The 55,883-nt window shown below is 38.6% G+C and overlaps 4 protein-coding genes across 7 annotated transcripts; 2 read left to right on the top strand and 2 right to left on the bottom strand.

Annotated features, from left to right (window-relative positions):
• Positions 1–3,123: 3,123 nt before the first annotated feature.
• On the top strand, positions 3,124–6,764 carry LOC148068753 (ankyrin repeat and SOCS box protein 9-like). 2 transcript variants are annotated; one of them, XM_087803432.1, is made up of 7 exons: positions 3,124–3,293; positions 3,353–3,432; positions 3,575–3,682; positions 4,217–4,367; positions 4,456–4,590; positions 5,970–6,161; positions 6,224–6,764. In XM_087803432.1, exons 1-7 carry the CDS (start codon positions 3,221–3,223, stop codon positions 6,349–6,351), a joined length of 867 nt encoding a protein of 288 aa, XP_087659558.1. In that variant the 5' UTR covers positions 3,124–3,220; the 3' UTR covers positions 6,352–6,764. The 2 variants fall into 2 exon arrangements, with proteins under 2 accessions (XP_087659558.1, XP_087659557.1); XM_087803431.1 differs by having other exon boundaries at positions 4,196–4,367.
• A 2,596-nt stretch (positions 6,765–9,360) lies between these two features.
• On the bottom strand, positions 9,361–26,175 carry mospd2 (motile sperm domain containing 2). The gene is made up of 15 exons (XM_087803430.1): positions 26,039–26,175; positions 25,910–25,967; positions 25,506–25,661; positions 24,531–24,617; positions 24,011–24,165; positions 22,797–22,857; positions 22,679–22,717; positions 22,473–22,597; positions 20,854–21,027; positions 15,334–15,449; positions 12,731–12,824; positions 11,630–11,726; positions 11,420–11,537; positions 11,249–11,351; positions 9,361–9,848 (listed from the first exon to the last, which is right to left on the bottom strand). Exons 1-15 carry the CDS (start codon positions 26,069–26,071, stop codon positions 9,702–9,704), a joined length of 1,563 nt encoding a protein of 520 aa, XP_087659556.1. The 5' UTR covers positions 26,072–26,175; the 3' UTR covers positions 9,361–9,701.
• Positions 26,176–26,532: 357 nt separating this feature from the next.
• fancb (FA complementation group B) lies at positions 26,533–34,080 on the top strand. Of its 2 annotated transcripts, none has more exons than XM_087803428.1 (8): positions 26,533–27,364; positions 27,439–27,594; positions 27,665–27,748; positions 29,027–29,155; positions 30,760–30,932; positions 31,968–32,377; positions 32,541–32,778; positions 33,621–34,080. In XM_087803428.1, exons 1-8 carry the CDS (start codon positions 26,534–26,536, stop codon positions 34,021–34,023), a joined length of 2,424 nt encoding a protein of 807 aa, XP_087659554.1. In that variant the 5' UTR covers position 26,533; the 3' UTR covers positions 34,024–34,080. The 2 variants fall into 2 exon arrangements, with proteins under 2 accessions (XP_087659554.1, XP_087659555.1); XM_087803429.1 differs by having other exon boundaries at positions 27,297–27,364; positions 27,443–27,594.
• A 5,824-nt stretch (positions 34,081–39,904) lies between these two features.
• glra2 (glycine receptor, alpha 2) lies at positions 39,905–54,235 on the bottom strand. 2 transcript variants are annotated; one of them, XM_087804210.1, is made up of 9 exons: positions 53,904–54,235; positions 51,634–51,749; positions 48,220–48,287; positions 47,063–47,286; positions 46,439–46,521; positions 45,060–45,197; positions 44,779–44,993; positions 43,524–43,673; positions 39,905–41,895 (listed from the first exon to the last, which is right to left on the bottom strand). In XM_087804210.1, the coding sequence occupies exons 1-9, from the start codon at positions 54,071–54,073 to the stop codon at positions 41,620–41,622; spliced, it is 1,440 nt and encodes a 479-aa protein (XP_087660336.1). In that variant the 5' UTR covers positions 54,074–54,235; the 3' UTR covers positions 39,905–41,619. The 2 variants fall into 2 exon arrangements, with proteins under 2 accessions (XP_087660336.1, XP_087660337.1); XM_087804211.1 differs by lacking the exon at positions 43,524–43,673.
• Between the last annotated feature and the right edge of the window lie 1,648 nt (positions 54,236–55,883).

Raw genomic sequence — 55,883 nt, 5'->3', positions numbered from 1 at the left:
TCGTATCGAAACGTATTGTGAGTGGAATATATCGTATCGAAACGTATTGTGAGCGGAATATATCGTATCGAAGCGTATTGTGAGTCGATTATATCGTATCGCAACGTATTGTGAGTCGATTATATCGTATCAAAACGTATTGTGAGTGGAATATATCGTATCGAAACGTATTGTGAGTCGATTATATCGTATAGAAATGTATTGTGAGTGGAATATATCGTATCGAAACGTATTGTGAGTCGATTATATCGTATCGAAACGTATTGTGAGTCGATTATATCGTATCAAAACGTATTGTGAGTGGAATATATCGTATCGAAACGTATTGTGAGTCGATTATATCGTATCGAAATGTATTGTGAGTGGAATATATCGTATCGAAACTGTCAGGGTGCGGAAGGAAACCCAGGCGCAGAAAGTGTCTGATTGTCAAACTTGACAGATTTATTAGAAGCAGGCAGAAAAACGAGAAAACGTACCAGGGTCAAAACCGGGAAGGCAAAACAATCTCGAATTGGAATTCTGCAACGTGAAACATGAACTAGACGAACACGGGACAACAAGTGTGACGAACCGACAAAGACTGAGGGAGATTGAGCAGAATATGAAGGCAGAACACAAGACAGGTGGAGACAATAACAATCAGCAGGGGGAGGGACCGGAAAGGAAACTCACAGACACAGAAGGGAACAGGTTTCAAAATAAAAACAGGAAACACCAAAAAAGACACACGAGACATAACAGAAACGTATTTTGAGTCGATTATATCGTATCGAAACGTATTGTGAGTGGAATATATCGTATCGAAATGTATTGTGAGTCGATTATATCGCATCGAAACGTATTGAGTGGAATATATCATATCGTGAGTGGAATATTGTATCAAATTGTATTGTGAGTGGAATATATCGTATCGTAACGTATTGTGAGTCGATTATATCGTATCGTGAGTGGAATATTGTATCAAATTGTATTGTGAGTGGAATAAATCGTATCGAAACGTATTGTGAGTGGAATATATCATATTGTGAGTGGAATATATCGTATCGTGAGTGGAATATTGTATCAAATTGTATTGTGAGTGGAATATATCGTATCGTAACGTATTGTGAGTTGATTATATCGTATCGTGAGTGGAATATTGTATCAAATTGTATTGTGATTGGAATAAATCGTATCGAAACGTATTGTGAGTGGAATATATCGTATTGTGAGTGGAATATATCGTATTGTGAGCAAAATATATCGCATAGAATGGTATTGTGAGATAAGTGTATCCCTACAGCCTTACCTATGTACTTCCATAGAAATCTTAGTTTAATGTAAGGTAGTATTGATAAAGACGAAAAATATATAATTACCTATATTAATGATTTCGGTAGTAGCACAAATAATGATATACTACAACCAACTATTAATGTTTTCTCTTTTTTTTCCAATTATTTGTTGGCTTTCATGACAACACTGCTCTTCATGATTGTCTTTCTTAGACACAAGGCTGATCGTGAAACTCTCACCAACAAACTCAAAACAGGAAGAACCGAGAGTTTGAAAAAGGCCTTCTGTGACGCAAGTGAAGACGCCGTGACCCACGATGACCTGGCGTGAGGCCTCGGCTGGACCTTTGATTGAATAAAAGCTTTAACCAGGGTACTAGAGAAGTCGTGGGATTTAATCAATTAAACACTTATAAAGCATCACTGACTGCAGAATCAGAAATTTGATTTGTTCCATGTGCTTCATGTATTTTAGTCAGCGAAGAATCAATTACTGCCCCTAAATTGATATTGACAGACTATTTTGACAGTAAGAATCAGGTCAGAACCCACATCCGGTCCCCTGAGATGGATGCTGTTCTACAGGGCTCACTGTTGTTAATTTCTTGATCAATAGACTTCAACCATTCTGCTTTCTCAATCCACATCCAGGTCCTGGCAGCGGCTGGTTCTGATCTGGAAGCAGATCTGAGAGATTTTGGGCTTCAAATGAGATTTTCCTGTTAAAACAAAGCATCGAGGTTCGACTCCTCCAAGACACAAGCCGGCATTCATGAAGTTTATACAATGGAATGTTAATCCATGTGCCGCTTCCTAGTCATGGCGCTGAGTTCACGCCATTATGGATGTGCTGCCCTCTGCCGGCCGATGAAAGCACACGCCTCTAGGCAATTAATCTGTGACGCTATTTATTGAACCAGGTAAAATCCCACTCCTTTATTCGATCAGCCACACCAGCTTAAACCTTTTTTAAAAATCAGTTAAAATCGATCTGCTTTATCCGCATTTTTCTAAATCTCCTGCAGACATCAGCTCTGATATTTTAAAATCATGACTTATAAGATCTTTTTTTCCTGTGCTCTGTCCTCACTCTGGGAACATCAACAGAGGAACTTCTCAAATGTACAAATATTTACAGATTCAAATGTCATGGAGATATGGCAGCCATTGACAAGGATACCTAAATAAATGCCATAAAGAAACACATGGAGAGATGGGGACTTTGTCCACGGCTAAAACAGAGCACAGTAGACCAGATCCAGTCAACTTGTACCATCCCAGCAGTCTTTTTCACCCACATTTTTTCTTTGTTAAATAAATTCGGAGGGTTTTTGGGGTCAGGTTAATGTATTTTACGAGCTTTTAACTTAGTTTAACTTTTTCCTGTCGGAAAGAAAGTTGTGTTAAAAAACAATATATTATTTATATGTAGATATCACAACACAGTTAACAGCCAAAAAAAGATAAACAAAATGATGGTCTGTAATAGTTCTGTATAAATATTCATATTTTTACCAGAATACAAATAAATATCCCTCGAATAGTCTAAAAAACCTTAGATATGCTGAGGTAGCACTTTCCCCAGAATAAACTCACTTGTTTCAACTTGTTTAAAATTTGTAGGAATATAAAAAAATCAAAAAGAAGAGACAGAGGTTCCTTAGGTCTTTAGATTCTTTGTTTGCCACCGACATATACATAATTGAATAAAAGACACTACTATACCGGCACATGGCGGGTGACGATTGTTAACCGACCCCGCCCTTTTGAGTGCTGGTGCTGCAGATCCCAGTGTCACATTACACACACACACTGCTGACCTGCTCAACAGGCTTCACCAGCTCCTTCCTGCAGGGCAAATACTTTGCCTGACAGGAAATGATGTCACGGCTGCACAAAAAGTTGCTGAGATGTGTTTTTAAAGAGCTGCTGGAACACTAGAGATGTCTGCCGGTGAGGGAGCGAGGCGGCGGGGGAACCAGGCTCCTTGTTTCTTCTCCAACCCTTTGATGAGCGGTGAGTAGCAGCCGACACACTCTTGCTTTCAGAGCTTCACAAGAGTGTGTGCTACACAGATGTGGAGTCTGACTGGTCACCCATTCATGATGCTGCCTTCAACGGACGATTGCTGGCTCTGCAGAAACTCCTCGCTCAGGTACAGCTACATTTTCATCTACCAGAGTCCTGCTAACCAAGAAGTCCAGAATGCATTCCAAACCGGACATGCCACACGGGCGAATCATTACACATCACTGCTCACATGAATCATCGATCAAACCTAAGACCTCTCTTAACAGGGCACCTGCGTGAATCTGAGCACCGTGGACCAGGTGACCCCTCTACATGCCGCCTGTGTACAGGGACACACAGCCTGTGCTAAACTGCTGCTGGAAAACGGTGCAAATGTCAGTAAGAAAAAGCTTTTATGGGTGGTTGAGTAAAAGTTAATTATGAAACTCTAGATGTGTAAGATATTAACCAAAATCATCCTCATATACTCATTGTCAAACACAACCTCCTGAAAATATCAAGTGTTATCATAGAAAAACTTCTAAAAGCAAATTCCTTGCAATTTACTGTAGACTGGAAGGTATTTACGTCTGGATCTGATACACAACTTAGAAAATAACATTTTTAGGTGATCAAAGGACCGGAACATGTGACTGACAGGTGTGTTTTTTTGCCCAGGTACTTCCTTTTACAATAATTATTCAGACAATACATATCACTTAATGTCTGTAGGGCTGAGTTTGAGGTTAGGGTTTTGACTGTGGAGAAACCAGAGAGCTGTCTCTGGGTGAAAAAGAAGCAATTGTGAAGCTGAGAGAAGATGGAAAGTCAACCCGAGCCATTGGATATATAACACAGGTGGTCATAATGTTGTCACATCAACAACCTCCATATCAATGATTCAACAGGCTCTGCTGGTGTCTCTCCAGGTGAACCTGGCCACGGTGGACGGACACACAGCTCTGTCCCAGGCATGCGGCGGAGGACGTATGAGTTGTGCGACGCTGCTGCTGCAGCACGACGCCTCACCCAGCGGGTCCAGTCCGTCCAACTCCCCCATCCACTTGGCTGCTGCCAAAGGTCAGAGGTCACACGGACGCATCACGCTTCTCCAACAAGTCACAGTGATAAATAAAATCCCTGATCCGGCTCTGATGAACTCTCTCAGGTCACGCCGACTGTATGGAGTCTCTTGTTCAGCACGGCGCTGACGTAGACCAGTGTGTCAATCCATCAGGGACACCTCTGTATGTGGCCTGTTCCAACCAGCATCTGACTGCTGCCGAGAAACTGCTTCAACTGGGTGACTGTCCCCGTCTGACCCCCTTACCACATTCACATTTCACACGTGCAAAGTCACATCATTTGGAAATAATTGAGGGATTGAAAAAGGAAAATAATTGTAGGGATAGTTATTCTTGTTTCTACAATTCATTAGTATTTTCGTTAATGTTTCCAAGTTAATTTATTTGTTTTATTCATTAACATGTTTCTTCTGATTACTGTATGGCACTTCTATTATTCCATAAAAAATATTTAAAATGTTTTTAATGGAAAAATGGTAAACTATTATCTGTCACCTTTGGTATAAATCCTTTTAGCATCAATTACGTTCACAACATTCAGCGATTATTGAGAGGAATTAAAAACAATACGAGTCAAGACATTACAACGTGATTGTGACACACATGACTTTTTACCACCCCATTTAATCTATTGGAGAGATAAACCTATTTCAGAACATTCAATGGTTTCCTTTGTAACAAAATGTTTTGAATTTATTTAAATTGATTTGATTTAAATTTACATTACAGTATAAAAAAAAGACTACTGTCTTATTACCAGAAACACATTGAGACCTTAGCAGATATTACACTGAAAGAAACAGAGTCTTTGTCAGGGAGTGGTAGAAAAACTACTGTAATACCGTAAATTACGACGTATTTACACTAAATCGAACTTGTATTTTGAAAAACAAAGACAGACAGAAAAACGGATGGATGGATGGATGGATGGGCTGGCTCTGAGGTCTGTTGATCAGAATCTACTGATGGTTCCTCGCACACGGCTCAGGACCAGAGGAGAGAAATCCTTCCAGGCTGTTGCTCCTAAGCTTTGGAACGATCTTCCTCTCTCTTTGCGCTTGATGGAGTCTACTGACTCCTTCAAGAAACATCTTAAGACGTTTTTATTTGTTCAGGCTTTTCCTTGATTTTCTGGAACTCCTGTGTTTATCTCTGTGTTATCTTGACCTTTTTAGTATATCTTTAAAGTATATACTTTATTGAATATTGTTTTGATTGTTTAAGCGCTTTGTGACCCTGGTCTGGAAAAGCGCTATACAAATAAAAATGACTTATTTACTTACTATGGATGGATGGATGGATGTATGGATGGATAGATGGATGGATAGATGGATAGATAGATGACAGTTTTCACTGTCATCATCATACAGTTTAGTATAAGGAGAATCATTATTCAAATAAATCAAATTTGGTTTACAAAACAATATTTTGCTTGAATACAGAAAATATATGTACAAAATGATTTTGTGATCTGTTTCACAACACTTCAATTAACAGTTTTTTTTCTTGAATAGAGCTTGAATACACATGGATTTGATGTGCTTTGCTGTCATTTGTCATCACAAACTTCTATCATTAGCTGTGACCTCTTCTTCAGGTGCTAGTGTGAACACACAGACATCAGGTGACTCACCTCTGCACATCGCTGCTCGTCTGTCCTACCCAAAGATGGTGTCCCTCCTGCTCAGCCACGGGGCGGACGCCTACCTCAGGAACCCGACTGGGAAACTCCCCCTGGACCTGGCCCCCCCGGGCAGCCTGGCGGACCAGCTGCTCAGACAAACTAGAGGTATTTCATCCACAGTGAAGCAGTAACTTGAGCTAACCTCTTCTTGTCCGGCCTCCACCCAGGAGTGCCGGCTCTGATGCAGCTGTGCAGGCTGTTCATCAGGAGAAGTGTAGGGAAGATGAGGCTGAGCAGGATTCATGAGCTCCATCTCCCCACAGAGCTAAAACTCTATCTTCTCTTCCAGAGCTGAAGAGGTAGATCAGTCAGCAGAGGGTGCACTTGCTTTGTCCCAGTTTCATCGAGCGAGAGGCGGGGGACACCCTGAACAGGAAGCCAGACTGTGGCAGGACACACAAAGACATAGAACAATTCACACACACTCTTACAATTTCCCCAAGTTACCGATCAACCTCTGGAAGTTTTCCAACTGTGGGAGGAAACTGAAGTGCCCGGAGTAAACCCACGCAACACGGTTAGAACATACAAACTCCAATTCAAAAATCCTTTTTTACATTTAGAAATAAAAAATTGAAGTTTGACGAAACCACATTTTTTTTAAAAGCTTCATATCTCACAAATACTGATGTGATTCTAAAGAAAATTATGTATTTTGTAGCTGAGAAATATTTATGTGTTTGTGTAGAATAAAGAATATAAAAATTGGCATTGTATATATTTATATTTTTAATCACAAAATGACTCAAATTAAAGTGCTTCCGCTATCTTTTATTTGCATTCCTCATTCATCGTTTACAGGTGTATTGTGTCCATCCCATTATCAGCCATGACTAAGACATTACACAATTTCATGAAACTGTCTAATAACAATAAATAATATTAAGCTTACCACGCAAATAGATGGATGAATCCTCGTGTAGCAAACACATCATTTGCATGTGTAGCATATGCTACTTTACACACAGGAGCATAAAATGAACAACATAGTTTCGCTACGAAAAATAGTGACTCACATTTAGTAACTCTTAACTTACATGATAGTACAACTATTAATTTTGCTGCTCTTTCCCTATTATGGACGCAAATACTAAACTATACAATCAACGCAGGAGTTAGCGTTAGCATAAATGCTAATGCTGTTCTGAATTCAGCTCACCAATCAAAATGGATGAATCCTAATGTAGCTTGTTAGCTCATATCAGATTTAACACACATTAGCTGAAGCTGAACAATTTAATTACACAACAAAAAATAGATAGATATGTAAAAAGATTTTTAGTAATGTACATGATAGGACAACTATTGCTTTTGTTTATTCCCTATTATGATTGTAAATACTGACCTTTAGCTTAAAAGCGGAAGTTATAATTAGCATAAATGCTAATGCTGTTCTGAACTCAGCTCACCAATAAAAGATGGATAAATCATTATGTAGGAAGTGTATCATTAGCACAAATACTATTTAACACACATTAACTAAAATTGAACAACTTTTGAATTTAGATATTAAGTAACTCAGATAACAGTACAACAAATTTTTTTGCATGTACCCTATAATGGTTGTAAATACAGAACTTTAGCTCTCAAGTGGAAGTTATCATTAGCATCAATGCTAATATTATAGGACTTAAAACAAGCTTAAAACTCACCAAACGAATTGATACAAAAATAAGTGTTTAAACAAACTAAAAACTTAATATTTACACTACATTAAAATGTGATCCTCAAACAACAGCGCAGCTTTTGTTTCATGTTTGCAATAAAACACGTAAACATTGAATATTAAATACAAAAAACCCACAGTGGAAGTTAGAAAAGCTGCCAACGTTAGCACAAAGTATAACATTCAAGCTTTGAACTGGTTTGATGATAAGACATGAATTGATTCAATTCTAATAGTTTCAAAACATATAAAGTGTATTGTATCTGAATTTGCTCCCAGGTTCCTCAGCACTGAGATGAAGGAGGAGACATTGTAAGTTCTCTACAGTTAATGATGATGTTTTAATGACTTCATCAACAGGATGTCCAGCAGGTCAATAGCAACACTTGTTGGACTCGTTCACAGCGTCTTGTCGAAGGCGTCGCTCATTTATTCCTCATCGACTCTCTGTTCAAGTCCGCTCTAAATCATCACCAGCGCCCCCCGGCTGCTCAGCCCGTCTTCGATTCGACCGCCGTTTGAATGTTGGATCAATGAGGTGGAGGGTCTTCCTCCATCTCCTGTCATTAGTGGCCACCGGAGGATCAGGCTTGGAAAAGATCCATCACTGTGATTATGACTCACAAAAACAGAAGAATCCTTCAGAGCCGCTGAAGGAGAACCAACCATTCACAGCTTAAAACGCCAGTGTTGATAATTAAGCCACCATTAGTTCACTCATTATTTCCTGCCGTGCTCAATGACTGAACCAGGATCAGTCCATGTGTGGTGGTTCATCTCCTGATTACCGGGACTGGATCTTGTTATAGATATCAGAGCACCACGCTGGGCTACGAGCGCCGCGTCCAAGTCCTCGCCGAGTAATTGCTTTGGTATTTTTAGTTTGTCCATTAAAGTAAATAGAAGAGATAGTGAGGAGAGATCTCAGCGGTGCGGCGTGAAGGTTGAGAAGGTCAGGCGCCGTCTTGACTTTAATTAAACGTTTCTCCGCTAATGATGGTTATTAAAGTCTGTTCATACTCGTGCTGGGTTTGGACAATCATTGTTGTGTTTTTAATAATCTACCGTCGGTCTGCCTCACACTCTTCTTTGAGATAGTTATCATCTAAAGAGCCACGAAACACTCAGAGTTTAATTGTAACAGCCGTCTTGTGTAGCAGCGTTTTCTCAGCTGCTTATCCATGGTGAGGTTTTGATTCTTATTTCCAAAGACACGACCTTGTCAAGGTCATTTTAAATCACAGAGAATACACAAATGTAAATATGTTAATATGCCGTTAATGTACTGGATCGGACTCAAGTCTTGCTCCCAGAGTGAAATTTAAAATACATTTTCAAACACCAGTAAATTCAATTTCTAAACTGCTCTGGTAAAAATGTTTCGTTCTCCCAGCTCGATGTTCTTTGTCTTTAAAGATGTATTCACACGATCGATGGACTGATGAAGCTTCATGACGCAGATTCAAGTTGTTTAGAGGTCAGTAGGTGGCGACGTTAGTTTAAAAATCATGTGACATTACATTAGAACAGAACAAAGGAGTGCAGATATTGCCATCTAGTGGACTCTGAAAGTATTGACACTGCATCTGAATCTGTGACACAATGAAGAATGATTTTAAATCCAGTCACTGCCAAACATTTGTACTTTGGAAAAAGAAGTTTATTTACAGGCTTTGGAATTATATAAAATGTTTTATCATGATCACAAAAGTATCAAATATTACCTACATGTCGTCACCTTTACAATAAATAACCCATTTATTCTCCTCCATTACAGTCTATAAAAATACAGGATTCATTTTTCTCAACGTTAAAAAGAGTCTCTTCATCCTTAAGTGCTGGAAACCGAGTCCCACCCCAAGTGTGGTCAGGCGGTCAGGGTGAGAGGAGGACGGGGTTAGCTTTGCCCCCCTGAACCGCCCCCTAAGGTGGACACCGTGTCCAGGCTTGTGGAGAGCCGAAGCAGGCGGTCGAGTTGGTCAGCGCCGGTCCAGAGCCATCACGTAGACGCACCATATATTGAAGGCCGTGAGGATCAGAACCAGCCCAATGATCACCTTCTGAAACCACAGCACTGTGCCCAGCTTGTGCTCTAACCTGGCCGTGTAGGCGTTCAACCGCAGGAGCTGAGGAGGGACACGAGCGACATGAGTTAAACGACAATTACAGAAGGTCGAAAAACAGCATCCATCATGCACTGCAACAGTTAAGATTGGACATGTCTTATTGTTTCGCTGATGGTCAGCTTCAATAAACGTTTGCTTGTATTTTTGTTTTTCTCCCACTGTGACCGAGTCTGACTCTGAAACATCCCAAGAGATTTTTGGAATTAATTCTGACATCTCCCTGTAGGAGAAGCCACAGCAGATGAACCTCTGTTGTGTCCATTCATTCTCTACTGGCACTGTTAGGACGGACTTTTCTCACCAGGAGCACAACAGGAAAGATAGTCAATAACTGCAGGCATTCAAAGGAATGTTCAAGCACAAGGTGTTTTTAAAAGTCAAACATTGTCGGCTCGTGTAATTGTTCTTTTGCTCCGCAAACACAACACATTTTTCAAAAATATCATCTCTCAGAACATTTTGACCAAAATATTTCAAGATAATCGCCTAAAATCGGAACATTTATTCAATCCGTTTGTTTAATTCAATTATACTTCACACTCTTACACAATATATACACACTTACACGCAAGATACAGACAAAACCACTCACTGACACATAAATACACACACACACATTCAACACAGACACACAAACATAAAACACACGCTGTCACACAAGATTCAGTCACAAAAAAAAAGATGAAACAAATGTCACTAGAACACAAGACGCATGCTTCACACAAACACACACAGAGACAGACAAAGACACTCATGGTCCGCACACACTACCTAAACACATTGTCCACACACGCACAAAATACAAAGACAAACACAATGTCTATAAACACACACAATAGACAAACAAACATGTTACCATATACAATCAAACACACTGTCCTCACACACAAAATACACATACACTGTCCATAAACACACACAATACACAAACAAACATGTTACCATATCCAATCAAACACACTGTCCTCACACACAAAATACACATACACCATCCATAAACACACACAATACACAAACAAACATGTTACAATATAGAATCAAAACACACTGTCCTCACACACAAAATACACATACACCATCCATAAACACACAATACACAAAAGCACACAGTACAACACAAAATGCACACAATACAATATACAAACTCACCCAATACACAAAGACACATAACACAATACACACAAACGGACCCACAAGGCTGACTCTCACACACGTCAAGCATGAGGTGAATTGCAGCAGCAGGTACATGGACATCTTGTCACTAATGGGTCTGGAGTCTGAGCAGCACTGACTTCCATTTTGTTTCAACGGTGTAAAATTCAGGTCAGACCCCACCGGCCCGTTTCAACATCCCAGCACTTCCTGGCTGCTAGATAAACCACAGGAACTCCTTCACTCACCGCTGTGCTCAATTCCTGCTGCCTGCCGACTCCCGTCTCGTCAGGGTCGCTCCCGAGAGAACCAGCTGATGGTTTGACGCTCTCCAGAACATGACAGCGCAGTCTGTGGAAGACACAATCTAATGAGCCGCGAGCGAAAACATCTTCCTGGAAGAAGTGTTTCCACACAACCTGTGTTCCATGATCTTGTTCTTGGGCACTTCTCTCCAGAACTGAGCCAACTCTTGTCCCGTGTTGTCCATCTCGGCCGCCATGATCAGGAACCGGTCCTGAGGTGACGCCTGAGAGCCTGTAAACACCACCGACCAGCGTCACTTTGACGGCTCCGGCTCGTGGACTCACTCACGTCACTTATTAATCCTGAACCAGCAGTTGCTTTACCTCCATGTAGAGACACCACGATGTCCACTGAGGCTCCTGCTTCACAGAAGCTGCTGCTCGGCTTCACTCGGTACTTCTCAGGAGCCGTGGTTCTCACCTGGACAGCACATATATATTACATTTTTTTAGTTTTCTTCTTCCTAAAAACACTGTTAAAAATAATAATAAACTTTTTTTTTAAATATTCATTATGTCCATGAAAACATAGCGTTCACTTAAATTAACATAATAATACAACTTTAATTCTGGGTTACTACAGCTTATGGTTAATTCAAAACTGTTTTAATACTTTTTTTTTTTTAACTTTTGGAAATGAAATTCAAAACCCACTTGACGATCAACTTTAATTGGAAACAAAAACCCACTTCAATTAAAATAGTGTTTAATTAATTGGAAATAATTATTAAAAATAAATAAGCAAGATTCTATGTTACTTTTAAATATCTAAATATCTGTTAATGTTTATTTTATCATGTGTTTTTTTAAATCGTTAAATATTATTTAATTCATTTAATCCCAATTAGCAGACTTCCTAAATGAAATATCTGTATCCCGAAAAGCTGATGCTGTATCATGAGTCCATCACGACTGTTCATCAGTTACATTTTTTTCTCCACTTTCTCCAAATATTCATAAATGTTCCAGTCCAGTTGTTTTACCATTATAACAAAAGTTAAAAGTAAAACTCAAACCAAAAACTTGCCTTTATAAAACTGGAGAAAATTAACCACATTTCAATTAAAGGTGAGTTAGGTAACTCTCAAAACGTTGTGAGCAAGCTATGGATGATGGGCAGTCAAGTTTGATTGCCATATAACCATCCAATCATTTCAAACTAGTTATTTTAAACTAGTTTCACAGACTTTATAATTTACAGGTGACTCAAATGTTTGAGTTAAAGCAACAAGTGAAATATATTCACAGGGTACGTTTATCTAAATATATGCGATATATGGTTGGAAAAACAATGTATGAACACAACATGCAAGAAAACTAAACACAAGAATGTGCATTTTGACAGATAGAATTGAGCAAGGCCATTATTCGTTGAAAACACAACCGAGCTTGCAACACACATCATTATAAAGTCTCCACACTGACCTTGAATGCCAGTTGACTTTTAGTTACATTGCTCAGGATAATGAGGCTTTTCCTCTCCGTGTCTCCGGAGCCGAAGCTGAGCTCCTCTGCAGGGCTGCAGGGAGGCAGGAGGAAAAAAACACAATGTAAATGGTGTGACAGCTACAACTGGATTAAGAAGGCGGCTGGCATTCGACACACTTATTTATTCCACAGCACGGCTGGCTGGGCGGTCCTGGACAGAATAAACTAAAAGATCCTTGTCGCGCCTCCAGGAAGTGTAGATCTGATAAATGTTTCTTGTTTTGTTTAACTGTTGACTTGACGAAACAGAAAAAAACACAGATATACGAGCGGCTGATCTGAGGTAGGGTCGTGGGGGCAGCAGTCGAAGGAAGAAGCCCAGGCATTTTGCGAACTCTGACCCAAACCAGCAGGGGTACTGGCAAGATATTATACCTATCACGATGCAGGAGCAAGAATACGACACATTGCTGAAGTAACAAGGATTTATCTGTATTAGGGTTGTCCTAGTACTTGACTCGGTGTTGCAGAATTTACAGACCGGTTGACTCTTGACGAAGACATAACTGCTTTTTGTTTTAAAACCAAAATATGCATCTGCATTTAAAGCTAGTAAAGTCAACTGTATGCCCTTGTCCTCAGTCATCATCGAGATCTCATGGGATTACATTTTTTCTTTCAGCAGGACAACTAGTGGCCAGAAGTGGAATTGCAACACAAAAAGGAACAAACGTCTAAGGCTAAGGGCGTCATAGCTCAGATGGTAGAGTGGTTGCCTGCAGTCCAAAAGGTTGCAGGTTCAATCCCAGCTCCAGACAAGCTTGTGTCGTTGTGTCCCTGAGCAAGTGAATATTTGCAGTTGTAAATAAAAAGATTTACATAATTTACATAAATATTAACCTTAAATGAACCACAATAAAAAAAATGTAAACCAAAAATAAAAAAGAATTTATTAAAAAAAAAATGTTATATATTGATACAGTGCTGATATTGATAACATATGGGGGAAAATATATCATGATATATCAGTGAATTAATATTTTCTCACAGCCATGTAATCCAGGAGACATGACAAGTCACTGTGAGAGTTTCTACTCCTAGATGTTGTTCAACAACTAACATTTCAGAGCCGTGACAGTTGAAGATGTTCAGCAGCTTGTTAAACAGATGCTGCGATTCTCAAGACCAGTGGGACCATTTTTTTTTTCATCCTTAAATATCCTGCTTGTTTTGTCATGCTGCATAAAAAGCCGACGCATCTGCGCTCAGGAAACCTTCAGCTAACAGATGATCAAAGAGACCCCCCCCCCCCCAACTCTCCTTGGACGGCCCCCAGCCTCGAGTCAGGACAGACCCAGCTTATGAACGTAATTGCATTTAAGACTCATTCAAATCTGTTTTTCCACCATAATTCATAGCCGAGGGCTGTCAAAAATCCCACATCAAAGCCGGAGCCTTGTTTAAAAACAGACACTGTTCACGGAGCCACCAAGGAAAACCGTTCAGCTGCTGCTGCAACACCATGCCAGGAGTTGATCTTATTTTAAGGTCACCATCATTTGCAATTGAAGATTTTCTCCCCTGACGCACCGATTCCCTCTGTTAAATACCAACTATAGATGTCCTCGTTTGTAGACTGTCGGGAAGATTGGAGGTCACACCTGACGCCACACTTAAGTGGATTATTGATCAGCGGCTGCCACCGATTACTGTATCAGTTACAGATTAACGCCTCCACTCAATGATCAATAGACCTTATTAATCAATGTCCTCAGCAGGGCAATAGACGCAGCATTTTGCCGATGAGTCCACCGAAAATAGGAAAACTGGAGTTTTTTAAAAAAGCAGAAGACAAAAGTCCAAAACTAAAACTCTACAGTCATACTTGGAGACTGTTCATGAATAATAGAAATATATAAAAACTATGGTTGTTAGTTTCTACATGATCTACGACCCTTTTGAGGGCCACATAAGGGTTACTAGGGGTCAATGACAACAATAAAATGTATATTCATTTTTATTGTTTACCTTCAACATTGTCCCTTAGATGTGTGTGAAAAATCTGGTTCAATTTCAGGGATGCTGTAGATGACCATCTGAATTAAGAAATCTTTTGAAGGATTCCCTCGAGAGACAATAGCTCTAGTCACTTGCTAATGTATGTTCAAGCAAGTTCCAGAACACGACTGTCGTCTGCCGTCACTATTGGGATCATCACGATCAATATTTCAAAGGGGAAAAGAAAATGTAATGCTTGTACATTTAGATTTTTTGTCGTTCTCTATTTGCATGATTTCATTAGTCAAAAGAAAAATTAAATACTTAAGTATATAAACACTTAATTATCTAAATATTTGTGTTTCAACAGACTTAATTCTGTGTATGGAATATTGTATTTAATAAATTTAATAATTTAATAATAATAATAATACACACTTTATAATAATATAATGATTGTTTTTTGTATATCCAGGTTGTCATGTTTTTTTTAGCATCAATCTAGTTGTCTTTTCAATTCTTAAACGAATAGATCCCATTAGTGCGACTTTAATATTGAATTTTTTGTGTTCAGTTCATCAAATTGTTTCTTGAACATTTACCTGATGTCCAGCAATGCACCTTTGAACGTTGTGAGCGGCTTCCTGGCTCCTCTGACCCTTGAGCTCTCCGATTTTTCGCTCTCATCCGTCTTCGAACCGTCGTCCAGGAAATTCACCTGAAGCGACAAAAGACCACTTCATCAACGATCATGCAGAGGAGCGGCCATCTTGTTTTATCATAGACTATTGAGTCGGTCATCAAGATTGTATGTGGCACCTCAATGACCTGGTTAGTTGATTACGAACTCACTTGTGACTGCGGAAGACCTCACTATCGGACACAAACTTTGGCCTACATCCGTCCGAAGACACAAAACAGCTGACAGGAAGGAAAAAGTGGAACAAACCGATTATCGCTGTGCAAATTAGGGAATTGATGCTTAAGGTCTCGGCCCTGCAGGCGGAACAACAATTTCGGTCAACATTGAGCACACGAGGGAGATGAAGGTGAGAAAGAGGAGGCGCTTATCGTTTAAGTGAGACGGCGTAATTCCCATGCAATGAAGACATCAAGAAAGGACTGCAGTCAAAGCATTTATTTATCTTGGAGTGCACAACCAACACAAAAACATTAAAACATGGAGAAATGTAATTTAGAAATATGAAATAAAGGTTACAGCATGAATGTAGTCTGAGGCACTTCCTCTATGGACCTATGGACCAGTGACTGTGACACACATGTCAAATACACATTCATTAAAGATTATGATACATTAATAAAGTTAAAGACATTATTGCATTTGGCAAATCATGTGAGGCAACTTATAACAAGGTTTACGAAGTATAGTAGTGGGCTTTTTAAACAATATTTAATTACAGTTATAAAGGTTATAATGTGTATGTGTTCTGTAACCAGCGACCTTCTGTCAAACAGACTCGTCAAGTTCAAACTACAATCACATGTAACATTAAATTTAAACCTGGAGTGTGACCTGGGGCCATTTGCATTAATAATAAAAAAAAAGCTCATACATTTTGTGTGTGTGTGTGTTGAACTGGTTGATGATATAAAAGCTTATAAAAACTCTATGGTTGATGTCCTGCTCATTTTCACTTCAGTCAATATGGTCTTCTTAGACAAAAAAAACAACAAAGAATAATCCTTCAATTTTACACATTTCCAAAAAATACATTAGTTATCAATGTAAACATCAGTTGTTTTAAACCAACGATATGTAAGACTAGTTACTAGGTACAAAGATTATAATTTTTTTACTGAAATTTTAAAAAGGGCAAATAACAAATTCAGATTCAAAAATATTTTCTTTGGTAAAAACCGACGTGAAAAAACACTTCCTTATCATTTGTTTATGCTCTTGGGAGTGATTACATCGGTTTAGTTGTTACGCTTTCAGTTTTGTGGCTGTTGTTTTCCCCGCAGGCCCATCATAATAAACCTTTTAAATACATTATGAATGTGCTCATAATGTCACTTGTGTGTGCTCATAATGAAATGAAAGTGTTACCAAAAACAATACGTAAAAACAAAGTTTACACGTTTATGTAGAACACAAAGATGAAATGCTAACATTGAAGAATGTTATATTTAAAATGGTTGGAGTGTTGATTTGGCACATGTAAAAACAATCGTCAGGCACTCTTAAGTTATTCCTCAATGAGGAATTGAAATGTTTCATTAATACAGCATTCGATTTTTAGCGTCAGGTGAAAGTAGACCTGAGCGAAGGTTTGAAATGATCAGGTCTCCTCTGAGGAGGTCAAGTAACAAACAAAAAGGTGGAGCATCAACTCGACTCCACCTGATCATATCAGTGAGGGATTGATTTCGGGGTGGGGGGGGGGGGGTCAATTTAAAAGGTGGCGTCCAGGACGGGTGGAGGGGCCGTGACTGAGAGGGAGGTGAACTCACGACCGTTGCACTCACGAATGCACCTGCCTCTGCAGCCTGAACTCTCCTGGACACTGAGCTCCATGTGTGATCCCACACTGCCTTACCACCACCAGCCCTTGTTTCAAAACAGAGAGAGAGGCAATTAGCTTCTCAGAGCCATCAAGTTATCGGCACAGAGCTGCTGGAGTCCAGAAGAAGTCATGCGGGGACTTGTTGGGGGTGGAGAGACGGGCTCGAAGGGGCAGACAGACTGGTTTGAGCACAAAGGGGAAGGCACAGGGAGGAGACACGACTTAGAATGCCAGTTTTCTATGAGGTGAAAGATTTGAAAAACATTCAATAATCACAAGCATTCAATCCATTAAAGCCTGTTTTTAAACGGTTCGACTCAACTTTCGGGATTGCAGGCTACACTAATCCTGCTCAGTCGTCCACTCATTAATTGTACTAACACATTCCTCTGTGGCCCAACTGTAATGAGAATTTTAATCTCCATCCACCTCTACAATTACCTCCACAACATTGCAGTTCATCTTAAAGGTAGAGTAGAATCATTTTATATATTGCTAAATTTCACACTTTGATTATAGCTAATTGAATTATATGCTCAAACATTTTAGTCAGCCTTTGGACAAACACTACTTTAAAAATAACGTTCAATTATGTATAGCTGTAAGCTATAATTATTATTAAAGATATATCAATCAAACTTTTCCGATGAGCCATGAGAAAGTTTAAAATACTGCAAGTTCCTGTAAGGCTAAAATAGTTAATCTACTGTATATCATTTCATATTATAGACATCAAATCATAAAAAACTATGGACAGATTTTGTAAAAAAGACATATTAAAAATGTGTGTTCCAAGTTCTTTCACTTTTTCAATTGAACATTTATGCTGGGAAACTTGATGTGTGGTTTCATGCAACACTCTAAATAGAGGGGGTTAGACTTTTCAAATAAAAATACAGCTTGATAACAACGATCTAAAGAACATCCACTCCAACGTATTAAACATCTAAACTGATAGAATGTAAAGTAGGCAGAGAATTATGATATTTCTTGTATGACAATTTTAGCAAAAAGCATTTTAATTTCGCCTTATAACACAAGACACTCCCTGTTTTTCAAAGCACATTAAGGTAGATGTCCGTAGAATTCCCTTCCAAAATTGGGTTCAAGAAAAAAAAGGTTGACAGCTCAGCAGAATTCGAAGGCGACCTTTCTTATCTTAAGATTTAAACGTCTCATTTTTTATTTAATTGATCAAGATTTTCAATTAATTTTTTTTTATTCTTTAAACTGGCCTGAACATAGTTATTTCCAACAATAACAATACCATCGGGTATTTGATCGATTTATGTTTTGATACACTTAAAAATCAGTATTAAAAGAACCATAAACCCATAAGCATTTTAATTTCTTGTAGGCTGCTTAAAATTGAGCTGAACAAAACTAGCCCCTGTGAACACACCTAAAACCTGGAAGTCAGGTGGGTTATTGTGTGTGGAGGCTACAATAACCTGCATTTTCCCACACTATTCTGAAACCAGATGCTCTGTGCCGACCCAAATGTTTGGATATCTTATCACCCTGAAGGGATTTGGCTTCACAGTTTTGCATGTCCTTAATAGAATAACTGAACATTCGAGCCTCAACCGCTCTGAAGTGAATTACAGAAAACTCCCTCATTTTAATATAGCAATATCATTAATTTAACAGACTGTTTTTTTTCCCCAGAAGATACACTCAAATGCCTCCCAAACGAAGTAATTGGACTCATTTCTGTTTATCGTTCAATCACATTAACATGGAGAATAACTAGCCGAGCAGCATGCGTCAGATCTGCGTTACTGCTCTGCAAGTTGAAATCTGCCGGGCATGACTAATGTAAATCCACAGTCAGAGCTGTGTTGCGCACATGAATAGGGACATAAAGTCAATTACAGTAAATATCGCTTCAACTGCTTATTTACTGATACAGAAAAATGTTGAGATGAATACAAATCAGACGTCAGAGTGATGGCAAGAGTGTGCGGCAGGAGTTTTAAACACTCCCGAGGAGGAATAATACGCCCTCCATGTTGGGTGGCGGGTTGAAATGACTCTAAATAGATTAAAGGGAAGGTGAGAGACGTGCAGCTCTGAATGTTGACTTAGCAGATGATGACCACAGAGAAGCTGAGGGAAGCATTGGACCAGTCACCTTCACATAAGATCCTCTAACACGTGTAGATTACTCCGCACTAGAAACACCAGTCAGGCTTGATTCTTTAACTTCTGATTCTCCTCATTAAGCTTCCCTAGCTTCTTAAGGTTATAATATTGTTTATTTGATAGAACATGCAGTGGCCAGAAAAGTGCTTCAATAAAAGCAAAATTAAACACAAAGATGACTTGTTAAAGAAAATCAAAAAAAAAAACTTGCATGTGACTCATGCCTCCTTGATAATTTGCAATTTCATGCTACTAAAATGACCTAATATTCTCTTGCCTTGGTTTCCAGTCCTTAAAAAACTTCTTTGTACATACTTTCTTAACCAAGATCCTAATAAGTCCTAAAGCTAATATCACCCTTTTTCTTTTGAGAAGACAGTGCTCAGCATCTGGAGCAGGGAACTGCTTCTTTCCCACCTCTGACTAATGTACCCATTAAATACATGTATTGTATGTTGTATTGTCGGTAAACTTTCACTCCATTGCTTTGGGTAATGACAGTTAAAGAAAAGAAGCAGTTTTTTCAATTCTCTGACACTGATTACATACATATATATTCTAATCTAGATTTATTTGGATTGTGCTGCTGAAAAACTGTTGAGATGGTGTTTGACTGACTTGCATTAAAAGACATTTTAAACATTATAACCGAGTAAGAAGTGTAAACAGACATGAATAATGAAAGTGAGATAATAAATTCAACCCATTTGACATATTTACAAAAACAACAGTTTATCCCTCGAGGAGTTTTTAGCTTTAGTGGTAGGACTTGAAATATTGTTGAACTGAAACTTAATGCATAACTTAAACACGGAAAAATCTCCTCCAGGGATCAACAAAGCATCCATCTATCCATCCATCTATAAGCCTCTCTTCTAACTCAAATAAAAAAACATACACACTGACCTTCTAACTCAATCAACACACTCTTTATCCCATTCCCTCCCAGTGAAATCATCAAGAAAATACAAGGAAAAAAATATTATGGATGTCAACAAACCGTGACGTCAAATACCAGTAAAGCTGAGGTCGAAGGAAAAGAATTTGATAGCAGTGTTTGTTGAAGGAGAAAAAACATAGAGATAGTGAAGATAGATCGGGCGTCCAAGAATGACCGTATCAGCATCAGACTCATACTGTTAAGTTATATATTCTTTCGGCTGAGTTCCTTGAAAGCTGAAAGATTTCGGACACTTTCGTGATTGATTTTGACCCCCCTGACCTAGATGGAATAAAGCTTTGAGGAATCCTGGTCATTAGAAACAAGTCTTGTCGACGGCAACAGGTTTGAGAGTAAAGAAGACTTGATTATTTTTATCATCCCCCTGGATTGAAGTCCAACTCTGCGTGTTGTTAACAGAAGAAACTGGCAAAACGATTGTTGGATCACAGACAGGGAGGTGAAAGGGAGGGGGGGAGGCGTGTTAATGAGTCGGGGAAGATTGAAAATACCTTTTTGGGCCTCACTGCAGTCTCGGAGTTGTAGCTGGACTCCAGGGCGTCTTTGCTCTCAGTTTCCCCCTCTTTACTCTCCGTGTCATCTTCGCTAACAATCGGCCCGTTTTCACAGATTGGAGTCTGGAAGTCGTCGTCGGTGAGCGGAGGGTAGCTGTACTTGAAGGGGTCCTGGAATTGAGAAGGAAAAGTTAATAACAGCATGAGTTAAAATGTGAAATGTATAATGTTACTTTCAATAAATAGTTGAATTATCTTATTGGGAGGGTCATAGCTCAGAGGGTAGAGTGGTTGACTTGTGGTCTGAGAGGTTGCAGGTTCAATCCTAGTTCCGGATGAGATTGTGGCATCGTGTCCCTGAGCAAGACACCTTACCCCGATTGCTCCTAATGGTTGAGTTGGTGCGCTGCGTCACAGCCTACTCCCATCAATGTGTGAATGGGTGAATGAGTAACTTAGTGTAAAGCACTTTGAGTACTGAGTAAGCATAGAAAGCGCTATAAAAGTAAGAGCCATTTGCCATTTACAGTTTGACAGTTTCTTCTCAAAGCAAATAAACACAAATAACTGTAGTCACATGACCAGAGCAGCAGCATTCCACCTTTACCGGCACCCTCAGCCAGCATGCTGTCACAGACTTGGTTATTTTGACAAGTTAGTTAAACATAGCCAACTTTCCTTCAACATCAGAGTTCATTTGGATTTTATGGTTAGTGGCAGTTAATAACTGTATGCATACTTCTTCTCTAGCTGTGACTTCAAGTTATCACTCAAAAACCTGAGTGATAACTCGAGGAGTTTTTAGCTTTAGTGGTAGGACTTGAAATATTGTTGAACTGAAACTTAATGCATTACATTCATCCATCTATAAGCCTCTCTTCTAACTCAAATAAAAAAACATACACACTGACCTTCTACCTCAATCAACACACTCTTTATCCCATTCCCTCCCAGTAAACTCATCAAGAAAATACAAGGAAAAAATATTATGGATGTCAACAAACAGAGACGTCAAATAAGAGTAAAGCTGAGGTCGAAGGAAAAGAATTTGATAGCAGTGTTTGTTGAAGGATAAAAAACATAGAGATAGTGAAGATAGATCGGGCGTGATACAATATTTATCTTATTTACCTTACTTTGGCAAAGGAAAGTGACACAAAAACTTGCACGACATAGAATTATATTTAGTCAATACCATAACATAAAAATATCATGAATATCAAACTTTCAGGATTTTATCTCACCATGTCTCAAACATAATTTCCTCTTCCGGATTCACACACACGTCTTTCAATCCTGTGCTTTTCACACTTCATCATGCAAAAGCCGCTTTTGTGTGTGTGTGTGTGTCACTTCGCACAGCGGGAGGGACCATGAGAGTGCAGCTGCGGTCACAAAACTGCTTCAAAAACACCCACTCTTTGTCTAAAACTGCCTCAAACATGAGGCGCTTTAGTTAACCATCTCTGATGATTACAGACTGTTCTGGATTGAAAATTCTGACCTTGATTTGCCAACAAGTCAGACTTTGACAATCCAAAAAATGTTTATCTTGTTACATATAAGCCGATAAACATTTCAGCAACAGTTCACATCATAAACAGGAAGCAACCCACCGTCCCGCCCATGTGCGGTGGCAGGTATTCAAGTCCGATGAAGTTCTGGATCTCACTTCTGGACGCGAACTTGAGCTTGCTGATCGCCTCCGGGCCCAACCATGACTTGACGATCTTCCACGCCGCTAAAGAAGGACACAAATGTGGGTTATATTCGAAAGGTCAAAGAGATATTTTCACAGAATAAAACAGAAGCCTTGTCTGACCGTTCATGATCCAGGGCATGTCAACGATGATCATTTTGGCTGTAAAGTATTAAATAAAATTAAGTCTGCTGAAGCGTGTTAACCTGAAACATGTTCATGAAAAAAACAGGATACTTACATAGAAACTTTGGATAATAGACTTTGAAGCAATTGATAATGTATTTCACAAAGTCCATGTCCTGAAATATGAAAAATATAAAGAAAAGGGGGTTTTACTTAAGACAAGAGAAATTAATTAAAGACAGCAGTTCATTTTAGAGTAACATGAATGCACAAATGTATTTAAGACATGATTACAATCACATCTGAAAAAAAGCCTCAATAGAAATTGATTTCCCCACTGGAGACCATGATGCATCTGAACTTAACAGCATTCATCTTTGACTCCAGCTTCTGCCTAATTGCTTTGAAGCCTTATTGTCATGCAGGAGACTCACTTCCAGGCTGTAATGAGATCTTACCGACTCCAAGCTACGGTCAATAAGACTGCTTCCAACTTAACCCTTTACTGACGCTCCTGTGTCGGCCAACAGGATTCCACATGCCTATATAAATAACCGTCAATCTGGGAAGGTTATCCCTATTTAGCAAATACTAAAACTGTTTGAAAGCAAAAAAACTAGAGCTCAGTATAATAAATACTAAATGACCATTTAGAAAAATCTATGGTTTCTTAAGAAAAGAAAATAAATTGAAAAATGAATTTACTTGAAATAGGTGAATTTTCATGCTGCAGTGATGAGTTCACCAAGGGGTTTGAGTCATTTATGTTGAGTGAGTTGTAGTATGTTTCTTAAATTATATTAAATTAATCGAAATTGAATGTGATTTTACTTGAGTCTCATGCAAATGCATCAGAAAGATTAATTTATAATTTTTCAATGTTAAATAATAGTGAACTAAACGTTTTTTTCAGTCAAGACTATTCTTGTTATAAAGATGAAAAATCCAATTCAATGAATCATCATTCAATCTCACTCACAGCACTTTTTAACTGCCCTACGGCCATAAAATCAAAATAAATCTAGGTCACCTGTATGCAAGTAGCAATAAAAGGGTCAGCTATCAAGTGATTTTACAATTTGTTACGCCTTTTTCATGAATTGTTTGGTTTTAATTTAGTTGTTCTGCCAAGTGACACAGGCCACAGAAAGCCTCTTCAAGCATATTGAGTGTACAGATTAGACGGCCTACTTAAATTGACCAATGGGACTCGAAAGCTACTATAATCTCTTGAGAGAAAGAATGAGTCCCAGCAGGACAAGCACAGAACTACCTGAGGCAGTCTGATGGTGGATATATACAGAGAGACTAAGCAGATAAATGACTTACAATATTTCCAATGCCAGACTCTGCCATGTCAAACACGACCGTCAAGGGCATCCCGGGCTCTTTCTTGGCGTAGCGTTCCAGCCAGAAGGCAACATACTTCTTCTTGTCTATGATCGTCTTGGGATCCTTTACATGTTGCTTCACTTTAAACCAGACTAAGCACAAAAACATGATTGAGTGAGTAACGATAGGTTTACATTGAATCTCTAATAAAATTAACATTCATATTGTAAACAAAAAGACACAGATAATCATTCCTAAATGAGTTTATGACACATAATACAGTGCATTGGCAACCCAGGTTTAAAAACGCTGAATAAAAGAAGGCACTTGTTATTAAATTTGACTAAATCTGTCGCTTAAATGGTTACCGTACAGGATGTGCTTTTCATCAGAACAATTAGAAATGCTGTAAGCGAAACTGACCTCACACTAGCCACAGAGGACTAAACACAATAGTTCAACTAGTCTCTCAAATGTGTGAAAGGTTTCAGGGAGTGTAATTCAATCGTGTACATACAAAGCTTGTTCCCTTCTTTGTCGTAGCCATGGAGGTAAACAGCCCCGCTCTCAAACATCCATTTAGGAATGGTGCTCTCAGAAAGATCTAGGAACAGAATAAAAAAAAAATGTTATCAAACAGGCTGTTTATTACTATTATAAGTACTGTCAAATGTCTGTACACAACAATGATGCGTTTTATTCGTTTCAGTCTTTAATGGAAGTCCTTTTGTACCTAGTTAATTCAGTAATTGCTTCATAATTTATGTCAGTGCTGTTATGCTCACCAAAACTTTATTAAGACTTCGAGCCACATATTTTGACTTCCATGTTAAAAACGAGTAGAACAAGTCTACTGTTCTACTGCTGCATATACAGATAACACCACAACTAATTTACAAATAATACAGCGACAGAATGTGATAATGTTTTGGTTGGTTCGGCATCAAGCAACCACCTAAGCAACCCGGGTTTTGAATCACAGTACTGTTAGATATAATTGGTGAAATATCTATGTTTAAAACAAACCGTTTTCTGAAAGTATCAATTCAATTTATCACTAGAGGCAACAAGCTCTGGACCAGTTTTAGTCAGAGCCTGTTTGAATTGTGTCAGGTGGCCCAGGGCTACAAATCATTTGAACAAGATTAAGTTTCTCCCCCAGCAACTGTCAAGACAAACTGAAATGGTGTTGAGGTTGTAAATGCAGCCAACGGACAGTGAAACAGTGAGGGCTGTCGTGGGTTCCCCCCATTCATGTAATGTTTACACAACAGAACACAACCTTGTTTAAACACTCGGCAGCATAAAGAGACCAATGATCAGCAAAAGCTTGGGTTTTATGACGGTTGCATTTTTAACTAAAACCAAACCTTGTAGTTAACCTTTTAGAGTCAGAGGGTCAATCCGGTATTTGTACACAGGTGAAACCTCTGTCCTACTTTCAAGAAGTGAAATTAAACTTTCTTTTCACCTCATCAGCAGGAACTCTTACCGTTAACGCCAAACTCCTTCCTCCACTGAAAACTATCATCAATCATTTTCAAAGCGTCGTCAACAACATAAATCCTCCATGTCAGGTAACCCTCCACCAGTACGTCATCCTTCTCGAGTCTTTCCACATCCCTGGGGTCATACTTTTCCGCTGAATCTGCAGGGGAAACAAAGACAGTTTATTTCTATTGCTCATGAGGACGTTTTTTACTTTCAGCAAACAACTTCCAATAAAGTTATCATCTACAGAGCCACGAAACACATCGAGTTCAATTGTAACATCATTGTTGTGTAGCAACCTTATCAGGTGCTTATCCATGATGCGGTTTTCATTACTATTACCGAATGAACATCTTGTTATTTAACACCAAATACCTAAATGTTAATATCCACATATGCTGTTACCTTGAAGAAACTCAGCCTTGAATCTTGTCCTTGTCTCCTCAGTTTTCTTCACTAAATCCTGTCATGAAAGTAGCACATATTACAAAGGCACCATAAGAGCCGATGAGATCGAGTTAAAAGTGACATTACCGGCTCTCCGTTCTGCTGATCGTGTTCAGCCATGCTCGACCGTCGCCGGGTTTCCTTCTTCTAACAGTTCCTTGTTGAGCTAGCTACACTTAGCTCGCCTCGGCTAAGATGAATCACGGTAGTGTGTGGAGTTGACGTCCTGCCATTTTGGCTCTAAACCAGACCACGCCTCTCGGTTTGTTTGTCATAACAACTGATACTATCATGAGATCAATTCTTAAAGGACCAGGAAAAAGTCTCCTTTTTACTGGAAACGCAGCACAGACGAGATATTTGTTAGCAATTCACTTTGGCGTTAAATCAGTTGTTGACATATCCAGCTCCCACAATGCACTTCGATGGCTACGTCACGCAGGCGCGACTTATTTAGTCGAGCAAAACTTTTAAATTCAAACACATTTAACCGTTCTTTAAAAGTCGTATTGCGGATTTCGCTGCTTCAAGAACGACATTTGTTCAGCAAAATGAAGACAGGAAGCGGGTAGGAATATCAGCATGTCTCACTATGTGACTATAAACGGGAAAATAACCCGAATTATCTGCCAACGTGCCGCAAGAAAGCATCAGATTTCTTGTCGCACTTTCTTATTTAAACCGGACTTGAAGGAGTTCGTGGAGGATGCAGCCGCAGAAGGAGTCCAGGAAACGACCAAGGTTGAAATCCTCATATGTCAAAGTGCCTTCGATGAAAAAAGGAGATGCAACACAGTCTGTGTCTTGTTGGGGACGAGGCAGAAGAAGGGAGAAAACTTCCACTACTTTCTTTTGAAAAAGAACACGTCTAACCATTTACAAGCAAGCCTCGAGTTCACACTGTCTTATCAGATCACCGGGAAGGTGTCCATATTCCAGGGGCCAACTGTCACCTGGACTCATGATGGAAGTGTGTTTCATGTACAGGAGGGAAAGGTGAGCCAGACACCTGTGCACTTGTCCAACATGGTCTTCGGACAGCTGCCCATCCGGAGAGGACAGATCTTCATAGTCGGACAACAAACCAGTGGGAACACGGTTGGTTTCTTACTGGAGGATGGAAAGACATTCGATGCAACTCAGATTTTCCCTCAGCAGTACTTGTGTGTCCTAAGGTGTGTTCAAGTTCTCTCTGCGTGTCATGTCCATGGTAGGCTGCGCTCTACTGCGGTCGCTGCGACTTCTAGTCGGCAGCTGGTTTATTTTGAAAATTCTGCCGTCAAAGACACGCTCAGGCTTCCGTTCGAGGGACCTGAAGATATCAGAGTGGTTGACACGGGACGAAATGGACTCTTAGTTCTTGTGACTTTTGATCACGGGAATGTTTGTGCTGTTTGGAAGGAAACATTTCAGGTACGTACATTAAACCATCATCTATGACCATCATAGTCAATTCTTTAACGTCTACTGTCTCCACTTATTTTCAGATAGCTGCCCAGTGGTCGAGTGTCACCTCAGTTCATGTCGACGACTTCCTCCGATGCGGAACGGATCAGTTGGTTCTGATTTTTAAAGAGGACGGTTCAATGGGAAGTTCACTGGACAATTTCCTCATTACTGACCTCTGTGGTATTTCATTTTCTGTAAGGGAACGTACACTTGACTTCTGCAAACTATTGTTGTTCACTAAATACACCTGTGATTTCTCTTCAGCGGGGTCAGGAGAAAGAAGCAACAAAGCCCTCACTTCCAGAGAACTATTTGCTCACTCTTAGAGCTCTGGAGTCCAGACTTCAGGTCAGTTGTGTTAAATGGTTAATACAGTTTCAAATAAGCCTGCTGGTCATCACAAATTTCATTATTAGTGAATTGAGAAGAAATACATTGAGAATAAATAAAGATTCAATGACATTTATTATACTATCATCATTATTATTATTATTATTATTATTATATTCTGCAATAATGCAATGAGGAAGCATAAGATATTGGTTTCCCATGCAACCCAATACCATATAAACAGTTATGATTATATTATGCTTTAATTTAATACATTTCTTTTAAAAAGGTTTATCCGGCATATTGAAATTCATACTATAGTTTTTACAATATTAATTCATTGTTGATACCTCCATATTTCTAAATAATTTAAGATATAACATCAAATGAAGTCCGTATTGTGAGCATATGTTTAATGAAAAAGAAATATCTTGTTTAAAAATTTAATTGGGAGTTGAATGCAGTATAGCTATTCAATAACTGTCCACATATATACCATATAATTAATTCATTATACGCAAGGCACATAAAGGAATTGGCTGTCAATTATTAGCTATTTTTTGTTGATCATTGGATTGCTTAATGAACAAACATCCACTTGAAAAAGACTATATTATATATAAAAAGGATGATCTCCTAGTTGCAATGTAGAGACAGAGGATGACTGTTCACAGGAGAGGTACACATAGTTGACAATACTTGTAAATGCTGATTTTGTCTCTCAACAGTGCAAAATGGTTTAATATTAACGTAATGGTACGGGGCCGCCCTAATGAAAGGTTAATAATCATAATGATATTGAAAATGACTCACTAATATGTGTATTCTACATCAAATCCCGCCTATCAAAGTGTGTCTTTGCAGTTGTTAAGGATGTTTTTTATTATACAGCATGTCCAAAAAAGGAATTTTCTATTAAAAAATCCTTACAAAAGGAATATAATATAATATTAATGTGCTTAAATCAATACGGCAAAATACATTAATGAAGTAAAAACAATTATTCGTATAATTAATATCTATAACTGCCGCTTAGAGCGAGAGGCGGGGAAACACTGAACAAGTTGCCACAGAAGATGCAAAGAAAAATATCAATTCACACACTCGCACCTTCAACAAGTTCTCAATCTCCTATGTATGATTTTGGACTGTGAGAAGAAACCGGAGTGCCCGGAGTAAACATACCTTAGCAGAACAACAAACAAACAAACTTCACAGAGAAAGAATGGATGAAGTGAATCTGCAATCAGAAGTATTTCGTGACCAAGGTAAATTGTGAGGTTCTGTTTGGATTAGAGCGGACTGACGGTGCTGGAGGAGCTTCAGAGGGACGTGAGAGTGAAGGAGCGAGTCCTACGGCAGTCAGTGCGAGCGCTGGCTGATGCTGTCACACAGAGAGACACAAGTCTCACCCCGCATGAACAGGTGCGTGCAAGAAGACGTCTTCATGAAACAAACCCTCACCCTTGATCAGTTCTCGGCTTCTCCATGGATTTGTTGATTAAAAACAAATCCTACCCCTTCACCTCAAGTTGCTTAGGTTTCCTCCATCAATTGTCACTCAAGTTGATAAGTTGTCACATCTGAAATGGCAGCTCTGAAGCTGTGGCAGTCGGCGTTTGAAAAGCTGCTACTGGCATCCAGAAAACCAGATGAGAAACGGGAAGAAAAATCACAAACATTTTTGATCCATTTTAGAACTTTTGCATCTATTCAGACTCTTTTGAGTATAATTATCTCAGATGTAGATTTCATTTGGAGCTCGCTGACACGCTTTTGTGGATTCCTCAAATATTTACGAGGATCTTGTCACCCTGGATAAATGAAGGACGTAATGTTCAATGACGTGTGGACATGTAAACGGGATGTCTTAGCCAATTAATGAGAGGAATAAGGTTGAATTCTAGTGGCTCTGGAAATCTAATTATAGAAGAGATTGATGAGTTGATGAGTGCTTCGACGTAACGGCTGTTGTGAATTGAGGCAATATAAATAAGACGCGACATGATGGAAGAGAGCGATGATGGAGAACAGAGTAGCTGCACTGCTACTAAACATGACTGGAGAGTAAAAGTTCATTTGAGTGAACTGCCAGCCTTACATTCACAGCCTTAAGTTGTAGAATGGCTGCCACTCAATCAGTGGTTATAAATGATTGAAAAGCCATTTATTAAATTAATTAATTTATTATATATTTTTTGGATACGTGTCATGAGAGAAGTCAGTCACACTTCTGGAATTTTTTATACATTTTGAAAATTCTTAACTTAAAATAACAAAAACAGGAAGAAACTGTGTACAATAAAAATGGTAATAATGATTTAAGAAGTAGCAGTTTGTCTGATAAACGCCCATGGGCGAAGTTAAAAATGCAGGATAATGGAGGAAAAGAAAAAAGAACATGCGTTCAAAAAATGATTTTTGGAAGGTCCTAAAAATGTGTTGCAATATATTTATACACAATAATTGCCTCGTGTAGCCCGGTCTTCATTTATCAATCGGTACCAGCTGGCATGTTTTGAACACGAGCGAACCCCATGCATTCATATTTTGGTTGTATAAATAGCTAAACAGGAAATCTACAATTTTTGCCTTCAGATAAATTGGAATCTCACTAAAAAATTAGTTGGCAATAGAAATGTTAGTTGATTTTTATTTTTCATAAACCTTTCCACCTGAAAGCATGTTAAATATATATTTTTTCTATTTATACTGTTTCTGTATTGTTATGTCTTTTGTACTTTTCTGCCTGCACTGATGTGGAATTGGTCTTAAATTATATTTAGATTGTCTTGGAAAAAGTCGTCAAACCACCTACGTTTTAAGGTCTGCTGATACAGTTTCCTGTCTTACACCAGGAAGAAATAATCCCCTCCTAAAAAGGACTTTTTGAGCATACAGTAATTCAACTCCTGCCAGCAGCTACCAGCACCTACAGGTCATGTGTTCTAACAAAATCACAGACGAACTGTCACTGCTGTCACACACGCCTGTCACAGCCGATTACACTCTTCCCCTGTTCTGTCCAGGAAGGTCTCGTTCCACTGTGGGACTGTGATGACGAGTCAAAGGACGAGTCTTGGGGTGACATGACGGGAGACGCGCCAGCGCTGCCTACGAAACCTCGAGTTGACAAGCTGTGGCATCGAATCTCCGAAGAGCGATTGGTGGTGGGAGTGATACTAAGCGCTGACAACCACACGTAAGATTGCATTTCAAACTGCGTGAGTAAGAACCTGCTGCTGTTGTTGCAAACTGTCACGGAAATGTGCCTTTTCTGACTCATTTTCATCCATAAATGATCTCTTGCCACCTTCGTCTGAGGCTGTGAGATTACGTTTCCTAAAAACCCACTAGTAAAGTACTTAAGGAAAGTAGAAAAAAAAGATCAAGTGCTGTAATTAAGTTAGTAAGAAAGTAATATTTGTATAGCGCCTTTCCAGAATTGTAGAAACAACACAGAAATTATTTTTGGTTTTGTTACATTATAAAATAGAATGAATAAAAAGTTTGTTATAATAAAATGATCACTCTTAAATTAAAGTTGGTATGATAAAATTTAAAATGTAACGATTAAATTAAAATAAATAAATTATGGTTATATGTTGATTACTTCCTTACTGTTTGCCATTATGTGTTCAGAGTGTATTTGGGATGCTAATTGTATCTAATATAATTATTATTTCCTTTTTTGTTTTTGCCTTCTGACAGAATTGTATTTTGTGCTGCAGTGAATTTATTTTTAATTGTCTCTTTCTTTTTTATCTGATTTGTTTTCTTTTTATTTTGATGGAGGAATTTGTGTAAAAATGTGTATTTAATAAAACTATATTTTTGATGTGCATTGGATTTAATATACATTTATTTTAATAAATAATAATTTAATTGTTTTCTGAATAATTTTGTTTCAGTAAAGATTATTATTTATTTTAGCACCTGAATAACAGTGTACACAAACAATTTATTTTAAAAATAACTATCAAAATGTTTGAACATTTGCTTCAAATTTATTTTCTCATCAACTCGTACTTCCTCCATTTTCCTCTTCTTCCTCTGCGAAGGAGGTGATTCTAAATGTCCTTGTAATATGAATGTTTGATAATTGGAAAAAAGCCACCATGAGGTTCATAACCTCTGTTGAAGGTCTCATTCTGCCCTTGCATGGCCTCTCATTATCCAGGACCAACTAATATTTCGTGACTCTTTAAAACACAACTTCTGCATGTTTTTGTTCCAGACCGCCGGCTGCTGTGAGTTTATCCATCGTGACAGCGACAGAAGCCAGTTTTACACCCGCTGTCATCCACACCCAGTGCCAAGTGCTCCGGCTCCCCCCGCTCACTCCTGCGCCCCCCACACCCTCTGCAGCCTGTGAGCCGGCGGCCAAGAGAAGGAAGCACCGGGCCTCGGACGGAGGGCAGGACCAGCACGTCGACAGAGTGGCTGTGACCGGTGTGACCGCTGTCGCACCTCTGCTGAACTCCGACTCCGTCAAGTGCCGCATCATGCTTCATTACGTCCAGGGTCCTGAGGCTCTTGCCCTCCGGAAGAACCCAGCACCACTTGTCCTTCAGTGTGGGCAGATCCTTCTGGACATCAGGCAAAGTTTCCAAACACAACTAGAGAAAACACCTGATGACAAAACAGGTAATTCTACATTTATAATTCATGCTCATCGTTAGGACTATATTTTCCATTTTCGATACAGTGCTGTTTGATGTCGATACAGTAACGCAATCTTAATGTGCATCCGTTTTTTTAAACTCTTACTCACTGTGGAGGATAACTTTTGACACTTTCTTTCCCCAAGATGGCGCTCTCGAGGATTTCCTGACTCAGCTGTCGGTCCAGGACCACTGGATCTTCCACATAGATTCGCCTGAGCACAGTCTTGGGGATATAGAAGGCTGGATGGAGACACGCATGGCCTGTAAGAGAGTAGAAGTGAACCCCAAGTATCTCATCAAGTCTGCAGAAACGTCTACTGCTCTGCTGCTGCACTGGCAACAACTTACGCCTTTCATGGCGGAGCTCATAATCCATAGCAGGTAAACTTGCCTTTCCACTGATGACCATGATGTTTCTGAATAACCATTATGTCCGTCATCCTTTACCTCAGAAAGTCCTCCATGTATATCATAATAGTAAAGGTTTGTCATTGTAAATATACAAGTCAACCCAAATCTATCTTCCCATTATAATTATTGATGGATGTTACACTTTCAAGTGTAAAATAATGTTTGTTTTTCCAATATAAGTCATAAACGAATAGTGATATTGAGTTCTTATAGAAGTATAACATTTAACCCAGAATATTGAATTTTTAGATTTAACATTTCAAATTATGAAACTTTTTATTTAAATGTTAAGCATTTTATGTATTATTAAATAATTAAACTGAATAGTTTATATATAGAAATGTTGAATTAGTTTTAATCATTGAATCAAAAGAATTAAAAAGTAAAAAGTAGTTATATATTCCTATATATATATGGAGAAATTTTCCAAATCCAATGTTTTATATCCGTTTAAATTCATTATAAAAATGTTGGCAATTTCACATATTTAAAATGTTTATATTGCATTAAACTATACATTTTGAAAATGTAAATTTTAAATTATTGGAATGGCAATACCAAACTGTGTACAAAAAAAACGTATTCATTTGAAAAATATTTAATTGATGTATTCAATTATTAAGAAAAATGTCAACCTTTAAATATACATTTCAATATACAATATTTAAATCTTAATTACAAAATAATACATACAAAAAGAACAAATCTACAGCCATAAAACCAAAGTAAACCATGGGGGCCTTTATTTTATTATCATAAAAGTTAGTTCTAAAGTAAAGTTATTTTCTGTTTACTTTCTGTTATGGTTGCAGGCGTGTACAGGTGCTGCAGTTCCTTCATTCTTTCCTGCCGTTTCTTCCCGAGTCCTGCTCAGTCCAGCTTGTCAAAAGATCAAGAGTCCAGGAGTCTGCTGTGATGCTTCCTGCAGTTCTTCACAAGGAGCTGCTGTCAGTGCAGGAGTTTCTGTCTCTGCTGCAGCCCAAACAACAGGGAGACAAACCTCCTGAAGCCGAAGAGAACACGGATCCAGGATCAGCGGAGGAGCTCAGGAGGTGCAGAGAGGTCTGGCAACAGGAAGGGGAGAGGAGTCGAACATGTTTGAGCCCCCTGTTGGATGTAGAGAGGTATCGCACCCTCATGCAGAAGTTGACTGGAATTCAGCTGGAGACAGATTTATCTGCTCTGGTGGAGACACAGAGAATTAGGAATGTCTAACCTCTGATGCATCTCTTGTCGTTCATGAAATTGTCAATTAAAAGAGTTGAACCATCAGTTTTCATCTTATACTTCTCTCAGGACAGAACGTTTGTTTATATCTTCCTGTTTGGCAAAATAACTGAAAACAAGACTAATATATTTTGATGAAATTCTCAGAAAATACTGATAAGTTTCCTAAGGATGTAAAGCTCAAGCAACTTCCTCGCCTACTTTGCCAGCTAATCCACAGCACTTCTTCCATATTGTCCTCACGGCTGCAAGGGACATTTTAAATACTGGTAAAGGTAATAAATTATCTAGAACTTCATTCAGGCCAATAACGTCAAATTAGACATTTGAGGGAATAAGTACAATTGTTATTATTCTAGTTTATGTTATTGTCTTTTCACTTTTGCCAAACCATTAAAATAATATTGTTCTATTAAGTTATTCCATATTTATTTGTATCTATTTTACAAATGATTCTAGATATCATGAACTTCTTATCTTTGCCGAGTCGAGGCGATAGAAGTGGTAGCTTTCTCTACAGGCGACTTTCCAGCATCTCTGGGGAAATACAGAATATCTACGGTCAACTGATGCAGATTGTACCTGTTGGACCAGGGGTGTGCAAAGTTTTTTTTAAAAGGGTTACATTTGATGAAGCTAAAACAAGCGAGGGCCAAATATTAAGAGCGTTAAGATTAGAGTTATGTCAATCAGAACTTCAAAATAAAAGCTCCAACATGACAAACCTTTTCATTGATAAGGAATGAGCATTGAAAAGTCAGCTTTGCTTTTTTTTGTTCACCTATAAGGCTTAAGTGCCATTTATTTATTAGTATTTTACATTCTCAGGTTAAAAATAAATATTTTACGATGAAAACATTTTTTTTCTTATATTTTATTATTAAAATAATTAATTATAATTCAGATTCCAAATTGATTTTAGTTTTCCTGAATGTGCTTCTCTGCCGCTCTTGGACATTTGACTATTTTTCCTAAGGCACTGTGACTGGAACCTTCAACAGTATTTCAGTGTAGGTGTGTCTCCGACAGAAGCCATGGTGAAGGGGGTCCTCTGGGCCACACATCCGACCGGCGTCTTTGACTGAAAGCTTTTCGGGATACCATCCTCACGCTCGGTTTATTTTGCCGTGAATGTTGTTGAGTTCAAAGTGTTTGGATGTTTCCTCCTCTGCTGCCGCTCCTCTTTCAAGTGAACTTCAAACTCTCCCGATAGAAAAAAAAGGAAAAAGCAACTTGGCACGATGGAGAAGGTCTTTTGGAAGCTGCTCGGATGTGTGAAGGTTTATTTTACTCCTGAGGGAGAGAGAATTCAACTTTCCTTCACACCTTTAATGTCTTTTTGTTTTTAGTTTTCACCAGAAAACTTTGCATGCTTCTTTATTCTTAGAGCAAATGTTTCTTTAGAGGGATGCTTCTGTCTTCTTTAAATACCGTTCTTTAAATCAAGCTGTTCTCATCCATGCTTGTTCACTGTTATCAAACTCAACTAGCATGAAGGTCATTCTATAAAATGTACTATTTACATCTTCACATTGAGTAAGACATGTAACAATGCATATATACAATATTTTAGTTTTGTTTTAAGCAGATTCCTTCATTTTGATCACCCTGTAAAATCCATCCATCCATCCATCCATCCATCCATCCATCCATCCATCCATCCATCCATCCATCCATCCATCCATCCATCCATCCATCCATCCATCCATCCATCCATCCATCCATCCATCCATCCATCCATCCATCCATCCATCCATCCATCCATCCATCCATCCATCCATCCATCCATCCATCCATCCATCCATCCATCCATCCATCCATCCATCCATCCATCCATCCATCCATCCATCCATCCATCCATCCATCCATCCATCCATCCATCCATCCATCCATCCATCCATCCATCCATCCATCCATCCATCCATCCATCCATCCATCCATCCATCCATCCATCCATCCATCCATCCATCCATCCATCCATCCATCCATCCATCCATCCATCCATCCATCCATCCATCCATCCATCCATCCATCCATCCATCCATCCATCCATCCATCCATCCATCCATCCAGTCTTTTTATTTATCCATTATTCATTTAAATGCTGTTACAAGGACCCTTCCCAAAATGGAAAATGCTTCATTTGTACATTATCAAAATTCATTAAGGTGAGACAAACTGTGACATCATTGAAAACTTGACTTACGCACAGATTAGTAAGTAAGTAATTTTTATTTGTATAGCGCTTTTCCACACCAGGGTCACAAAGCGCTTAAACAATCAAAACAATATTCAATAAAGTATATACTTTAAAGGTCAAGATAACACTGAACAATACAGGAGTCTCAGAGAATCAGGGAAAAGCCTGAACAAATAAGAATGTCTTAAGATGTTTCTTGAAGGAGTCAGTAGATCCATCAAGCTCAAAGAGAGGAAGATCGTTTGCGAGGAACCATCAGTAGATTCTGATCCACAGACCTCAGAGCCCGAGCTGGGGTGTAAGGCTGGATCAGATCACTGATGTAAGGAGGAGCCTGACCATGAATAGATCTGAAAGTAAGAACCAGAATTTTAAAGTTGATCCTGAAAGAAACTGGAAGCCAGTGAAGAGTTTTAAGGATCGGAGAAATGTGAGTTCTTCTACTTGAGCGGGTTAGAATTCTCGCTGCAGAGTTCTGAATCAACTGCAGGCGAGACAACTCCTTCTTGTTAAGACATGAAAACAAACTGTTACAATAGTCCAGACGAGAAGAAACAAACGCATGGATTACAAGCTCCAGATCATGTTCCGACAACATTTTCCTAAGTTTAGAGATTTTTCTCAGTTGAAGGAAACAGTTTCTGGTCAGTTTTCTGCAGTGTTCAATCAGCCATTGTTTGATTTCTGGCAAACAATTGACTAAGCTGTTCAGCTTCTGGGACTCAGTTGGATCAAAAGAGCAGTAGAGCTGGTTGTCATCAGCAAAAATGTGATAAGAAACATCAGGAAACCTCTGAATGATTTTAGCGAGGTTAGTGGAATGAGCTCCTCATGCTAACAGAATACATATGACCAAATGTATGAACTTATTGTTAAGACTGTGTGAAGACAAGTGCCAGAAATGTGTTCAAGATTTCTTGAACAACTATCTCAATTAAAATGGTGCTCCAGGAATAAGAACGTTTGATGGTTGTCATGGTAACTGACATTTAGATCATCTCTCCGTGTCCTTTACAGCAGCTTTAAATAGAGGAATGTAAAGGTGAACCTAAAGGTCTCCTGGGAAGATTTACACAACATGACATGGTACGTATCTATTTTTCTGGTTCGGAGGAGCTGGCCGATGAATTATGCTAATATGCCATTTTACATGATGCTTTGTGTGACCTCATGTCAGGAACAATCTCTGGAATAATGTGGTTACGTTGATGAAGGCCATGATTCCAGCACGCTGAGCTCTTAGCTTCAACGCACCAACATGGATGGCTCATCTAGAGGCCACCCCGTAACACTTGTTGTATAACTTTAATATTAGAGTCTCTTGTCATGTAATTCGACAATGAAATGACAATATATAATGTCTTAAATCAAATTGGGACGTATGAGAGGGAAACATCAAGTGTTGCTAAATTGAATTCCGTCTGATATAGAGTTCCTCCTAAAATCAGCTTCTTACGATAACAAAAAGTCTTGATGATTAAAGAAGTGTTTTTAGTTTCTCTTCTGTGTAATTGTTTATCTGTGATGCTTCAAACATGCACAGTTGTGTTCATAATGACTCACTATAGAGGTCGTTGACCTGGACCTTCTCCTCTTATTGATCCTCCAGGTCATCTTCCTGTTTCCTCTTCTGCTCGATGGGTCAAGTAAACAACGTGGGCGGCCATTGATTACAACGTTGTGAACTAATGTGCACGTTTATCAGTCACACCTATACACCATTCAATGTTGTGTTGGCAGAAGTTTATTAAGTTTAATTATGAAAATGTTTTCTTTGGTATCAAGTATCTTTCATTTCTCAAGTTTGTTGATCATTTTCTCAATTTGTTTTAAATAACATTCATTTCTATGTGATTCAAACGATTAAATGGTTTAAGCTCGTCCTTGTTTATTTCTAGGGAAGTATTTTTAATTGGTCTTTTCTGAAACAATCTATCGACTGACCCGGTCAATAATTCAAATATTCGTTATTGCCATTTCTTTCAATATGAATGCAGCTAAATTAGTTTATGAGACCCATCAGATTAAATTAAATTAAATGAAAACAAACTCAATAAGAAAATACAAGTGGAACTAAAGTATATTCCCATATTTATTCGAAGATCCAATTCTTTTAATTCATTATCTATTTCCTTAATTTCTTTTGGTTAATTCCATCATTTTAGAATTATCCGATTTTTATCACGTGGAAATTATGTTCTTCAATAAATGTGAAATACCACAAAAAAAAAAAATGTTTAAAGGTAGGTTAAAGTGTCTCTAAAATAGATGTTGGACTCTATTGTACTATCACTATGTTTCTGTTCGCTCAAAACTCTCTTTTCATTGAAACATTTCTCGAGATGAAATCTTGTTTAGCATACCCACACCTACTCTGCTGTGATTGGTAGAACATCAAGGTTTGTCACCGCACGTCATCAATCCCAGAAGTCTTCACCTCCAGGGACTTGTTGAATAAACAAAGTGGGCGTCCTGGGTGATTACAGCTGTCTGGAGGAGGAGTGAAAACCATTATTAGGTCATAATGGATTCTGCTCTCGTAACTTCTCATTTACCAAGACTTGAGTAGGGGCTTTATAAAGTAAGTACTTTAAAACATGGTCATGATGAGAGACTCAACATTTGAAACATGTGAGTAAGTCGTAGTTGGGTTTTTACATTAGTTACCCTTTATTAATATATTATATTAATATTATGTCTGTCTTTTTCTTTCTTTTTAACATTTATTCCTGATTCATGGTGCATTCTACTGAAACATAATTTAAACTTTCAGTTTGTAATACTCGTAGTTTTATTTGCTTGACTGATCGAATATCCCTCAAACTTTCAAATAGTATTAATTCTTTTTTTCTCTCACATCCTCTAAATACGAAACCTATAGTGTTTGTCTTTTTCAAAATGTATCTTGGAGTTTAAAAAAATGCAACTTTATTCAGCCAAGTGTTCCTGGGCAATTGAGTCTTTTCCTGGGTCTGCCCCAAGGCCTCCTTCCAGCTGAACACCTCACCAGGGAAATATCCTGGGGACCTCCTGACAAGATGGCATTTACAGTTTATTCTATTTATGTCCAACTTTCAGTTGGATGAGTTTGTCATGAGACCTTTGTCTTCTGGCTCAGCTCTTTTGTCATATTTAACTCTGGACACGTAATACATGAGAACCATGGTCTTAGAGCAAGAAGAGCCAAGTCTGAGACCTTGTGAACTGATGTTTCTTCTCCTACACGTCCTCATATGCCTGTCAAGACAACTACACATCATAATAACTGCTTCATTCTCTGATACCATTGTTTGTTCTTTCTGTCCCTGCAGAGTTCCCGTATCTATCACAACCTTTCTGTTTGGTCAAATTAATCCGGCCTCTCTGTTTTCCCACCTCGTGTTCCGTCACAAGACGTGTGTCCTCAACTGGCTGAAATAATGAGCCTCTGGTCTGAGCTTCATAATCGCTCAGCCTCTGGTTGGCTGTTGCTATGACAACTCCAACTTCTTGTTTCTCTCAGACCTTTTCACGGAGTGGGCTCACTAAACTTAATGAGTGATGGGAAGCTGTTTTTTTAAAACATTTTTTTGCTTAACGAGGTTCACATAATTCTGCCTGCATCAGCCTCCGGTGGAAAATAAGATTCCAACACATACACAAAAGTGTGTATAAAAACAACACAACTGGTACACGGTCAGTTTTATTGATGGTTCAAAAGTTGACACCAGAAGCTGTCGGGTATATACATTAAACTAACCCCTCTTGATCCATCCAGTCGGAACAAACTGTACAAACAGTCCAAGTCAAGATGTTTTGAGCACAAGCATGGTGGTTTTCCCTGTTACAATAAATATTTCTCTATTTCTACCAAACCATATTCTCGTCTGGACAACATCGAAAGTGTTCACAGTTTTGAGTGATGGATGATGACGAGTGTAGGCGATGAAGAGTGACGAGCCATCCTCTTAACAGATGTAAGGTTGAAAGAGTGAAAGTGTGATCAAATAAAAAAAATAAAAAGTCAGTTTTTTGGCACTTAAGACCGACATGTCCTCCAGGGGGGGTTGTTGGCCAATCAGAACTCTCGATAGTTGCTGCAGCCTTATTTTGTGTTGAGCCTTCCCCGGTTTTCTGAAAATTCTTCAAAGTAAGAGTAATAAATTAAAATTTCAAAAAAAGTATTGCTCTTACAATACAACTTGTAACTCCAGAAGATTCTCAATTATCTGACATTGGTGCGAAAACACTTTTGAAAGAAAAAACACAAAACAATTAAAAAAAACATTGAAATTACATTTTGTCCGTTTCTGTGCAAAATTATGACAATAATTCTTAAATTTCGATACCATTGTAACAGGCTTGACACATGTTATGCTGTTTCAGCAATTTTTTGGGGCTGAATTGTACGTGCCAGAGTCCTCCCTATTGACTGAAAATTAAAAAATGAGTGAAAATATTTCAATGTTATGTCAGAGATATTTTGTCGAATCAATTGAAAACCTTTGGAAATTGGATGGTGTCTGTCAATCAAACCTCAACCTCCGGACCATCAGGGAAGTAAGAGCCTCAATCTGGGACTATACGGAACAAGCAAGGCTACTCACTATTGGTTGAGATCATCAACCCCACCGTAAAGTTTGCACATTTAACGTTGGTTGGCAAGTTTTGGATTCTTGAATTGAGTCATAGAACAACCTTTATTGATAAAATAACTATTTAAAACTATGTATTTTATCTTTGGATCAATTGTCCATTGGTGACAAGGACTAGATCAATCTTTTTACCCTTGTGTTAACTCTGGGTCAAGGTGACCCGAAAGCCCTAAAACAAAAGCGTTTGTGGTATCCCTTTTGTTTTCGGGCTTTCGGTTCACCTTGACCCTGAGATAATAGAAAGGTATGTTCTGTATATAACAATGGCAATGGCTGGTGACATTACTTTAAAAAGTATCTCCGTCCGTGCCAATAAAGATGAACGAGTATTTTTAATGATAGTAATTCTAGTGTCATTCTCAGGAAACAGATCAGTGATATCTAACGATCAGAAATGACGAATCAACTTTAAACGGACCTGAGCTTCCTTTCCAGTTCTTGAGTTATACACACATGTTCCACACTTCAGTGTAAATGTCGTCATGACAACTGTACGATATATAAAAGTCCCAAACATCCTCGATAAGAAAACGTTTTTTTTTCGCAAACCCAACAAGCTACATTAAAGTTACAAATCATGGAATGTTTTTTTGTTTCTCGGTGGAACATCAACGAGGCAGGAGTTAAAAACATTTGGTCGTCTTCTTCAGAAGGTCACCAAGCCTTGAGATAAAACCATTGCAGCAGTACAACAGTGCCTGAATGTTGTACGATATCCCTGAAAGAGCGTCTCATAGTTTCTCTGGAGCTTCACTTCTTGTGGATGTCCTCGTGTCGGATGATCTTGTAGGTGATCCAGTAGAAGACGTTGAAGATGAGGAAGGCCAGAGGAAACGCCGCCCTGGAGATGGTGTCTATCCTCTTGGCTCTGTCCACAAACTTCTTCTTCATGGTTTCGAGATCTTTCGCGGCCGCCAGTTGGGCGCTGGGGGTCGGAGTGGCGTTTTTGACGGCGGAGCCATCTTTCGTCGGCAAGCTCATGTTGTAGCCCGCGAAGTTGAAGCGACCTTCACTCATGTCCTCGTCCTGAAAGTGAGGTTTCTATTAGATCATTGCTAGTCAAATTTCAGAATAGAAACAACGCTTTGAATGAATACTTGTCAATAAAACCTCATCACGGTCAGCAAGTTAGCTTGTTATTGACACTTTACACTGAAGGTCCTCCAGTCACACATCTTGGATATAGTCTGGACGGTTTTAGGCAGATATAACAGTATATTTTACACATCTTTCCCATTACAATCTCACATTTAATGGTCACTTCTTTTTTATGATGAGAGAAAATGTTAATCAGAATGTTGAGCAGAGGGATTTTACTTTGTGTCTTTTGATCATGTTGTCTTGTCTTATCCGGATGTCAAAAATAATTACTTAAAAAAAAAAAATAAAGTTCACTTCATACCTTGCTCTATCCTAAAGCTTCGTAGATGAATTCTCATCATTATTATGTGTCCCAGTAGCTATTTTTTGGTTTTCAATTTCACCAAACATAAAGCATCATTTTCCTTGCTATAAGTGAGACCGTGGCAAGGTGTAGCCCTGGGGCCCCTTTCAGCAGTGCTGGGCTGATGAAGCTTCATGAAGCAGTGTCATGTTGTTTAGAGGTCAGTAGGTGGCGCCATCTATTTAGAAAGGATGTGATGTTTCATTAGAAGAGTTGTTCAAAGGAAAATTGTGCAGAGACCACCATCTAGTGGTTCATGAAGCTTCATCAGACCTACACTACCGTAAGGCCCATTGTCTGCATACATCTAGCCCTCATGAGGTAAGAGCGAAACTATAAAGCTGATCCATAAGAACAAAAGTGTTTGTTTAAAGATTATTTTCATATATTTGCCCACATATTATCTTTTTACAAAAGTAAAAGCTAATTATTTTCAGAATGTGATATTCTGTGTCTATATCTCATATCGTCCTCAAAAAACCTGAAATATATTTTAATGTTTTCACATTACACATTGTTTCAATTTTAATAGAAAATGTTTAACAATTTGAAATATTAGATCTACTTTTATTTAAATCTTTGAAAAACATACATATAATAAGTTTGAAAATGTTGCTTCTACCAACGTGTTCCTGTGACCCTCTGTATTCACGAAATCTGTTAGCTAAGTTTGTCAAAAACGAAATATAAGAGAATTTAATGAAAATTTCAGGAAAAACTGATAAAGAGACAAAGAATAGATGAGTACATTTGCAGAATGGTCTGGAGTTTGGTTTGGAAAAGTTTCTTCTTACTTTATATAGACAGATCAGCAACAGCACTGATTTCTGGGTAAGCTCATTAATATCAATTTTATTTGAGATGATAGAAAAAAGTCGAATAACATCTAACTACATCGATCAAATAAACTTGGGGAAACATTCTAAGTAAAGACAATACAATACAATACAAGATGAGAATGATCAGTTTGGCAGAGGTCTGCGCTCACTAAGTGCTTTTCAAGTTTTTAATGATGACAAGGCAATTTATTTTAGCTTCTTTCGACTCTCGTTAAAACTTTCTCAATAAAATGATTGTTCTTTATCTTCCTGATATACATGTGTGTCTCTCTTCTCACCCTTCTTATAAATAAGGTTCTGTCAAAAAATGACTGCAATTCTGACATCACGCTAGTTTCACAGCAGAAGTAGGAACAGACGTGGAGGGCTACCTTGTGATTTCTCCTCTGTCTCCGTCTCAAGCGCAGGAACTCTTTCTGTTGCCTGGAGACAAAATTAACCCCGGCATATTCCAGCAGCGCGGCGAACACAAAGAGCAGACACACTGCCATCCAGATATCAATGGCTTTCACATAAGAGACCTGGACGGAGAGAAAACACAGAGTTCAGAGCGTCGACAGAGAAGTCGTTCCTTGATTGATTCCGAGCCACGAGGGCTTCTGGGAAGATGCAGATATTTCTCTCGGGGGTTCAATCCAGGGAGAAAACAATGGAACTAAAATATTCCTGATCGGAGCTGCTCGTTGAGATTGTTTTTCTGTGGGATTGAAATCTTAAATATTTATCATCACTCGTCTTTCAGGAACATCTTTTCGGCCCCTTTTTCAAAAAGATTTTACCTGTGTGTTTTTTTGGGTAAAATCCTGTATTTTAGCCTCTAAGAATACAAACTGATTCTGGTAACACAGTTTACATACAATAATCTGGCGAAAGGATACTTCAAGATACGCAGGAAACTACAGATATATTGTGATGTATCATGATACTGTACTAACAAGTATATATTTGTTGTATTGTCCAAGTACTTCACTCTGCGTAGCAGAATTTACAGACTCTTGACAAAGACACGACTGTATCCTCTCATCCTTAGTCATCACTGGGACCGCTTGGGATTTCATTGTTGCTTTTATCTATTATCTGAGGACCTAAAGACTGCTGCCATCTAGCTGCCAGGAAGTATAATTGCGAAACAGAAATAAACAAACACCATGAATATATGCATATAACGTGTAAATAAAAACTACTTAACTCTCATTTAATTGAAATACAAACCATAAAAGGACTATATATATATATAAAAAATGTAACCATCAAAAGCCAGAAAATGTGAAAAATAAAAATCAATACAGTGCCATTGAATAACAATAAAGTAAATAGCACAATATTTATTATTTTATTGTATTGTTGTATTAACCAGTATTATCCAGCTCTAATTTACTGTTTACTGGAGGTAAAGGGGAGAGCCTAATGCTCTGTATAAAACAACAGACAAGCATGTGACCTGAGGCTGCAATGTTATTGGTTTCGCCATATTTTTTTGCCTGATGAGTCAAGGTCATTTTCTTCAGAGTGAGGGCAATTTAAACATGGTTTATATCGCAAGACTAAGAACTCAAGACAATAGACTGAAAACTGATTTAAATACTTGTTCATTGGTGTTGGTGATGGTTCTGGTTTCAAACTTACCTTGGGAAGAGACGCTCTGGAGCCGGAGCTCTGCGTGGTCATGGTGAGCACGGTGGTGATGCCCAGAGCCACTCTCGCCGGAGCAGCGTCCATATTGATCCAGAACGACACCCAGGAGAGGATGACGATGAGGAGGGACGGGATGTACATCTGGATCAAGTAGTAACCCATCTGCCTCTCCAGGTGGAACTTCACCTCGATACATGTGAATTTACCTGCTCGGAAAAACACCGGTCCATCAACTGTCTCAAGGTGCCCACCCCTCTTGATCTGGTTCTCACCGGTGTTGTAGTGCTTCGTACAGTATCCCAGCTCCTTCTCATCCCTCATGATGAACTGAGGCAGCGTGAGTCCCTCTGAAACCTGCACCGCGCCGTCTTCCAGCCACTCGAAGACCAAGTCGTTCATGGTGTAGCCAACTGCAGACACAGCCATCAATCACTTCAAATCAATAAATCCCTGCAACCAAACAGAGGCGGCTCAACGATCAATCAGACCCGATGACCTGCAGCCAATTATAGCATAGGTCGTACCATTTGACCAAAAACTGTTTGGTCCTTATGTTTCTTATTAAGTAAGTAAGTAAGTAAGTAAGTAAGTAAGTAAGTAAGTAAGTATTTAAGTAAGTAAGTAAGTATTAAAGTAAGTAAGTATTTGATAAAGTAAGTAATTAAGTATTTAAGTAAGTAAGTATTTAAGTAAGTATTTAAGTAAGTAAGTAAGTAAGTAAGTAAGTAAGTAAGTATTTAAGTAAGTAAGTAAGTAAGTATTTAAGTAAGTAAGTATTTAAGTAAGTAAGTAAGTATTTAAGCAAGTAAGTAAGTATTTAAGTAAGTAAGTAAGTAAGTAAGTATTTAAGTAAGTAAGTAAGTATTTAAGTAAGTAAGTAAGTAAGTAAGTAAGTAAGTAAGTATTTAAGTAAGTAAGTAAGTATTTAAGTAAGTTAGTAAGTAATTAAGCAAGTACGTAAGTAAGTAATAAGTTAGTAAGTAAGCTCTTTGTAAAGAGTCTTTCTTTTTAGTAAGTACTTGGCTGTCATGTTCAACTTCTATTTTTTTTTTTTGCTGAATCCGAAAAACCGCCAAAAATTGAAATAAACAGTAGAGTACAACTGGATCAATACGTCTGGGATGTTACATCTAGTGGGGAAACATTGTCATTGCAGAGAAAGATTGAAATAGTTTATGTGTGCAAACATTCAGAGTCCTGTATAATGATTTGTTCAATGTATTTCTAAATGACTGCTGCCATTACTAAGTATCAATGTTGATATTCAAGTGGGCAAGTAGCCATTAGCAATAATCACTGTGTTGTGGAGATATGCAGGTGTACTGTAGTTAATATTGAATCTGTGAGACACAATCAAAACTTATTATTATTGAATTTTATTAACCCTTGTTATCTCAGGGTCCAGAAATACAAATGCAGTGGTGGAGGTCGTTCACCTTGACAGCTGGATTCAGAAAGAAATACTTAAGACTTGAAAAACCATTATCTTCAAAGCTATATGAAATTGAAAATCAGCCATCTGGTCACGTTTCTCCTTGAGCTTAACATATGAATTCAAATTTAATTGAAATCTTGAAATAATGAATTGGGCAGTAGCCGGCCATCGGGCTGTAGTTTGGTTTCTTTTCAGCGGGTTTTTGGTGATACTTACAACTCTCCAGCTGCATGGTGCATGTTTGTGTGTCCATGGGAAAGTTCTTCAGGTCCATCGGGCAGGACAGAATCAGAGTCAACCTGCGAGCAGAGACAGATTGAATCTAAGAAATAGATTTTCGTGTCCCCTCCGCTGAGTGTGATCTGTCCAAGCTGCCATCACACTTCCATTACTGAACTTATTGTCTGTGTGATGCATCGCGGTCGCTCGTCTCTCTCGTCTCCCCCCGTGAACGCAGATAAATGCTTTTTCATCCCAGCCGATGACCCACTACGCTGGCACACCTGAGCACCACTCAGCCTTGGGCTCCTTCTGTAATGGACTCTCTGCTTAACATGGCCTCGCGGTGGTAGAAAATTGAAAAAGTGAACTTTGTATTGAGATTAAATTAAACATATTCTCACTGTATTCTATTCTGTTCTTGCTTGACCAAACCGAAGACCCCCTGAAGGTTTTGTCTGTGATCCTCCTTATTTTATTAAAAATCTACCCGCCTTTGTATCAGTGATGTTAATGAGATAAAAATCAATTTTCTTCACTTTTATGTCGGGGACATGTCCAGAGGTGAAATATTATAATCACTCGTTCTTTTGTGTTTCTTTGAAGCTAGTCAGGCGTCACCTGATGCTGTAGAGAACGTTCCCGTCCTTGAAGATCCTCAGCAGCTTGTTGTCCGTGGTGACGTCGTGGAAGTTTGCGCCCTTCTCGTTGGCGAAGAACAGATCCGGCTTCCAGATGGAGTCCAGCATGGACGGGTCCAGGTCCAGGGAGGAGTCTGGGTACTTACTGTAAGCCAGCCGGGGGTCATTCCACTTCTGCCGCAGGAAGATGTTCACCCTGTAATCCTGCACAGATGACAAGCGGCTTTGCATACTTTGTCACGCTGCGATTTTCAGAGTTGTATCACTCAAATGTATGCATGTTCTTCTCAAACACAAAGAGATTAGCATCATATTTGACTCCTGTTTACTCATGAATCCAAACAAACTTCAGGAATCAATAAAGAAAAGGTGTAAGAAGAAGTTAGAAAACATCTCCGGGGACTATGATGTTTGCTGATGCTATAGTCATTTAGAGAGAGAGTAGGGAGCTAAATTCCAACACGGGCCACATAAATAAAGATTTGAAGGGACACTGAGGTCAAAACAAAAAAGATGAATGAGTACATGAAGGTGTGACTACCAGAAGAGAGGTGAAGGTGTGGAAACAATGATGGAAAATTAAGTTTAATTAAATATTTGATAATGTATCTTTCTGGTGAACGGTTGACATGTCCAAATATAATGATGTCACCACTCCATTATGAGTCATCAGCACTTTGGTGTCTGGAAGGACTTGCAACAGCATCAGAAGTTAATCCCTGACAATCAAACAAACATTCATACTCGGTCTTAATATAAGTCTTCATGATCATAGATTATGAATCAGTTGATTCTGTATTTCAGATTTTTTTTCTTTTAAAAGCTTCAGACCTGACTGTGACCCGGGGCAATTTTTTTTATTATTATATTATCACATAATTACATTTGTAAATACTATTAATATACCGTTCTATAGTGTTGCTGCAGTAAATTAAGTTTCCTGACCATTTTAAAGGCATTATCCTTAATGCCCTCCTCTTTTGCTTGATGACCGCTCACTGTATATCAAGTGGCCCCTTGTACAATGTACTCGTCCCCCCTGACTTTCTTTGTAATATACTGTAAATGTGTATTAATTATGCATGATTTGAAGACTAAAATAGACATCAACTGATGAATGTTTCATGCTCAACTCACCATTGTAGTTTCTGCTATAGAACCGAAGCTGTTGATGAAAATGTTGCAGCTGACATTAACTGGTGGACCTGCAGGTGGACACAGAGAGAAGGTCAGATCATTAGTCACATTTTTACCCATAAAACCCTCTGTCCACCCAACTAGCTTTTCAGTCTTCAGCGAAAGATAGAGCTGGGTATTAATTAGAATTTCCAATACCAGTTCAGATACCTTCACTATGTATAGACTTTAAACATCCAGTTTAAAATGTAATGTTCACTTTAAAGTAAAAATAAAATGTAATCGTAACACTCTCTTTTAATTAAAGTATATACACTAAGAAAATATGCTTAAGCACCGCCCACCGAAAACATTTTTTCAAGAGATTCAATCTTGTTTAACCCAACCACACCCACTCTGCTGTGATTGGTCAAGCGTCACCACGCGTCATCAATCTTGGACCTTGGCCATCAGTCTCCACCTGCGAGGGACTTGTTGTATAAGCAAAGCAAGGGTGATTACAGCCGGCTGGAGAAGGAGTTATGACCATTATTACATCATAATGGGCTCTGTTCTCGTAACCTCTTGTTCGCCGAGATTTTAGACGGGGTAAAACTTAATAAAGTAACACCGTTAAAAGCCTTTCTGGTAGGCAGACAAATGTCTTTGTCAAATCTCCAGGTACTGAAACTTGGCACGAGAAGACGAAGAATTTTTTGTTACTATTTCGGTCGTTGCCACAAAAGAATCGAAGTTAGGTAGCCAGCCCTGCCGGAAGATCTGTCGTATTAACTATTTTCTCTGTGCCTTAAAGTACATCAGTTGTACACCATTCATCCAATCACTCATTTTCTACCACTTATTCCCTTCTGTGAATGGCGGGAGCCCCCAGTTATACATCAAATTCTGACAAAAGAATGGTTGGAAACCATCGGGCGGGCAACATAAAATGACTTGGCGTGTAGTTTTGGCACCTGGGACTCGATTCTCTCAAATCTAGAACAAGCCTTGACGTTCTCACCCAACAGATCGGTCTGAGCCCAAAGCTTCTTGAAAGACTTGTTGACTTCCTAAAGTCCGCCCCCTCACTATTCACATTTTTTCACATGCCTTCTTCATCAATATTGCATCAGACGGAGCTTCGGCATTAGCATGAGAAAGTGTCATCACATACCTGCATAGAACAGCAGGAGCTGGAAAAACAAAGAAACACCGTCTCACAACAAATGCAAGAGAATCTAGGTCAGTGCTCAGGAACTTTCTGCAGCACCTCCAGAGAGAACAATGAGGTTTTTGTTCATTAGAAATGAATTCAAGTGCGGTTGACTTCAAACCAGCAGTCTTCAATATAGATGACTCACACCTCTTCCTGCATGATTGTGTGTTCTTGTTATACTATTGGGTTAACTTGTCAAGATCATTCACCACTAGATTAGGGCTTTACCCCAAAACTGTTCTGTTGGACAAATGAATGGATGGGGGGGATATCATGGTATCTAATGTCAAATAGAGATATAAAATGTAGTTTTGGATCTACAGTTGTGCAAATATATCCATCCAGATCAAAGCCTGGAGGCTGGGGCAAAAATGCTGGAGGGTGTACAGACGTGTCTGGAGTTTAACTCTAGTCACGTTCTTCAAACCCTTCCAACCTTCCTTCCCGCTTCACATAGTAAATCTCATAATAAAGGTCTAGCAATACCGTTAAGCCTTGACTCTTCTACCTTCCCATACTCTTTTGTGGGATAAACCAGAGTACAGACCAAACCAACAACCTAAACAGAAGGTCGGTTCGATGTTGCCATTGCATGGATTCTCTCAAGCGGTTCCGTAATTTCATTCCAGTTGACGGCCTTGTGACTATCCCACCACTGAATTCTTATTTAAATTTTTATCTAGCGTCCATGCATATTGACTATTCACCCTGAACCAACAAAAATTGTCAGTGTCAGTGTTGTGGTGCGTCATGGCTACACTTTCTGCCTGCCATCATTGCCCACATCGCAGAAGGTCAATGAACAATGGGCATTCAAGGCAGCTATGGCCAAACCAGCCTGCAAGTCATTTGATGGTAGATTAATGTTCATGCTGATATTGTGACAGATAAAGAGTCCAGTTTTTAATCGTAAAATAGATCATGGATGTCAAAGGTCTATAGACGCCAGAGTAAAACCAAAGTTGAAGAAAGGTATTTTGATTGGTCCCTTACAAAGGGTACTAAAAGATTTTGGTCCCTTTGAGCGATTGAGTTTGAGACCCCTTATCTAAAGGAACAAGACTTAGAACCAATGAACAAGAACATCTTGGATCGCCAGACATATAAATGGGAGAAAGAAAGACAAAGTATGCACCTCATTTTTAAGACTTGGTGAAATAAACAAGTTGCTCACGAAAGACATATCATATGGAGGGCCAAGGGATAAACCTGGTAAGGCAACTGGGATTCAAACCTAATCCATTATTGCTACTATTGTTGTACGATTTCTTGTGTCCTTCATGCACGTGGGCTCGCCAAACATTGTGTTGCCAAATATTTAGTTAGGAAAGTTGCTATTGGCTGTCCTGAAAATCTCTAGAAGTCGCTAAATGATGCAATCATCTCATTTGCGTAAATAGCTTTGTGCATACACAATTCATTAGCAGCCTGGAGGTGGAGCAGCAGGGCTACTGTGTGACCCTTCAGTGAGTTCTTGTTGACGGGGGACGCTTACATAAGAATCGGCTTCTAACTGAACACGGCAGCGATACAAGCTGAAAGTGTGATCGAAAAAAAAGTCGCTTTTCGCTTTTCACGCTTAAAGTTGGCAAGAGGACACAAACTTCCACACCTCAAATGCTGTTGGTCAGCGACACTGAGCAACACTAACTACACAATCATCGTGACAAAACACAACAGGGGAGCTGAAGAGAATCCTGGGAGGAACCATGAACCAAAGATAGAGACATAACTCACAACACTCTCTTCTAATGTGGGTAAATAACCGTCGCCTCAGCATCGCCAGCTCTCCCTGATGGACGGAAAGATCTAGGCCAGATTCTCTGCTGAACTTGCTGATACATCGCTGAGTTATAGTTGATATCAAGCACCACTCACAATCATGTGGAGTGGACCTGAGCTCCAGAGGGCCCTGCCTCTCCTTCTGCTGCTCACATCACATCCAAACAACAGCTACCCGCCGTCCCGACACCATCTCTCTCTGTCGCTTCGTTCAGTACGTTCTGGCTCAAACGTGCTCCAGCAGAGGTGAGCTGCTGATCTGATCCCGGTCAGCACAATTATGTTACTGTCAACTCCAGTGATGGATGGATCTTATCAGACGGGTGACAGCGATGAATCGTGGCAGCAGATAACAGAGTGGACGGTCAGACGTGTCGTTTTAAAATTGCCCTAAAGATACAAACTGGTGTGGGTGACACAGAGAAGGAAGCAGCGACCTTTGAAATTGGGGCGTATTCGGGCGTCGTAGCCTGACGTTCGTCCCATCAGTGAGTCCAGGAAGTCAGAGGGAGACAAGTTGGAGGAGGATCTGGAATCGTGCTCTTTGGCATCTCTGGAAAATACACAAAACAGACAGTTGATTGAATCCTTTTGCGAGATCCGTCCAAGGAAAGTATCTGTCAGTATATGAATTGAACATGCTTAAAAATCATTTTGGAGCCGTTTCAAAACAAACATGTTTTTCTTTTTTTTGTCTGATTAGGGGCTTCTCAAATAAATTAATCAATCAACACTTGTTCTGAAATATTAATAATAAATACACAATGTAATAATAATAATAAAAAATAGTATTGTAAAGTTCTCTTAAAAATATCTGCAGTATACTATTCTTTAAAAAATCGAATTCATTAAAAAAAAACGTGCAAAAAAAAGTTGTGTGACATCATGTTCATCATCTTTTTTAGATTCCAACTGACACAAAAATGTCATGTGTATCGATTCACAGATGATGTGCTCACTTTAGTGTGTGAATCTGTCACATGAGTTTGCATCCAGTTACACTAATTTGATATGCAAGCGCTCTCTGAAAGATTTCCCCCGAGTGATGTAAAGACAACGCCAACGCTCATTACAAACACACAACAGTCATTGATTTTACATTATCAGACATAATAGGAGGTTAAAAACTCTTTTTTGTCCTTTTTTGTTTGAGTGATTTTTTGTCCGTAAAAAAAAGGAAAAATTAAAAAACTATTTTGAAATATAGAATCTCTATATCATATGATCATTTTTGAAACCCACCCTATATTGTGTATAATTAAAAATATATATTTATGAATACATATACATAAATATACAATACAAGTTAAGCCTAGTTTTAAAAATATTCATTTGTAAAGGTTTTTTTTTTGTTTTATTTGCAGATTAAGCCTCTCAAGTCCCAGTATATATTGTGACTCCCTAAAGATGTTGTTCACGCTGTTTTTCTTCAGTTTTTTTTTAGATCAATCAACAAATTAACATTTAAATGCTAAAATAATTGATTGCTGCTTCCCCAATGCACATGTTTTATTTATATAAATGCAACAAGAGACTTGGATTAGATTTTAACCCTCAATGATTGCAAATAAATATGGTTAAATAAGTGTTGGAAAAATTAATACACAACAAAGAAATTTACATTAATAATTGAAAAGTACTTGACCTGAATACATTAAAAGATACGAGAGAAGGTTGGTAATATATAGATCATTTCATTATCTTTATTCAAATTACCCTTCAAAACACACTGAGCTAATGACTACATTATATACCTTTCTATTTGTCTATTTGATTAATAACTCAAACGTGATAGTTTACCAATGATTACGAACCCCTCCACAGAATGATTTAGCTTCACAGTCAACTGTTTTTCAACCCCCAGTGTCTTCTTTGGCAATACATCCTCTGGTGTGGCTCCATCCTTACATTGAATAGAATTGTTAATATTTAAGTTGGTTGTAGTTTCAACTATACTGACATAATATCTAGAGTTAGAGAAATAATTACAAACTCGGATTTTAGAAGAAATACTTGTCTGCACCGATGGATTACAATAAATTGACATTATTATGCCAAAACACACATAACTTGTCTGAATTAAGAAATCCAAAAGACTAGTATTATTATAAATTAAACATTTAAATAAAATTTCAATTTAATATGATTGGTTTTTGTTTCAAAATAAAGTTTCTAAAATACGCTGAAATGAATTCAAGATTCTGACATGATTTAGTATCTCAATGTGTTTTATCAATGGCTAAATGTGCCAAAAACATGAAATTAAAAAAGCAAAACTTGATTGTTCATTTTGATAAGAGACCATATTTTATGTCTATTAAATGCACTCCTCTTAATATTAAATAAAAAAGAAAATTTTTGTTTTATAGTTAAAAAACAACACTAAAAAACTAAAGAGATAAACAATAATTCAGTTTGTAAATGTATGTGGTTACTTAAATAATAACGTAATTAGATGTTTTAATGTGTGAACAGTATATTTATTTATAATGCATAATTCACATTCAAACTATAAGAAACATTGATGAGCTCAAACACACCTTTTCTGGAAAATAAAATACAGTGACATAGGCTCAAAAGTCTTTGTTTTACGCGGTAATCAATTATTTCCCAGGTTATAAATCCAAAGCTCATTTATAGTAGATAATGTAGGACAATATTTGTTGTTATATACGACAACTTTTCTTGGGGTAAAGTTGTTACTCACCCAAACTTGTTAGTCTCCATGAAATATGTCAACAAAGCTCCTAAAAGCCTGAAATAGGAGCGATTCATCCCGGGGAGCTTCCTCGTTGTCTCGCTTCTCCTCTTTATTTCTTCCACATGTTCCTCGCAGTGAAGCGCATCCTCCAGAACCCGCGCGTTCCTAAAGCGCATCCCTCGCCGCCTCCACGGAACACACTTCAGGAAACTTCAGTCGTGGAAGTCCGACTCGAACCCTCTGCTGGTTTTCCTGCTCAAGCATCGCCGTGACTCCTGATCCTGGCTCGGTGAGGAGCAGCAGAAGACGAGGCGTGCTGGTGACAGAAGCTCCGCAGGTGCAAGTCCAGCATCATCTGTTGAGGAATGGCAGTGGAACGCCCTTTTCTCTCCTCGCCACTTGGACCAGCGCGGCGCGCCTTTACGCGCAGGCGCACGGCTCCGGAGTGGAGGACGTGCGCTGGTTTTCAATAACGTCGAGGAGGGGGGGGGGAATGAGCGAGATAATCGATAAAGTGCCAGACAAACATCAGGGGTCTGGCCGGGTCATGCTAAAAGAGGGTCGCCCACTTTTGAGGTGACACGCTCCCCTACCTTTGACCTTTCGACCTTACAGCCGCCTTTTCAAGTCCCACTTCGAATCATCACCCATCATATTATATTTGCAAAAAGTTTCCCGTTATTGTCATCGTTAATTATCTTGTAGATACTCAGTTGTTTTTTTTTAAATAAAGTTAAGGTTTAATTTATTGTTAAAATCTTCTTTAGTTTGTCTTGAACTACAGACCACCCTGAACAAACTCCGTTACAAACTCAAACCCGTGTAGGAGCCAAGGATCTGAGCACACATTTAGATTAATTCTAAGACAGAATGCGATGTAAAGTGAATTACTTTTTTATATTAATGCTATACCTTCTAGTTAGCAGTTCGAGTTAGAGTTAGGTGACATTTACCTCCTTGGATCTTTGTTTTTGTTGAAGATTAGAGTCAATGACAATGAAATACCAATATGTAAATGCTGTTGTCTGTTTCGTGGGTGTTAAAATTACACTTGGGTCACTATTTAATTAATTTAAGGTAACCTTTGTGTGGACTCCTAATGTTTTTTGGTCCTTTTCTGTCACTGTATTTGGCTCCAAGCTTTTTCCACACTTTCTGTTTAACATTTTAATCATTGATGTTCACAATTTGAGTGGTCGAGACTATAAAACCACTTTGGACTTGTGTGCCAGATGTTTCCGGTTTTTATTCTCGTCTTCGTTCATAGACTTTTTGATGATAAAAAGAACAAGATGACCTGGGACACCTTTGTTGCTTGTATCCTCAAGATGTCTCTGAAGACAGTGATCCTCTTCAAGATGCAGCGAGTCTCTCATCACGAGATATTGGTCTTCACTCCTCCTCTAGCCAGTTGTAATCACCCCCGCTTTCTTTATACAGCGAGTCCCATGGAGGTGGAGAATACCTGAATTGATGACCTCAATTTTGACCCAAAAACAGTAAAATTGGTGATGATCGGGGTAAACAAAATGTAATCTTCAGAAAAACCAAGTGTTTTCAGTGGGCGGGGCTTAAGCACGTTGTCTAATGTAAATATTATAATTAATAAAGAGTTTTGTACAAACATACACATACTGATGAGTACAATAGAGGTCGAAGATCAATCTAAGACACACTTAAATCAACACATTTGTTTCCCTTTAAATAAAAATTAGAAAAACCTTGAATCAAATGAAAATTTCTGGCTTTTTTTCTTCAAAAGTTTGAGCTCCACCTGTTGTTTATGGCTTTAAAAAGATTCACAGAGAGTTAAAATCCTCTGTCAGTCATAACAACACCTCTGAGGTGTGCCTGAGAAGAAGATAAGGAGTTCTGGAGTCAGTCTGGCATTTGCAGCTCAGATATATATATATGAAAGTGTAAACAAAAGGACGCACCGCGGAGAAGCCGCCGAGAGACTATTTGGTACCCTGGTTACCCTGGAAA

The sequence above is a fragment of the Callionymus lyra genome, chromosome 12 (assembly GCF_982586985.1).
Source record: "Callionymus lyra chromosome 12, fCalLyr1.hap1.1, whole genome shotgun sequence".
NCBI lineage: Eukaryota > Metazoa > Chordata > Actinopteri > Syngnathiformes > Callionymidae > Callionymus > Callionymus lyra.
Note: the sequence above shows the minus strand (reverse complement) of the source record. Positions and strands in the feature narration are given on the sequence as shown.

Coding starts and splice junctions, on each gene's coding strand:
- LOC148068753 (XM_087803431.1), top strand. CDS start 3,221: ATGTCTGCCGGTGAGGGAGCGAGGCGGCGGGGGAACCAGGCTCCTTGT. Junction 3,433..3,574: donor TGCAGAAACTCCTCGCTCAG/GTACAGCTACAT, acceptor CTCTCTTAACAG/GGCACCTGCGTGAATCTGAG. Junction 3,683..4,195: donor TGCTGGAAAACGGTGCAAAT/GTCAGTAAGAAA, acceptor ATGATTCAACAG/GCTCTGCTGGTGTCTCTCCA.
- mospd2 (XM_087803430.1), bottom strand. CDS start 26,071: ATGGCTGAACACGATCAGCAGAACGGAGAGCCG. Junction 15,450..20,853: donor CTGCAGTGAGGCCCAAAAAG/GTATTTTCAATC, acceptor TTGTCGCTTCAG/GTGAATTTCCTGGACGACGG. Junction 12,825..15,333: donor GGTGCATTGCTGGACATCAG/GTAAATGTTCAA, acceptor GCCTCCCTGCAG/CCCTGCAGAGGAGCTCAGCT.
- fancb (XM_087803428.1), top strand. CDS start 26,534: ATGTCTCACTATGTGACTATAAACGGGAAAATAACCCGAATTATCTGC. Junction 27,365..27,438: donor TTTGGAAGGAAACATTTCAG/GTACGTACATTA, acceptor ACTTATTTTCAG/ATAGCTGCCCAGTGGTCGAG. Junction 29,156..30,759: donor GTCTCACCCCGCATGAACAG/GTGCGTGCAAGA, acceptor TGTTCTGTCCAG/GAAGGTCTCGTTCCACTGTG.
- glra2 (XM_087804210.1), bottom strand. CDS start 54,073: ATGCGCTTTAGGAACGCGCGGGTTCTGGAGGATGCGCTTCACTGCGAG. Junction 51,750..53,903: donor ATGGAGACTAACAAGTTTGG/GTGAGTAACAAC, acceptor TGTATTTTCCAG/AGATGCCAAAGAGCACGATT. Junction 48,288..51,633: donor AATACGCCCCAATTTCAAAG/GTCGCTGCTTCC, acceptor GTCCACCTGCAG/GTCCACCAGTTAATGTCAGC.